This window comes from Lemur catta, chromosome 17 (assembly GCF_020740605.2).
Source record: "Lemur catta isolate mLemCat1 chromosome 17, mLemCat1.pri, whole genome shotgun sequence".
Lineage (NCBI taxonomy): Eukaryota > Metazoa > Chordata > Mammalia > Primates > Lemuridae > Lemur > Lemur catta.
The window spans coordinates 26,485,177-26,547,348 of NC_059144.1; the positions used below are offsets into that span (position 1 = coordinate 26,485,177).

Below are 62,172 nucleotides of genomic sequence, written 5' to 3' on the forward strand. Positions count from 1 at the left end.
CCTTCCCTCCCACTTGCTTACTCTGCCTATTGAACTCCTATTCATCCTTCAAGACCCAGTGCAAATTTCTTGTTTGGAGAAGCTTTCCCTGATCATCCTGAGGCCATTATTATTATGCTTTGAATGTGTTTCTGTTTTAAAGCTCACATTGTTACTTCCCAAATACTGGCTGCTCCCATTTTTGAGTGTTCATTGTGTGACAGCCACTGACCCAAGCCCCATATTCACATTATTTCATGTTATTCTCACAGTAACCATATGAGATGCATTTCATTACAGCCCCATTTACAGATGAGGACACTAAGGCTCAGAGAAATGGTGTGACTTGCCCAAGACATGCAGCTGAAGGGTGACAGAGCTCATATTTGAGCCCAGATCTGTTTGACTCAATTTCTGCATCCTAAGTCTCCTGTCCCTGGACCCTGCTGTACCTCCTAGACCCCCATTGTCGATCTTCATGAAATGTTGAACATGGGAGGGACCAAGCAAAGGGGTAGATGCAGCAGGGCTGCTATGGTGTGGCCGAGGTGGGGAAGTGGAGAGGGGCTGAGTTTACTCCAGTTGAAGTGACAGGAGCCCGGCTCCCCATGGCTGAGGGCTTCCTTTCCACCTTCCATTTCAAATAGCAACCTCTGGCCGCCTGGGGACAGGCCCGTGGGACTCCAGGCTGAGCAGGTGGCATGGTGACAAACACCATGGCAACCCGCCTCCTCTCTGGGGCCTAGAGGGGAGGGAGGACCTGAGCGCGCACAGGGCACACACTGAGGCTTCTGCACAGGATCCTGGAAAGGTGTCTCCCTTCGGGCCTGGGTGGCTTCTGCCCTCCCACGGGGGACCCGCCTACTCGGTCCCATCCCAGCAGGGGAAATGCCACTTCCACCTCCGTCCCTGATGAATAGCTGGTTCTGGCCTCCCAGGAGACTGTCAGGTGCACCCAGGTACAAATGCCACCCCCTTCTCTCCCCCAGGCCAGGGAGGAAGGAAGAGGGAATGCAAGAGAAGGGAGGCATGGGGTTGCCAAGCAAGGTAGTAGCAGGGACAGCTGGGACAAAGCCCTCATTGTACCAAGGCCACACGCAGCTCCAAGGCAAACCAGGCATCCTGCCTGCCTCCCAGGACCTGGGCCTAGAACTCCGCCTGGGCTTTTCTGGCCCCTTAGCAACACTCCCCCAAGCTGGCTTGGAAGAGAGAGGCCCAGCCTCAGATGTGAGTCCTGCCTGTGCCGAGAAGACCTCCTGAAGGCACAGCCTCCTCTCTGCACCCTCCAAAAGCCAGAAGGAAAGGAGTGATGATGGGAGAGTGGCCAGTGAAGCCAGGCTGACTTGAGCTAGAAACCAGAGCCCATCGCACCTGCAGCTATGTGACCTTGGGCCCAAATGTGATAACAAAGTACCTGGAAGGATTTGAAGTAATGGGCCGAGGCACATGAAAGCGCTCAGCGTGGTCACCTTGCCACACAAGGATTCAATCAATGGCAGGTGATCCTTGAAGCCCTTGGCCACCCATGAGGAAAGACTATCATCCCTTGCCCACACCACCCCAGCTGCTCCTGGTCAAGGTCCTCCTGTGCCCGGGAGGCAGGGAGCCATTTATGGCCATCCTAACAAGTGTGCAGGAACAGTGTTGTTACCCACCCTCAAATTGCCCCTGCCCCGTGGTTCCTGCTCTGGAGGCCAGCCCTAGGTCCGGGAGGCCCTGCCTGGGCCATTGTGGCATGACGGGTGGGAAGTGTTGCCAGGCTGGGGCCAGCAGCTCAGGTGACAGGCATGGTGTCAGCAGCTCCTGCAGCCCAGCACCCGACACCTCTGGGCAGACAATGCTGGCTGTGTCCAGGCCCTCCAGGGGAACAGGCCGTGTTCTGTGTGACAGCCAGGAAACAGGCCATCTGAGCAGTGCCTTTGTGCGCGCAGGAGGCAGCCCCGCCACTGGCCAGGACGACCAGGCTCCTCCTGGGAGGCCCCGATGTGGGAAGGGGGTGGTGCCTGGACTGGGGACTCCAGGGTTTGAGATCCAGCCCCTCAGCATCTGATATTGACCCGGTTTGGATGTTGGCCCTGCCACACACCTGGGATGTGACTTAGCCAAGTCCCTTCCCTCTCAGTGGCTCAGATTCCTCATCTGTAAAAGGGGACTAATCACAGCACTTCCTCATAGGGCTGTTGGGAGGAGTCAATGGCGTAATGTACGTAATGGGCTTGGCACGGGGTCCGGTGTGGAGTGGGGCTCGGTGAGCGCTTCTCTCCCAGCATGGGGGGAGGTCCAGGGCATGACATCCTCAGCCAAGTCTCCTGTAGCCAGGCTGCTGTCCTCAGTCCCTGCTCTTAGTGTGGAAGGAAGGAACTGAGGTCTCTGCAGCTGGCACAGGACCGGCACGTTGGCTGCAAAGAGCCCGGGCCCCTCTACCTCAAACTCCAGGAGCTCTGCGGTGACGCCCAGCTTAGCTGTCTCCCCGCAACAGCCCAAATCCAGCCAGCATGGGGACTCTCCCCTCCTTACGCCCCTATAGGGCTGCCCTTGGGCCCAAGCCTCCACCCAGGAGAGAGGCCTAAGGACTCCTGGGCAGGAGCCAGGGGGCCCAGTCTGCCTGCCCGCTTAGCCAGAGGAGCACTTCCTACTGGACCCACCTGCTGGGACTCCCCCAGGGGAGGGCTTCTGCTCCCACCCCCCCAGTCCTCATCTGCTCTGAGCCCACGCCCTAAGTCCCTGGAATATGCCAAAATCAGCATGCGGATTTGCACGGACGGGTGTGGGAGGGCCCAGCTGCATGTCCCGCGGTGTGGGCAGGCTGCTGAGCACGTTCACTGAGACAGTGTGGCACGTCTTGGAATGGCAGGGGCATGGTACCTTTTCGTGTTTGTGTGTATCCATATGTCTTTCTACACATGTGCTGGTATGTTGGTCTGTCTTGTCTCCCCTGTAGACGGGAAGCCCTGAACTACGCGCCAACTGGGAAGGTGATGGTCGGCGAGACCAGCCCATCCTAATTTGGGGTTCCTGGTCCTGCCGCAGGAGTCCTCCAGCCTACAGCCCCCACCAAGGAGGGAGGACTGGACAGCACGGGGGGGTGGGAGTCTGAGCGTCAGGGACCTGGGCAAGAAGCAGGCTGGCTGGTAGAGTAGAAGACTCAGTGCCGGCTGCTGCCCAGGAGACCCTGCCCCTGAAGCCCTTGTGACCTCGGGCCAGGCCTTCGCTCTTCCTGGGGCACACTCACTCATCTGGAGGACACTGGGTTGGACTGATGATTTCTCACTGCCCCTGAGGCTCTGACAGTTGTATTTTAAGTTGGGTGGCGGGCACCTTGCACCAGCCCCATTAGACTCATTGGTGGAGGCAGCTGTGGCCTGCTAGGCCCTTGCTGGGTCCTGGGGTGTCCTGCAAAGGGTGAGAGGAGAAGCCATGCCGGGCAGCGGCCCCAGCGAGAGGATGACATGGCCCGGCCCGGCCCTCCCCGCGGCACCCCCAACCCGCCCTCTCTCCTCAGCCCCGGGGACACCGCCCATCCCGCCCCTCACCCGGACCCGCAGCCTCATGGCCATGTCCCTGCCGGGGAGTAGACGGGCCTCTGCTGGATCCCGCAGGTAAGTCTCCCCCTTGCCCAGACCCTTAGCTGCAGAGGGTGGGAGTGGGGGGCGGGCCTCTGTCTCCACCTGCCACTGACTTGCAGTGTGTCTTTGAGCAAAGCTGGAGCTATTTAAGGTTCAAACGACACAGTGAATATGAAAGTTCTCTGAAGGCATAAACCACTGGATTCCTACCAGTACCAGCCTCATCAGTGCTGTTGTTTGATTTTCATGCTTGCTAGAGGGGAGTCGTGCAGCGTCCACGCAGGCTCACTTGGCCTCCCTTGCTTCTCGTTCCTGTGGGCTTGTCCTCCTGTCCCGACTCCTGTCTGCCCCATTCTCCTCCACCTCTGTCTCAGTCTTTGCAGAGTCCTCCCTCCCTGGGTTTGGGGGACCCTGGAAGTTGAGAACCATTGGTGAGGGCAGATGGGTTCCCACCCTTGGCCTGCAGCCCTGCCCAGCCTCCGTTCTTAGCCCTGGGGAGCCAGGAGGGCCAGCCTCCTTCTGGTTTTCCATCTTGATTTGCACTGTCTGTTCTGTCACCCCCGTCTGTGGTCTGTGCGTTCCCCTCTCTCCCTGCTTCTCTCCCCGGCGGTGACCCCGAAGCGGGGGCCCTTTGGGCCGCAGCGGCCTGGCAGTGTTCGCCCAGTGTCCGCAGCTGCCCCCCAGCCAGAACGAGCACCTGCCTCTTCTTCCTGCCTCCAGGCGCACCTCTCCACCTGTGAGCGTGCGGGATGCCTACGGCACCTCTTCCCTCAGCAGCAGCAGCAACTCAGGCTCCTGCAAGGGCAGTGACAGCAGCCCCACGCCAAGGTAACCGGCCCCTCCCTCTCCTCCAGGCCTGGCCCTGCTGGCTGGCAACCTGGTGGCTCCAGGGTGGGCCATGTAGGGGAGCCGTGTGGTGTTCTGACCATCCCCGCCCCCAGCACACTCTCCGAGACTCAGCTCCTGTCTGTAGGATGGATACAATGATGCCTAGCTGTACTTAACCATGACAGTGGCTTAAACAAACTAGCAGTGATGCTTTCAGAACAGCGAGCCAGAGCTAGGCAGCTCCCTGAAGTGTCAAGAATCCCATCCCCTTCTCTCTTCCTGCTCCCCCATCCTTGGGGTGCAGCTTTTGTCCTCATCATCACGAGATGGCTCCAGTACCTCCAGGCGTCAGGTCAGTCACCTGGGAAGGAGCAAGATAGAAAGGACCAAAACTCCCGCTCAGAGGTTGCTTTTTCTGAGCAGGGACATCTTCCCCAGGAAATTCTGCCTGCACCTTGCTGGCCGGAACTGGGTCATGTGACCAACTCTAGGTGCAGGGCCAGTTAGTGCAGAGAGAGTTAGCGTTCTGCCAGTACTGTGTCACCCCAGACAAAATCGGGGTTCTGGGAAGAAGGCAAGATGGACACTGGCAGGCATCTAGCAGTGTCTGCCTTCTTGCTCTTTTCAGGGGGACACTCGGAGGGTGGCAGAGGTGGAGTCGGTTTGGAAGGTGAAACGTGTTACAAAGGCGGCACGTGCTAAATTGTGGTGGGCCGAGACTCCCAAAGCAGGATCAGGTTGGAGAGGCAGGTGACAGGTCCTTGAAGACCAGGAAGTAAGAGCTGTCATGGCAGCCCCCATTTCTGTGTTCCCAGTGTTGAGATACAAGTGGGAGATCAGGAAGTGGAGGCTTTGGATTCGGTCACTTACTGTCTCTGTGTCTCCATTTTCTTATCTGTGAAGTGGAGCTGATACCTGCTTGCTGCCCACACGTCCTAGCTGGCCGGTAGCTGATAACTGCCGTTGTTAGGGCTCGGGTCTGACTAAGGGTCTTGGGCAGGAGAAGGCCAGGAGACACCCAGCCTATGGCTCCCACGGCTGGGGCACCTCCTGGGGGCGCTTGTCTTGCTTCTCCCAGTGAAGAGGATGTCATGTGTGTGAAGTGGTGTCTGGAGCCACTGAAGCAGCAGTTCTCAGAGTTTCCCACCATGACACGCGTGATGGGTAACACACTGTGCACAGCCCGTGCCCCAGCGTCCTAGTCATCACTCCACCCCCAGGGGGGACGCAAAAATGATGTGTTAACTTACATTTTAAAAAGCATATAATTGGAAACTTTAATATTTTTTCATTAGTAACAGATTTTTGTAACGCATCTCATCCCTGTAGTCCAGAAGGGCAATCTCAACCCCAAGACTGAGAACTGCTTCCGTGGAAGGGTCTTGCCCACCGTGAGGGTTGCTGCCCCTAGGTGAGCGGTGGGGCCTCGGTTAGGGCCTCGCTGCACAAAGCCAGGCTCTCTAAGGCAGGAACAGCCGAGAGACGTGCATTAAAAAATATTTTTCTTCTTTGTTGAGATATATATTTTTATACACACACACACACACACACAACTAGTGACTAAAAATGTATGAGTGAGAAATGTTGGGGGAAAAATACTCATGAATGCAAATGGAAAATTTTTAAATAGTTATTTTGTCTCTAATCCTCTCTGATTCTTACTAGTTTGACTAATCCTGGTTCCTCCACTACCACCACCCACCACACACCCAGGCATCCCTTTACTTACTCATCACAGATCTGTGCCCCTCTAGCCAAAGTCCCTGCAGGGTAGGAGGATAACTGCAGGACTGGCGTGTGGAGCGTCAGGGTGACCACCCAAGGGTGGCAGCAAGATGGTGGGTCCGTGCAGGCACGAGTGTGTATCCACCCACGTATGTGGGTGTGCAGGTGCAAATGGACTGGAATCAACATACTCAGATATGCACTCCTAGTAAGCACATGTACATGTGGTCCACACCCATGTGTACCTGAGTGTGGGTGAGGAGTGAGAGTGTCAGCGTGTGCAGAGACTGTACCTGCACACCGGTGTCTGCTCCCCCTGTGCCCAGGCTGTGAGGGCTCTCACCTCCAGAGAGGAGAGCTTCTCCCTCCACCCTGGGCGACGTTTCCTCCTCTGCAGCGGGTGAGTCCTTGTCCAGCAAGCAGACCCAAGTCTGCGCCTCCCACCCGAGCCTCCAGCTTCAAACTCATTCTCTGGGCTGGGTTCTGGGAGACACCAGTCAGTCTCTAGGACTGTCTGTGGGGCTCCGGGCAAGAGCTAACCTCCCTGAGGCCAGCGGCCCCTCTGAAAGACGAAGGCAATCCCTACTGCCAGGGCAGCCGTAAGGACTGACGGGGTTGGTCAAGCACTTGGCGTGGTGCTGGGCTTACATGCATGCTCTGGTGTACGTCTCCCACCCTAACTAGAGGAACCTTGAGCCCTCCACCCTGACACTATGTCCTCCCTCAGAGCTTTACTAAAACCCACCTTCCAGAAGGCTGGGTATTCTCATGCCCACATGGGCTCTGTGCAGGAGGCCTGGCTTGGAGCCATCTGGCGGCCAGGGGACAAGGATGATGAGGCTGGCCTCCCCTTGCTCCCCAGGGGCACAGCATCTGTGCCTTGCCCGACCTCTTCCTCCCTCCCTGATGATGAGTGTCCCCTTGCAGGCGCTCCATGAAGTATACACTGTGTAGCGACAACCATGGCATCAAGCCCCCCACCCCAGAACAGTACCTGACTCCACTGCAGCAGAAGGAAGTGTGCATCCGGCACCTGAGGGCCCGGCTGAAGGACACGCAGGACCGGCTCCAGGATCGGTGAGTGGGTGGTCAGCAGCAGCCTTGGGGACGACCTGCCAGCTCCACACTCAGGGGAACCCGGGCCTGGGTTGCCCGTGGGAGGGAGGAGTGGCTGGAGGCCTCCCAGCATCCACCTGCTCCCTCCTTCTCAGCAAAGCCTTGTCGGAGCCATTTGCAGACACCCCACTCCGGCTTCTCACCTTGACGGCCCCAGTTGGCTGTTGGGGGCCAGGCGGGGAGTGGTTTCTCCTATGAGGGCCTGTCTGGCTGGGCCCCCACCTGCAGCAGTCCTCTCCCAGCTTCAGCCTGGCAGCCCCTGGGGGCCACTTCTCCCTGGCTCGTGTCCGTCTGGGGGGTTGGAGCACAGGGAGAAACAGCCCTCCATCCTTCCTTTGCTTCCTCCCAAGTGAGTCACCAGGGGGCTCTTGCTCACCAGTCCAGGCCCCAGAAGCCCTGCTCATCTACTTCCTGCTTGTAGCTGACGCAAGTTCATGGGAAACCTTTCGCCGAGCACCCAGAGGCCTCCTGGGAGCCCCACAGGCCTGTCTGAGCTCCTGCTCAAGACCATGAGGGTGCTCAGTCCTGACCCTCCCAGCCTCTGCTTCTGCAGCCCGGCCTCCCAGTGTTCTGGGATTACAGGCGTCAGCCACTGCGTCCGGCCCCCATAAGCGTTTATATTGCCATGGGGAAAGAAACCCCATTCCCATTAGCACAATCACTACCGTGTTTCTCTTCACTCGCGCCAGTTCCTGGAAACCACTCATTTTTCCGTCTCTGTAGATGTGTCTATTCTGGATGTTCCATAGGAATGGGTCCCACGGTATGCATGGCCACGTAGCTCTGCCAAGTGGCCAGTCCAGGCTGCATTTGCTGTGGTTTTTGAACTGAGGAGGGTACAGGCGGTGCTCTGTGAGCCTCCTTGTCACAGGGCTGGGATTTCTATTTTTATTTCCCCTCATCTTCCTTGTGCTGCCCAGGATCTGCCTGGCCTTTTGCACTAAAGCCCCCAGGGAGCAGATGGCCCATCTCCCAGCGTCACTTCTAGGGCCAGCCCTGTGGCTCAGAGCAGACTGTCACCCTTTGTGGTTTGGGCAGGATGCCCTGTCGTGGGCATGGCCACACCTCAGCTCCCCGCCCAGTCTCTGCCATGGGATCCTGTGGCCATTCTTTATGTGCTGTGTTGTCACTGCTCACACTCTACGCTGTGGGTTTCATACCTGTACCTCCCACAGTGGCCTACCTTCTGCTCCTCAAAGACACCATGTGCTTTTACCCCTCTGGGTCTTTGTATCCTGCATCCCCAGCACCTGAGATGCCCTGTCCCCCATCTTGCTTCCTTGGCAAACCCGCCCTTCAAGACTCAGTTCAGATGTGATTCCCTGCGACCCACTGCGGCATGGCCAGGGCTGGAAGCTACAGCTCCCTGGGGACCTGCTGGCTCCAAGGAGAGGGGGCCAGGGACCAGCCGAGCTGAGTGTGCCCAGTTCCTTCTTCCAAGCTTACTCTTCCTTCCGGGGCAAGGTATGAGTAAGGAGTGGGTGTGAGAGGCCGGGAGGGTTACCCTAGAGTGAGCCCCTACTCTGGGGCGGGGGGAGTGAAGAACAAGCATCTTCCCCATGCCTGTTGCTGTGACTGTTACTGCCACACTGAGCAGCTCCATCCGGCTCACTGCTGCCACCTCACTGCCATTGCTGAGTTGTGTCCTGTGGAGAGGTCCTTCCCCTTCCGGGAGACACCGTTGCTCACTCTGTGGCCACTATGGCCTCTTGGTCCCAGTCCCTTCAGCATATTGAGGAATGAGATTGTGGGCCCGTTCCTGGAATGGAATTGCCAATCTGACTTTGAAAAGGATGTGGGACGCTCACTGTGCTGGGCTCCTAAACCCCAAAGTGACAGCCATGCCATTCATGGATTTTATTTGTGTGGATATAGTGGTTTTGGCCACGTGGCTGCCTGCGGGCTGCGTCGCTAGGAAGTGTGCTAGAGGAAGATGCCCAGGGCAGGGTTTTCAGTCTCATGAATGATTTTCCCCTTTTCTCACTCCTTTTACTCTGTCCCCGTTCAGCCTTGCTCTGGTTTTACCTCTAGGCTTGATGAGATGTTTTTCTAACTCATCTCCCTCCCTCCCCTGTGCCTCTGCATTCAGCTTTGACTCGAGGGAGTTTGAAAAATCCTGAGCATTTCTGGACGAGAGTCTTCTGATTGTCCTGTTTGCCTGGCGCTTGCCCCTTCTCTTAGGAGTGACTCTGTGCCTTTCCTCTTTATGGTAGATGTGACTGCAAAGAAGAGACTTACAGCATGGATAAAAGAGAGCCACCCTGTTTTGCTCCATCCACCACTTCCCATCCCTCCACTTGGGATGATGTAAAATTATCAGCTCCCCACCCCCGACATCGAAGACAGTCATCTCTCCCATAAAAACAAAGCAGTCCACTGCCCTCTCCCCAGTGATCTCTGTCCAAATACCCTTTCATTTAACATGTTCACAGCCTGCTGTGCTAAGAGGCCACATCCCTTTCTATAGAGCAGAGATTTTCTGCCTAGTTTTTGGTTTTTTTATGTTAAAATTTTATCAGGTTTTTATGGCAGTTCCTCTTACAAATGCAAAATCTTTGTTGTCGAGTCTCTTCTCTAGATGATGGATTTAAACACTGAGAGTCACCTGCATTTCAGCTACTAGTGGGTGGGAATGTGGGCCGTGTCTCCTACTGACATTTCTCCTCCCAGGTGGGGGCCCCTCTCCCCACCCACATTCGCTCCTCCCCGTGGAATGAAAAGGAAGGGACACTGGGCGATGGATCCTTCCTTCTGTTTTTGGCTCTGAGCAGCAGCAGCACAGGGCCCTTCATCTTTGCAGACGCTGTCCTTGGTGGTGACAGACCAGGCAGGCAGGGAGCATGTGTGTGTCTCCTCTGCCCGCAGGGACACCGAGATCGATGACCTGAAGACGCAGCTGTCACGCATGCAAGAGGACTGGATCGAGGAGGAGTGCCACCGCGTGGAGGCCCAGCTGGCCTTGAAGGAGGCCCGCAAGGAGATCAAGCAGCTCAAGCAGGTCATCGACACCGTCAAGAACAACCTGATTGACAAGGACAAGGGGCTGCAGAAGTACTTCGTGGACATCAACATCCAGAACAAGAAGCTGGAGACGCTGCTGCACAGCATGGAGGTGGCCCAGAACGGCATAGCCAAGGAGGACGGCACCGGCGAGTCGGCTGGTGGGTCCCCCGCCCGCTCCCTCACCCGAAGCTCCACCTACACCAAGCTGAGTGACCCAGCTGTCTGCGGGGACCGCCAGCCTGGGGACCCCACCAGCTCCTCCGCCGAGGATGGGGCCGACAGCGGCTATGTGGCAGCCGATGACACACTGAGCAGGACGGACGCACTGGAGGCCAGCAGCCTGCTGTCATCGGGGGTGGACTGCGGCCCGGAGGAGGGCTTGCTGCACAGCTCCTTCGGCCCGGGCCCCCGCTTCCCTGCCAGCAACACCTACGAGAAGCTGCTATGCGGCATGGAGGCCGGCGTGCAGGCCAGCTGCATGCAGGAGCGTGCCATCCAGACGGACTTCGTGCAGTACCAGCCTGACCTGGACACCATCCTGGAGAAAGTGACCCAGGCCCAGGTCTGTGGGACAGTCCCTGAGTCAGGGGACAGGTGCCCAGTGCCAGACCCCCACCCCCCGGCGCCCAGAGACCCCAACTCAGCAGTGGTGGTGACAGTGGGTGACGAGCTGGAGGCCCCGGAGCCCATCACCTGCGGACCCACCCCACAGCGGCCTGGTGCCAACCCCAACCCTGGGCCGTCAGTGAGCGTGGTGTGCCCCTTGGAAGAGGAGGAAGAGGCAGCCACAGCTGCAGCTGAGAAGGGGCCCAAGAGCTACTGGAGCCGCCACTACATCGTGGATCTGCTGGCCGTGGTGGTACCAGCTGTGCCCACGGTGGCCTGGCTTTGCCGCTCCCAGCGGCGCCAGGGCCAGCCCATTTACAACATCAGCTCCCTGCTGCGGGGCTGCTGCACGGTGGCCTTGCACTCCATCCGCAGGATCAGCTGCCGCTCGCTGAGCCAGGCGGGCCCCAGCTCGGCGGGCGGCAGCTCCCAGCTCTGAGGAGGCCCCCACCCTGGGCAGCGGCTCCCACGGCCTGACCACTGATTGTAGGGATTCTGTTCTCCCCTCCCCTACCCCTATGGGGCGTCATCTTATTTATTTAGTTTTGGTGTGTAACTATTTTTTTTAGTGTGTTAACAGTGCCAGGGCAGGAGTAGGGGTTGGGGAAAGGCACCCCAAAACTTCAACGGAGAGAAGAGGAGGGAGACCAAAGGCAGGGCCGTACGCCGACTGGACAAATCGCAGGGAGAAGGAGGTGAGGGTCCCCCAACCTGGCCCCTCTGTTCACCTGGCCCTTCAGACAGGGCACGCCCTGCTCAGGAAGTCTCTGGCTGTATTTATCTGAGGCAGCTGGGCTTGTGTTGCCCACCGGAGCCCCCCACCCCTGTCTAGGGCCCTGCTCACTCCATGCCTTCTCCTCCAAGCCACCCTTGCCCTCAGCCCAGGCTTCTGGGCCAGTATTATCTCCTCACATGGAGGCAGCTACGGCCCAAAGAGCAGGTCACTGACCCCAGGACTCAGAGCAGGGTCAGCAACCCCTGGGCCTGGGCTGGAGCTCCGGCCTCCCCAGACTGCTCCCCACCTCGGGGTTCAGAAGCCCAGTCAAGGCCACAGGCTGGAGGAAAGACGGCGCCGGGGCATGAGGTGGCAGAGGACAGTGCGGGTTCTGTGTCTCTCTGTTCATCCCAAGTCCTCGTAATCCATTTCCTCTTGGCGCCGCTCGGTGTGTCTGGTCATTCTTCCCGTGAGAGAGCTCAGCCCGGCAAGCTCAGCGCGGGGTGGGAACGCCTGCCTGAGCCCCAGCGGCTCCAGCCCTCTGAGATGAGGCGTCTCCCACCTCCTCTGCAGTCCGGGAGGCAGGGCAGGACCCAGGAATCCTCAGCTTGTTTGAAAAGCCAGAGGCCGTGACTGCCCCTGGAGCGTGCCCTGAGTTTCTCTGGGGACCTCAGGCTCAACTTCTGCTTTGCACTACGTTCACCGGGAGCCTGGTTCTCTTCCATCCCAGGGTTGCCGGTGAAGTACCTGCTTGCTTTCTGCGATGAGGGTTCCTAGACCTTAGAGGTATCTGCCTCCCGGCGAGGGTGGGGAATTCTGACAGGAGCATCCCCAGACAGGGTACTGAAGCCATGATGTTCACCCAGGCCAAAGCAGGGTGCCCTGGGACGTGCTTCCAGGCAGGGGCACGACAGGGCGGGCAGGCACCCTGCAGCCTCGCTGCTCCCGGCCCAGAGCCAGTCGGCCTGGGAAGGTTCACTGTCCCCTACTCCTTCCCTGGGACCACACCTGAGTCCCCCAGCAAAGCTGCTGACATTTTTATTACCATTATTACTTTACAAAGTAAACTCGCTTCCTCTGCAGGGGTTGCACCCACTGGTCATCCCACCTATTCTTTAGAGGTTAGGCCCCCTATTTGGGGGGGTTGGTGGGACCCTGTGTCTTACTCAGCCCTCTGGCCTAAGGGGCACTCTGGTTCTCTGCCAAGGATGCTTGCCCTCGCCCCCGATGCTCCCGCAGCCATTGCCTGACTTCTGGGCTCTGCCCTTCCACTCGGTGCCCTTCACGCGAGGCCAGGGCACCTGCATGCACTGGGAGTGGGCGCCCAGCCCAGCCATCGGGGCAAGAGGCCCCTCCGCCACGCGCTTTGTGCCTCCAAAGCTCCCCCCGCCTCGGTCGGGGCCTCAGACCAGCCATCCTTTGTGAAGCACCCCTGACCCCAGCCTAACCAAACCCAAATGCCTAAGGCCTGGCTGGGGCTGCCCCCTTGGGACACTGGGCTCATGCCACGGAGGGGGCAGTGGACAAAACAATCCAAAGCCACGCCGGGACGGGCCACGGACCCAGCCTCCTGTGCTGTGTACTCATGGAGCTGCTTAGTGTCTCCTTAGAAATAGTCAAAGCTTTGCTGAGAAAATAAATGTATGGACTATATTTGACAACATAAAATCTATATATTTTTCACAACTGGAATTTAGTCAAGCTTCGTAGCCCCTCTGCTCCTGTCCGTGTCTTGCATCGGTGGCCTTCCTATCGTGTCTTGTGTTTTGGTGGACGTGGGCAGGGCTGGGGCCGTAGTCCAGTCTGTCCCTGCTGCTGGAGAAGCCACCTGGGAAGGGCTGGGCTGTGGCTGGGCCCGAGGCCTGTGGAGGAGGTGAGTGGGGCCGGCTGCCACCCTCTATTCCTGCTGTCCCCAGAGCTGCCCGTGTGGGTCACGAGGGGCCCTAGCACACAGCGTTGAGGGTCCTTTTGGGGGTTCTCTTGGGGCCTTCGAAGGGCTTTTCTTCTTAACAGTGGAGGAAGCAGCTCACCCCCCAGCCCTCGGACCGTGCTGGCCGGTGGCCCTGGCCCCGCTCTCGAGTGTGTGCGTGTGTGTGCTCAGAATCCGCCTCTATGCAAAGGTGCAGGCTGCCTGTGCAGCTCCAGGCAGTGGAGACACAGCGGCCAGCTGGCTCAGGCTCCAAGCCCTGACTAGGCAGGTCAGAGTGGGCTGGGGGGGCAAGGCTGGGGCCTGGGGCCGGGGCCTCCCGTTTAGAGTGTGCATCCTCCAAAGCTCCCCCTCTTCCTTCCTGCTTAATACCTCCCCCTGTTGGGCTGTGACCTTTTCCTCCTGCCCTCGGCTTCTGAGCAGAAATCTCTGGGGCCTCCCCTCTCCCTAGGCCCCTGGCCAGAGCTGATTAGGTCCTGCGGAACAGTGTCCCCAGGAACCACCTTCTGAAACTGCTGGTCTCTGGGATGGAGCCCAGTGGCCAGAAGTGGCTTCTCCTTAGCTCCAGGGCTCGGGTCAGAGCGGCCCTGCTGCCCTCTGGTCCAGGCTCTGGCAGGAATTGGGAGTCTGGGCCCAGACTTCCGCACAGAGAGCCAGCCTTGAGCGGAGTTTATTACAGATATCTCCCAAAGGGATAACTTAGCTTCTCACTGAAACACCCTTCCCAATCGCCACTAGCACAGGGGTATCTGACAGCACTTTGGGGAGGGGTGGGGCAAACCACAAGGTCTGGGGCCTCTGCCCAGTCCACTCACAACCCCTCTCTGACCTGGGGGACAATGAAACAGGTCACAGTGCACTCACATACTAGGCCATCCTCTTGACAGGGAATTCAGGGGGTGTGGGAAACGGGGAGGTCGGGAGGGGTCTTGACTCTTGTCTCCTTTGTCCTTTTGTTCAGACAGAGTTGTACCTGCAGCAGTCAGCTCTGAATTAAAGCATGAAAAGACACAGAGCCCTCGCCTGTTTTCTTTATGCTGTGTGGTTTTTCTAAGGGGGAGGATGAGGGGCTCACACTGTCCTCCCCCAGCACAGGGGTCATGACACTCGCGGGGGAAAGCCAGGGGGGCAGCGATCTTCTCCAGGGCAGAGGGAGGCGGGGAGCTGCGCGCTGACTCAGCTGCCGGGCTCTGCTGTGCGGGGCTGGGGCTCCACTGCCCTCCAGGATCAGGCACAGGGTCTGGAACCCCCCCACCCCTGGGTGTCAGACCCCACCGGACCCTGCAAGTACATCGCATTTCATCCTCCCCAGCACCCCCTGAAGTGGGTTCTCACACCCACTCTGCAGAAGCAGCCGCAGCCATGCAGCAGGGTGGCCTACAGCCAGGGCCCCTCCACCAGTGCCACTGCCCCATGGTCCCATGCTGTCACCCCTGCGCCAGACTGTCAGGCGGCATGGGACGGAGGCAGAGCTACATCATGGCTCTCAGAGGTGATCTGTAGAAAAGGCCTTGGTCTCACCACTGTTTAAAAGAAAACCAGCCCTGCCACGTCTTAGGACCAAGGATTCCAGAGTTTTCAATTCCTTTGTGGAAGGGGTTTTGTTTAAAATCAAATCTTTATTCAAAAGACAGTAAAGGGTTATAACTTTGTACAGTCTGTGACAAAGAGCAAGTGAAGACAAAAAAAATGTAGTTCTGTTCTCTGAAAATGTGTAATGTTTTCCTGCTACAGGCAAATTCTTGAAAGGGACCCAGTCGCAACTTTCAGAAGTGTTTAGCCGGCCTGCCTACGTGCCCAGCATTTAAATCAGCACAAAGAATCGGCTGCCTGTGGGCCCTGCCTGAGCCTCAGCCCAGCTAGGGGACCGGGGCTCCCAGGAGACCCGTGTATATAAATGACAGACCTCGCCATCCGATGTCCACCCACCTGGAACACGCCCCCTGGAGACAGCCTGACCCCAGGCAGCAGGCCGGCTGCCCTTTCCTGCAGGAGGCTGGGAGGCCCGTGCTGCCCTCCGGTGGCTTCAGACATCTGGGATGGAGTGGTCCATGGTGTGGTGGAGCAGAGTCGGGGACAACCTGGATACAGCAACAAGAACGGTGGCCAAAACTTCCAGCTCCTTCTCTGTGCAGGCCCCTTCCCCTGCCCCAAGCCTGTGCATCCCATGTGGGGCTTCACTCCAGTTCTAAAACTTTCAAGTCGCCTGAAGCCACCAACCCCCCTGCAGGGAGGGAGGGGAGGAGAGGACAAGGAAGGCTGGGCCTGTGCCCTGTGGGAGGCGGCGAGTGGCCAAGCCCGGGTGCGCCCCAGGAGGTAGAGCCATGAGAGGGAGGGCAGAGGGGGGTGCAGCCTTACCTTTTGACCATGTGCTCGTAGATCACAGTGGGGATAATGGTGAGGGTGATGACATTCCCGGCTGTGGCCAGAATCTCCGTGATCTCTTTATCCTGGAGGCGAGGCGAGTGTGTGGTCACGCTGGGGACGGGGGACCAGGGGCCAGGGGCAACTCGGCAGGCCCCTCTGTGGAGGGGCCAGTGTGGCCACTGCTGGAGGCCACCACTGACACCTGACCACAGGGGCGGGACTGCCTGTCAGGGGCGGCCCCCGGCAACATCCAGGTGCAATTGCGCCTGAGCAAGAACATGCACCTGCCACTTGAGGATCTCCTTGGTCAAATGAGTGTCACTCCCCACCCTCACCTTGAAGGCCAACTGTGTGGGCGCGACACATAACGGGCTCATAAACGTGATTCCCCTGGGCAGCGAGGGCTCCCAGAGACTCACCAAGCCCATGTTTTCTATCCCATCTCCCTGGCCCCAGTGACACCTGGGTTCTGACCCCAAAGCACAGAGAATAACCATCCAGTGGGAGATAGGCACACCCTCCCACCCTCTGGCTCCTACTGGCTGCCAGCCCGAGCCAGGGCCACAGGGGTCCTCTTCCTCTTACATCTGGTTGACGGGTAAAAAAGAGAAAGCCCTGTAGGCACCACTTAGATCACGGAGAGAACATGAAACTAAGTTTCTAGATGGTCCAAACACTCAAGCTATGACCATAGAAGAACCTCTGGCCCTTACTCAGACCCCAGTGACTTTTACTTTACACATACATATAACCTGATTGTGTGTTTTCTTAGTTGATCCAGACTAAATGGTAGAAGATGTGCTAGATAGGACTAGTGATGGTCACTGGTGGAAATAAATACACTCTGAAAAGATAAATGAGCTCAGGAAGCATAGTTGTCTGGAGCTGTGCAGCAAAAGGACAAACCCAGGCCCTAAGAGCTTCACAATGCCATGGTTCTGTAGAGTCACTGACAAGTTCACAGTGATGGGCCATCAGAGAAGATGAGAGAATCAGATCTTAGATTGACTGTTCTTCAGAATACTTAAGATCAAAGCACTGTAATGCTTGGAAGGAGTGAGCGTATTCATCTCTGAAAGCTCCAGCCACTCAGAATTGATATTACTTTCCTCCATTTTTAAGTACAATGGGTTTCCTTTGGATTGTCATGTCTGATCCCAGAGGAAGGGGAGAGGATGCAGCAGGAGGGGCCTTAGACAAATATTAGAAGAACTTCCTGATCACAATAGTCACGAGCCACCAGAACAAGCCTCCCAGGAAGGTGGGGGGTTGTCAAGCACAAGGAAGCAGACATGTGGAAGGCATGGCATGGTGATGGCCCTGTGGGAGCAGAGAGCTGGCGTGAAAGACCATGTGCCACCGCCCAGACCACGACTGCTGGGAGCCCTGCCACATGAGCTCCGAAGCTCCGGCTGCAGGAGGAAGGGCCTCTCGCTGTACATCACAGCTGGGATCGAGAGCCACTCTTGGCCCAGGTGACATCAAGTCAGGATAAAGCCACTTTCACTTGTTCTGGGACAAATTCTCTGAAGATACCAACCCCTCATTCCATGTCCACTGATCCTAGACTACTTGCTGCTTCTTGTTTGTTAAAGATAAAACACACCACACATACCGCCTTGAAAAATGAATGAAGGTCAGAACTGGATTTCTGAATGACAATTTTCTAAAATATTCCTATTGCTGAACTTGATCCAATATGCAAGCAGAAGTGCCACACGGAATAAGGAGGAGTCCGTTTGGCCAGAAGCCATGGGTGCTCATGTCCTCAACACATCGTCACACCCTTCATTCTGTCACACCTCTGGCCTCCGTGTGTGAGAAGCAATAGCTAATATTTATTGAGCACTTACTACGTGCCCGGCACGGTGCTCAGAGCTCTAGGTGTACTGTCTTACTGAACCCTCATGGCAACTGTAGGATGAGGAAGCTGACTCTTGGGCAGGGGCCGCAGCTGCCCACAGACCTGAGCCTGCCCACCACCACCCAGCAGTGCCCCCAGGCCCTGGTGCACCCCACCTACCTTCAGCCCGATGACGTTCTGCCCGTTCACCTCACACACGGAGTGGTTGGTGAGGAGCCCGTTGCGGGCCGCAGAACTGCCTTTGACCACAGAGACCACCTTCCCCTTCTTGATGATAAAGCCAACATGGCCCAAGCTGTCCTTGTGCATGGTGACAGTCCGCTGGAATGGCCTGGCAGAGAGGGACAGTGAGCTAGCCTGGGGACATGGCTGGGGTGGGACAGAGCGTCTCCTCGGGTCTGGTACTTACCTGTCCCGAACCACCATGACAATCTTCTCAGCCGATGCCCTTTTGATGGCCCGATGGGCTTTGCCCGTGCTCCACCCGGCACAGTCATGCCCATCAATCTGTAGGATCTGGTCCCCAAAGCGCAGCCCCACGAGGGATGCGGGGGTGTTGGCCTGGACCAGCTGCACAAAGAGCCCCTGGGGAGACGCCGGGCCCCAGAGTCAGCATCCTTGCCCACCCTGAGCCCAGGTCCCTCCTTCAAGCTCCTGTTTCCCCCCTGACACTCTGGGAGCCTACAGCTTGCTAGGACTACAGCTCTGCACGGCAGGTGCCACGGTCCCCCCCTTTTCTAGGACACACAGCTGGCAAGGAGGTGAGTCAAGCTTTCAGCCCTGGCCAGAGGCTGCACTACAGCCACTCTACTGTACCACCGCTCGCAGAAGCGTCTGGCTTCTGGGCTCTTCCTGGGAACCAGATCCAGGTCAGGTGAGGGGCAGGTTGGGGGGCAGGAGGGGAAGGGCAGCTCCAAGAGACAGGAGCCCACGAAGGCAGGCGGGCCGGCAGAGGGTCCGTGCTGCAACCCAGCACCAGCCCTGGGGCCTGGGGCAGGAGAGAGTGAGAGCAAAAGCCTGCCTGGGGCGCGGGTGCCTGCTCTGCACCTTCCTCGCTTGGGGGAATGGCAGGTCTGACTCCGTGCGGGGGAAGAGCTCCCACCCCGCCCAGCACTGTCCCCTCTCGGGCTGGTGGGTGACTGCGGCCGGGCGGGGCAGCAAGTGCAGGGGGCGGGGGCTCCTCTTCCCGCCGGGCCCCGCCCACCTTGTCGATGGCCCGCAGTCGCAGGCCAGTCTTGCCACGCTCGTCCTTGCACAGGTGGATCTCGCGCACCCCGGGCTTGATCTCCGCGCGCCGCACGCCCAGGCTGTTCCCGGACACCGGTGCCACCGCCTGACCGGGAGAGGGGCCCGAGACCGCCGTCTGCAAACGCCACGGGAGCAGGGGTCAGCCCGGCTCCTGGGACCTTGTGCCTCAGGGGTCGCTGGGGGGCGGGAATGGATGGGGAAAGGAGGACACCCGGGTCCCTCGGCCAACCGGGTCCCCGGACCACACACATCTACGCAGGGGCCGAGAGGGCACGTAGCTCCATGACGCCACTAGGTGGCGCTAAAGTCCATGCTCCTAAAAAGCCAGGGACATGGGGAGGGGGTTTGGGATTTAGGAAGAGAACCCCCATATTCATATTAGGAAAAGACTCTTTTAAAATCCACGTAAAATAGGAAAAAAATCACAGTGAGTAGTGGGGGATAAAAGAGCTCTATTTGATTTTTGTCTTGAAAAAAATTTAAGCCAAAAGTATAAAAATTAATGAATGCTTCTCCCTAAGATGTGGAACAGGCAAGGATGTCCACTCTCACCACTACTATTAACATAGTACTGCAAGATCTAGCCAGCGCAATAAGGCAAGAAAAGGGGAAAAACGCATACAAACCAGAAAAGAAGAAATAAAACTGTCCCTATTTACAGACGACATGATGATCTACTAGAAAATCCCAAGGAATCTACAAATAAACTCCTAGATCTAATAAATGAGTTCAGTAAGGTCGTAGGATACAAGATCAACATATAAAATCAATCGTATTTCTATATATTAACAATGAACAGGTGGAAACTGAAATTTAAAATACAATACCATTTATAATTACTCAAAAAAAAGATAATACTTAGATGTAACTCTAACAAAACATGTACAGAAACTGTATGCTGAAAATGACAAAATACTGATAAAAGATATCAAAGAAGAGCTAAATAAATGGAAGATCTTCTGTATTCATGGATTGAAAGAACTAGTAAATTGTCCCCAAATTGATATGTAGCTAAAACACAATTTCTATCAAAATCTCAAAAAGATACTCTGTAGATGCAGGTAAGGTTAATTATAACTTTCTATGAAAAGGCAAAGCAATTAGAATAGCTAAAACAATTCTGACAAGAAGCATGAAGTGAGAGGGACTCACTCTACCAAATTTCAAGACACATATAGCTACAGTAATCAGGCCAGTGTGGTATTGCCAGAGGGAGAGACACAAAGATCAGTGGAACAAAATCCAGAAATCCAGAAATAGCCTCCAACAAGTAGGACCAACTGCTTTTTCACAGAGGTGCAAGGGTCTTTTCAACAAATGGTGCTGGAGCAATTGACTAGCCTTGGGCAAAAATAGGAACCTTGACCTAAACTTCAAAACTTACACAAAAATTAACTCAAATTCAATCATAAATTTTAATGTGAGACATACAACAATAGCAATTTTAGAAGAACACAAAGCAGAAAATCTTCAGGACCTCTAGGGTTTGCTAACAATTTCTTTCCAAAGTATGACCTACAAAAGAAAAAATATCAATAAATTGGACCTCATCAAAATAAGAAATGTTTGGTTTCCAAAAGGCCCTGTTTAAAGGATGAAAAGATAAGCTATAGACTGGGAGAAAATATTTGCAAACATCCAACAAAGGACTTCAGAATATATAAAGAACTCCCAAAACCTGCCTTTAAAAAAACAGAAAACCAACAAACAATCCAATTAGAAAATGGAAAAAAAGATATGAAGAAATATTTACCAAAAAGAATGAAGATACGGGTGATAAATAAGCTCATGAAAGGATGTTCCACATCACTAGCCATTAGGAAAATGGAAATTAAACCACGATGAGCCCTCACTATACACCTATCATAATGGCTAAAATTAAAAATAGTGGTAACACCAAATGCTGGTGAGGATGTGAAGAAATGGGAGCACTCATGCATGGCTGGAAGGAAGGTAACATGGTACAGCCACTCTAGAAAATAGTTTGGCATAGACTTATATGATCTAGTAATTGCACCTCAGGCATTTATCCCAGAGAAATGAAAACTTATGTCCATACAAAAACCTATACACAAACAGCTTGTTTATAATAGCCAAAAACTGTAAACAATGGAAATGTCCCTCAACAGGTTAAGCAAACCCTGGTACGTCCACACTATGGAATACTACTACTCAGCAATGAAAAGAAACAAACTTGATACAGAGGACAACCTGGATTATGCTGACTGAGAAAGCCAACCTCAAAAGGTCACATACCATATGATTTCACTTATGTAACAATCTGCAATGACAAAATTATAGAACTGGTTGCCAGGGGTGGCCATGACTACAAAGGGGCAGCGGAGGGAGATCTTTGTGGTGACATGAGTCTACACACTTGATAAAATGACATAGAACTACAAACACACATTGTACCAGTGTAAAACTCCTGGCCTTCATACTGTACTATAGTTATGTAAAATGTATCATTCAGGAAACTGGCTGAAGGGTACAAGGGACTTCTCTGCACTCTCTTCGCAACTTCCTGTTATTATTATTTAAAAACAAAAAGTTATAAAAGCCATGAAAACATTTTTAAATTATAAAAATGCATTTCCCACCTTGCATTTTTTAATCAAAATTTAGGTTGAATACATTTGTGTCTTAATTATTGGAACAAAAAATGGTTAAAGTCAAGCTGGCTACAGCGTGACCTTTTTTGCTTCGTGTTTGTCTCTCACAGCATGACCATCGAAGGGGTCACCATGGAGAAACATCCAGGGTGTCTCCAGTTCTTCTCAGGGCCCCACATGGCCTCATCCTTGCTCACTTGGTCCTGTCAGATCCTCATTTGGCAGTGGCTTTGTATGTGGCTGTGGCAGTTCTCTGTCGTCACCTCCATCAACTGCCTGAAATCCTCCGGCCTTAGTAAGATTTGCGGTAAGTATTTCTGTTACAGTTTATTTAGCTCCCCAAAGCCACAGAAAGCAGGAATCAAGCCTTATTGTTCAATCTGGGGACCAGCGCTGGGTGACAAGCTCCTGCCCTCTCGGCTCTGCCTGTCCCAGGCAGCCCTGCACGAGATGCCCCAGGCTCAGGTTGGCTTTAATGTCCTCCCTCCTCATCCAGCAGGCTCAGGACAGAGGTCAAAGGGCAGGCCCTGGCCCCCCAGCCCCGAGGCCTGTGGGAAGACGGGAAACCATGAAACCCCACAGTGCTTTTCATGAAGGCTCCAAATGAAAAGCGCCATCAAGAAACAGAGCCACAGGAATGCTGGGGAAAGAGGAGATTCAGACACAGAGACAGGGAGTCTGTTCAATGGCGAGACCGAGAAGGGAGGAGGGCTGGGACGCTCTGCACCCGCAGTAGGCAGGAGACGAATACCTACACTGTCACCTGCCGGAATCTGAGGCAGGCTCTGCTGGACTTCTTGGCTGGAGAGGGAAAGACCCATATAACTTTCCAGTTCCGCCAGGTTTGGGTACAAAACTGATGGGAAGGAAGGAAGGAAAAAGAAAGGTGTCACTCAAGGGCATGTGTCTCACCATACCTGCGTGGCTCCTGGGTGGCTGCTCATTTTTATTAAGAAAGAGGGCCTGGGCGTGTCGCTCATTTCCAAGAACACAGCATAGCCCCAGGAACACGCCTCCGAAGGCCCAAGGTACAGGGGGTCTGCCTTTGTCGAGGAGTGGCATGGGACACCAAGTCCCTCATGCACCACTCTGGCATGCAACTCCTCTGACTTTATGTGGCACCAACTAGATGTTCAGTGCAAAGTGCAGAGCCTGCGCCGGGGCCAGGAGGCAGGCAGGCCTCTGACCACGGGCAGCTCCTGCACGGTGAGGAAGGGAGTAGCTGGGCCTGAGTTCAAGTTTGCCACACGGGACCAGAATCAAGACTGCCATGAGCAACTCCAAGGGCTGCAAACACCCTGGTTGCCCCACGCAGCCTCATGTGCCGGCATGACGGGCAGGGAGTTGCTGCCTTCCCCAAGCCGGTTTTCCCAGTGTCCCCCCCAAAGGGGTACAGTGAGGGTGAGATGTGCATAAAGCCCACCCACAGTGGCAGGTGAGAGGCCAGCACTCGGAAATGGCCAGAAAAGATGAGGCTGTGTCCTCAGGGCCAGCACTGCCAGGCAAGCAGGCCCTGCCCCAGCCCTGCTCCTGGGAGCACCTGCCCAGAAACCTCTGCTTTCCTTCTGGTGCATGGGACCTGCCAGGACCAGCAATGCTGTCTGGGGGATGTTATGATCTGAATGTTTGTGTCCCCACAAAGTGCTTATGTTGAAGCCCCAACCCCCGGTGTGGCTATATTTGGAGACAGAGCCTCTAAGGAAATAATTAAGGTTAAATGAGGTCATAAGTGTGGGGCCCTAACCCTATAGGATTAGCATCCTTGTAAGGGACAATAGCAAGTTTGTGTGTACTCGCTCTCCATCATACAGATGCACTGAGGAAAGGCCATGTGAGGACTGATCCAGAAGGTGGCCGAATTGGCCAGAACCTAAATCTTGGACTTTCAGCCTCCAGAACTGTGAGAATATAAATTTCTATTGTTTAAGCCACAGCCTATGGCATTTTGTTATGGCAGCCTGAGCAGACTAAGACAAGTGGGTTCTGGCCCCTTCTCTCTCCGATGCTCTATCTGCTACCCCACCATACACCCCTCACCCTGGGCCAGCCCCAGTGCCAGCAGGGAGGGTCTGGCTCTCTCCCTCTGACCGGTGTGGTGTTTCATTCCTGGGATCACATGAGAGTGGGTCACCAGAATGGTGCTGACATGCGGATTTGGGGTGACTCAAATGGTTTCTATAGAAAGAGGCCCCACAGATGAGATCACACTCTTGAGGCAGCCTTGCTGAGGGCATCAGAGAAGCCATGGCTTCCTCACCTGTCTGTGCTGGGTTTGGAAGGATGAATAAGAGTTCACCAGGCAGTTAAGGAGACAGGGGAGCAGCATAGGCAAAGGCCCTGGGAGGCGAGGTGACTTGGCCCAGGTCACCCAGGTGGTAAGAGGTGGGTGGCAGCAGGAAGCCTGGTCCTCTCCTCCTACCATGTTGAATCCATGGCCCCAGAGCCACCCACAGCTTTGGTGCCACCATGCTGCCCTGATGACCTCTGCCCTGCAGGGGCTGGGCAGCAGCCACTCTCAGCCAGGGGCGCCCACCCCAGCTCACTCACCTGCCGGCGGGGCGATGGCTGCCCTCTGGGCTGGCAGGGCGGGCATCCTGGGTGCGGCTCGGGCCTGGGCCTGGGGAGGGGCAGGGAGTGCAGGTCAGCTGCGGCCAGGCCCCAGCAACCCCTGGAGCCTGGGGCTCCCTGAGGCCAGGGCTGTGGGCACTGGGTATGGGGTGAGCCCAGGGGTATCCATGAACCCTCAAGGCTCAAGGTCATGGGTGAATGTGGCTTCTGTAGATGTGGTTCTTTCCAGGAGGAGGTTCACGCAGGGGCCCACGCTCCACCAAATGTCATGGCCTGTTTACTGCCTGTGACAGGCAGAATATCAAGGCCCATCTCCCAACCAAGTTCTCAGTTGAAAAGTCCTAAATTCTCAAAACCTACTGGGACCACACGGTGGTGGGATGGAGGGAGGAAGGGGCTTTTGGGGACTGAGCAGGCCAAACTCCACGTCCACTGGGTTTCTTCCGAAAGCCTGCCCTAGAGCATGGGGCCTACCTGTCCCAGAGGGAGGAAGCCCTGGGATAGAGTGGGACAGAGCAGATCTTTTCCATTCCTGCCATAAAGCCATTGGCCTTGGCCTCTGGGACACCTTCTCCGCCTAGGAGGCCCTGCAGTGGGGACCTGCATGCCCGGGGGTCTACCTGGTGTGCCCAAGGGTCCCCAACACCCAGCACCTTCCAGGGCAAGCCTCCCTGAATTACCCCCGGGGCAATCCCCAAGTCCCCCATCAGGGAGCCCCGGCTAACAGGGCCTGGCAGCTTACCTGAATGGCTTGGTCCACCTTTAGGTCCTCCAGCGATGGGTACAGCGTGGACATGGCTGCTCCTCGGAGCACCCTGCAGAGTGCAGAGGGCGAGGAAGGATGAGGATGCCCTCTCGCCTTCTTGAGAGGAGGCTTGGACATGGCCTCCTGCCCAGGTGTGCAGTGCAGCACTCTCCGATAGGAGAAAGATGCCAGGAGCTATTACTGTCCCCATTTTAGAGACAGGGGAGATGGAATTGAACCAGTCTGTCCGGTTCCCAAGCCCATGGTCTCCATGTGCAAAATTCCATCCCATCAACTGACTCTGAGCTTTAGAACTCAGGCCCAGGGGACCACCCAGGACATGCTGGCCGGGAAAGGCAGGCTCATGGGGCACGTTCTTCCCTGCCCTGTGTCAAAGGTCAGGCAAGCTAACGAGGTCTGGTCACTCAAGACCTAACTCTGATCCCGGTGTGTGCTGAGTGCCTGCTGCATACCAGGCCAAAGTTCGGGGTTTGCACAGCGTCGTCCCACAGCAGCAAGTGGGTTGGGACTTCATATGAAAACAGAAAGGCCGCAGGGCACTCCAGAATCGCCCTGCCGCACCCCTGCTCCCCTCTGGGTGTCTGGGCTCTGCTCTCGACCACCCACTGCCAAACTCACTGTCGCCTTGTGATCTTGGCCACAATGAAGTCAGACCAAAGGAAATTCATAAACACACACACACAAACCATAGCAGAATTTAAACACCCAACAGAGCGCTGCTGCAGAGGCCGGAGGGAGTGGGGGGGAGGGGCATCATGGACAGTTGCCAGGGCCTCACTGTCCCAGCAGAGAATCAGCAGGGACTCCGAGCAAGGTGCCCAGGGAAATTCAAAGTAATTACGGCCTCTCAGACATGGTTTATTTCCTTCCTGGATGAAGTATTGGGGAGGGCCAGTTTGTCTTTCTGGATTCTTTCCCTTGCCCACTAACTGCTGGCTCTGTCACACCTCCAGGCCTTCGCTGGGGCAGTCCATTCCACACTTCCTTATCACTCTCAGTTGCTGTGGGACAGGCTTCCCCTGGCAATGAGGTCACTGCCCTCCCATGCGGGGCCCTGTCCCATGGGACAGTGCTGGGCCAGCCTCCCGCCTCAACTCATCAATTGTCCTGTCTGTCTTCCTGGCTGGATTGCAGTTCTATGGGGTCAAGTTGTGTCCTATTCACCCCACTGAGCCCACATGCGGCAGGGCACATGATAAAGGAATGCCCGGTGGTGGCACGGTGATCTAAGCAGGCTGTGCCAGGCATGAGGTGACTCCAGCACCCCCAGGGCCAGATCTGCCAGCACTTCCCTGAGTGACCCACAGGTGCTGAGGACCTCCTCATCCAACCCCACTCCCTCCCCTCGCTGCATACCTGCTGCCTTGACCCCTGCATCGTCCTCGGCCTCTGCCCCCACCTTCTCTTTGAATCTGTCATCAAGTCTGTTTCTCCCACATCCCACGTTGTGTGGACCTCCATCACCTCCCTGCCCCTCCCTGGGAGCCACAACATCCTCCAAGGAGGTCACTGCCTCCACACTGCCCGCAGAGTCAACATGCCCGAAAGTGGCTCTTAGGGCCTTCATGATCCTCCAGAGATTGGATGCGGTAGCCCATGGGCTAGATGTAAATAAATTTTATTTGACAATGCATTATACCATAAACATTCAGATTAGCGGTCTAAATGCAAAACTTAAGGCACTGCACTTAATAATCTAATTTCCCACTGCACCTGAAAAATAGGAAGCTTTGGCAACCCTGGACTGCAGCAAAGAAGATACGGTCAAATAGCTGCTGACTCAGGGTGCCCCAGTCTCCACCACTCTCTATTGTCCCTTACACCTAGACCACTGAGTCCCAATATACCTTTGTTTGTGATGCCTGCCTAACTCTCCAGCTTTACTTCTTGCCCCATGTCTTTCTCCCAGCTGCCACTTTCAGCTCCAGCCACAGTGAGCTACTTTCAGATCATTGAATGGATCTAATTTTCTCACGTTTCCTTTGCATGTGTTATTCCCTCTATCTGGAATACCCCTTACTCCTTGCCTGGCTAACTCCTAATAATTTTCAAGCCTCAGACAGGAGGATTCTTCCTGCAGGAAGCCTTCCTTGATTTGTGCTCCACCTAGCCCTGCTCTGTCCTTCCTCCTGTTGATTATCCACCGTTCGTACAGCTGCCTCTTTACTTGTCTGTCTACCTTAGACTGGGAGTTCCAAGAGGGCAGGAATTGGGCCTTCTCATTGGCTATGAAACCTCTAACCCCTAGCATGGAGTCTAACTCAGTAATATTGCCAGAGGCAATGCATCCTTCTTGGGCATCCACTTTTCTCCTGGTATCCTTCCTGGGATGGAGACAAAAACTAGAGATCCCAAATGTGTTTCATTGCCTCTCACAGTCTTATTTCATTTTTTTTTAAGTTTGAATTAGTGCCAACATTTAAAAATCTAGAAACACAAAATTCTTTATTTCTAACTTGTACTGAAAAAAATAAAAATATTTGGCAAGGCAAGAGCAGGAATTGTGCATATGGCAACCCCCAGCCAGGCTGAGTGGCAGCCTACCTCTTAGATGGGGCTGCAGGTGTTTTCCTGTTTCCTAAAGTGCCCATCCGGCCCTTCGCTGATTCATATTGCCTGCTTGGTTCCAGACCCTTGCCCCAGCCTGGTCTTTGGGGCAGAAATGACCATCCCAAGAGACAGGAGTTTCCTAGGGGGAGGATTCAGGCTCTGACCTCCCTTAGACCACCTGGGGGAAGAGACCTCCCTTTGCCTGTGGCCTTCCCCACTGCACACACACTCTGGGAGACTTTTTTATGTAGGGACAGTCCTTAGCAGTTACCCTCTGCCAAAAGCATGCCCTTCCACCAGGACCATGAATGAATGAATGGCAGGTGTGAAAATAAAAGGCCACCATTGCCCTAATTTTTCTAACATTGAAGCAGTAGAGCAGTTATATTTTTCGCAGCTGTTCTCTGGAAGAGCATAGAAGCAGAGATCCATTTCCTGGAAATCACTCCCCGGCTGGGACCACCCCACCCTTTTTCTGTCTGAGATTGTTTCACCACTGCCACTGTCTCTGGGTTCCAACTTAGTGCTGGGCCTTTGGGACAGTCAGCATGCAGGGACAGCCATTCCTCAGGGTTGGTTCCAGGACAACCTCCTCTCCCCCAAATCACAGATAACAACATCCAAGGATGCTCAAGCCCCTTATAGAAAACAGCATAGTATTTGCATATAACTTAAGCACATCCTCCCATATACTTTAAATCATCTCTAGATTACTTGTAATACCTTATACAACGTAAATGCTAAATAAATAGTGGTTATATTGTATTTTTATTTAAATTGTTCTTTATTGTTGTATTGTTATTTTCTGTTTTTTAACATTTTCGATCTGCGGACGGTTGAACCCATGGATGCGGAACCCAGCGATGCGGAGGGCTGACTGCCTTGTGGCAGTTCACGACATAGTGGGGAATGGCTCCCTGCCCGCAAATATGGTTGGGCATCTAGCTATTCATTCAAAACATCTGAGTGTCCTTCAATCCTCTAGCTAGTCATTCAAAACATCTGAGTGTCCACTGTGTGCGGGGCCCCCGGGACCTGTTTCAACACCCTCCTTGGTGCGGCGCTCCCTCACCACAGACCCCGCCCAGCGGCGCGGCGGCGCCTAGTGCGCATGCGTCTCGCTAGGGGCGCCTCCCAGGATTCCCCGCGGCGGTGGAGCTAAAAGTGGCGGCGTCGTTGCCGCGTGGGGTGTCGGCTGGGGGGGCTCCTGGAGTCCAGGCGGACTCATGCTTTCTCCAGGCGCCCGTGGCAGGCGCCGGCATCCACAAAAAGAGATCAGGTAAAGCGGCAGAGTAAGGGATGGGCTCAGTCGGGCTCCGCGCCCCCACTTTACCGATTGGCGGCTGCGCGGGTCAAATCGAGCTTTGCAGGCAACTTAGTGCCCCTCACTCCCACGCCCCTGGCCTCTAAGCGCCATTTGTGGCCCCCGAAGGAGGGGCGGGGTGCGGTTGTGTCGCCCCCTCCTGCCTTTATAAGATTCTGCACTGAGGCAGCTGTGGGTGGTAAGGACAAAAGTCCACGCGCCGCGCTCCCAGCTGCTTGTTGCTCGTACCGAAAAAGAAGACCCTCGCTCCCTTTGGTTTCATTAGCGCCTTCAAGTCCCTGAGTATTTCCTACCCATTGTGACGTCACCCTTTCTTCCACTCTCCCGGGTTTCTTTCCGGGCCTTGATTCCCGACCGGGTGCTGAGCTGAAAATGCCGGTCCCCACTCCGCGCAGACTCACCCCGGGTCCCACCCCGCAGTGACTGAGTGATTGGGCCCCTGCTACCCAGGGAAGGGGACTTGGCTTGGCCGGGCAGATCAGTTCCCACAGCGAAATCAGGCCCACTGGCCCTTAAAAGGGACTCAGGCAATTGAGTCAGTGGGTGTAGGAGAAAGGCTAGGTCAGCCTAGGAATACTTCCTGGAGGAAGGAAGAAGACCCTTGCTGGGCCATCAAGGACAGAGGTTCAAGGGGGTGGGAATCGAGTGTTATTCCAGGGATAGGGAGGCCCCTGGGCCTGAGAGTCTGGCTGCCTTCTGGATCGTTATTACATCTTGCCGGTTATCCGGACTGGACTGTTTTCCCCCACTGTGTCGCACCTCCATAGCAGTTCCACCAAGGCTACCCATGGGCTGAGCCAGAAATCTGGGAGTTATCCTCAGCTCCTGCCTTGCCCTCCTCTAGAAGCCATACCCAGCTCTTACCCTCAGGATAAACCTCAGACTTTAATTTGGCAGTCAAATTTTTGTGGCCTGACTTCTGGTAATGTTTCCAATCTCACCTCCTCACTCTTTCACACTCACCATGCATTTCCTTCATTCCAAACTACTCGCTGGTCCTAAAATCCAACCCGATAGTTCATGTCTCCACGCTTTTGCACATGCTGTTCCCTCTGACTTAAGTGCCATTCGCGCCTTCTCCCTCCTCCTTGTTCATCTGTTGAACTCTTCTTTGTCCGTCAATTCTAAGCCTTCCCCCAGATCCCCACACCCACACATACCCCTGGAGATTGGCAAGCTGCCCTTCTCTAGACCACAGCATCTCATATATATTTGCCTGTTCATCGTTCATTCTACAAATGTTTATTAGTCACCTATCGTGAGCGAAGCATTTTGCATTTCCTGGGTTGGATTTCCTCTGTGCTGCATTTGTTTGCCAGTCTCCCTCACTGGCTAGGGAATGTCACTCATTTGTGAATCCCCAGTGCTAAGCACAGTGCCTGGCACACAGCAGGCATCCAGTTACTGTTTCTGAATGTGGTGGAAGAGCAGACGCAGAAGGAAGAGAGAGCCTGAAAACCTAAATATACAGTCTTTCTTCCCATTCCCACCTGTATTTACAATCAGTAAATAGAAGGTTCTTTGAAGAATAACCCTGAGCCTAGAAAGAGAGAAAATACAGTCCTAATGAGTTAGACTGAAAAGCTGCCTGGTTCCTATAATCTGAGTGGGAGAGTTTGCTCAGTTCAGTGCTGATGACTGCCCACAAATAATTGGCTCCTCTGAAAGGAAAGGAATCCACTGAACCCTTCTCTTCCAGAGGAATTTTCCTCTCCTACAGCACTTTCCAGATTTCCGTCCCTGAACTTTTGTACTTTTTGATACAAGCAGTAACACTACCCACAACAAACCAGCGGCCAGGTCCTTGAAGATCAGCAAGGCTGAAAAGGGGTCTTTGGGCCCCAACTTTGAACTTAGAATGAGAACACTCCTTTGGAACAGTTTGCAAAGAGCTGAAGCTGTGGGACTCCCACTTGTTCCTGTGGACAACTCATCCATCTTTTACAAGACAGTGTGCGGGAGGGAAGCGTGGGTTAGAGTGTCAGAGGAATAGCTCCTGGAAGGCCAAATTAGCCCAGGGATGTGGTGAGTTGGAAGGGAAGAGGCTGTTGCTAGGCCACCAGCACGTACCCCCTCCTCCTCTCAGAGCTCTCCTGCCTGCTGGAGAAAGGCGGTGGACCTCCTTAAGAAATGCAGAAGCTCCTAAACTGGCTCAGGGGAGGCAGGGCAGAAGCAAGGACTTTGGAGGGAGGCAGGACTGGGTTCAGACTGAAAACAGAGCATGGGCAAGTCCCTTTTGAATGTCTTTTCTCCCTTTATAATATGGGTAACAATACTTACATCAGTTAATGGGGGATTAAAAGATTTTTTTTAAAAAAAGATGTGTGTGTGGAAAGCATTTAGCACACAGCATACCGAGCACATAATAAGCATTCAATACCAGCTGTTATTCATTCAACACGTATTTACTGAGCACCTGCTAGGTGCCAGCAGTGAACGAATGAAAAATCAGTCCTCAAGGAATGTACGTGGGGTGGGCGCAGGAGTTGGAGGAAATACAGGCTCAGTGACTGTGCGCTCTGTCAGATGGTGGGAAGTGCTGGGGAGAAGAGCAAAGCAGGATGGAGGGCAGAGAGTAAGGAGGTCCTGAAGAGCCTCACTGGCAGGTGGGATGGCATTTGAGTAAAGGCCTGACAGTGTGGGGAAGAGCTTTCCAGGCTGAGGGCACAGCCCTTGCAAAGGCCCTGAGGTGGGAGTGCCTGTGGTGTTTGGAGAATGTCTGACCACTGAGACTGAAGTGGGTTCTTTAGAGGGGAGCGGTGGGGAGGAGTTTGGGGAAGTAGTGAGAGGGTCGGATCCCGCAGGGCCTGTAGGCCATGGGGAGGACTTCGGCATTTACTCTAGTGAGATGGGAGCCCGGAGAGTTCTGAGCAGCAGAGTGCTGTGATCCACCTTTCCTTGTAACAGGCTCCCAAGCTGATGTTTGCAGAATAGACTAGAGGGCAGGGTGGGAGCAGGGAGCCCAGGGGAGACATGATGGTGTTGGTAGAATTGGGACTAGCTTGGGCCACCTATGTGAGTCAGCCAGCATAGTGCCTGCCCAACACAGCAGGCTCATTTTAGCCCCACTTTGTGCACCCCTGCTGTGTGGAGGGCAGGTACTAGCACCATGTGTCCATTGTCTCTTTAAGTTCTCTGATCTTGTGGGCTATTTCCAGTCCCCAGATGAAGAAACCAGTTCTTAGAGAGGTAAAGCCACTGGCCCAGTTCCCCAGCAGGTTTTTCCGTGCGGTAGCCGGGAGGTTGTTGATAGAAACATATTCAGGCCAGAGAAGGAAGTAACAGACAGAGGCCTTTGAGCTCTTTGCCTGTCCGCAACCTCTAGTTTCAGCTGGGCCTGCACGTTCAAGGAGCAGAGTGTGGGTCCCACCTCCTGGAGCACAGTCATGGGCAGTTAGAAGGAATCTGGAGGCCCTCATGGTATCTGGGTGAAGAAAATCACTCAGTCCTCAATCAAACCTGGCAAGGGCTGGGGTCAGAAGAAACTCCAGTTCATACTTCACTCCTAGAGTGAAGCACTTTGAAAGGAAACTGCCTGGGAAATCTCAGGGGGACAGGGCAGGGAGGGACGGAGACAGGGCAAGAGCAGGTGTCGCTCATCCCAATCCCAGCCAGTATGGGGTCAGGGCCCGGCTCTTACCTGCAGGCCAGGTGCTGCTGCACGTCCTTCTCCAGTCACTGCTGAGGCAGTCTGCTTGCCTCCCTAGAAGGTGGCCCTTGTCCCAGCTGGGCTCCTGCTCTGGGAAGGGTGGTGCCTGCCCCTGTTCAGCTGACTCACCTTGGACTGGGATGGGCCCAGGTAAGGCCCTATGGCTGGATAAACAAGGCAGGTCACCAGGCCCAGAGGTCTTTGACCTTAGTCTACATTTGGAGGTAGGGTTAGGGGGCACACAGCTGCTGAGATGGGCATGAACCAAGACTTCCTTGCCTTGTCTTGAGGAACTTGGCATTTGAATTAGACACCGAATCCCGCTGATGGTGGAAAGCAGTTGACTGGAGGGCGGTTTGATGGGTATCTGGGGTCTTAAAAAATGGTCATACCTTGTGACCCCGCATTTCCTCTTCTAGGTATTTGTTACAGTGAGGTCCCGGGGCCCATCACCATGTTGCTTCTAGGAAGGAAAATCTAGAAATCCCAAATGCCCATTATCTGTGGAAGATCACAAAGCTGTTAAAGTCATTTAAGGAAGAAGCTATGAGGAAATGTACCAGTGAGATATTGAAAAATCAATATTGTGATTTTGATCTTGTTCATATTTTGAAAAGTGAGTGTAGACAGATAACTAAGATACTGAGTGTCTCTGGATGGTGGCATTGAGGGTGAAGTTTTCAGTTTGTGCTTTTGTATGTGTTCCAAGGTGATGGTGGGTTTTTGTTTTTAGTTAGTTTTTGCTCTGAATGCTTATGGTTTTTATAAGGGAGGAGCAACTTAAGTTTAATTGTTAAAAAGGAATTCAGATTGGTTGTCTCCTGGGAGGGGACTAAGCTGTGTTCTGGGGTAGGAGGGGATTTATTTTTATAACACCTTTTTTTGTGTGTCTTTTAAATTTTGAAAAATTTAAATGTATTACTTATATCCAGAAACAATTATGTAAAATTAAAGTTAAACAGAAAAAGAGGAGGACTTTAGTTTAGATCCTGGTTTGGTTGGACAGAGTGCTTATCACCCTTTGTTCCTGGGGAGGGACTGGGGACCTGTGTACTGGGCAGGCCCATGAGGAGTGACGCAGTGTCCCCACTCAGGGTGTGGTGAGTATCAGGGCTGCTTGCCAGGTCAGGCAGGCCCACGTCACCGTCACTGTGACCAGCCGGGGCACAGTTGCACTGGCCTTGGGAGTGCGATCCTGAGTTCAGCCCCAGGGAGGAGACGCTGCCTGCCTATGAAGGGCTTACGGCCCAGCGGCCCACACAGGAAACAGGGAACAGGAGGAATAACAAGACATCTGCCACTAATTGAGCACTTACTGCCCAAAGAGCACAGAGACACTGCCCCGGGCACTTTAGAGGCCTCATCTCTGTGACTCCTCATATCTTCCCTGTGAAGTAAGTGTGATTGACCCTGTCGCTACAGGTGGGGAAACTGAGGCATATTCCTCTCAAGTTACACAGCTGGAAGGTGGCTCCAAGGCCGGAAGACCGAGGTGTGGGACACAGCTGGGGGCTGAGCCACGTGGGCTTGAAGCTGAGAGAACCAGGGGTGATGGACCCACCTTAGGCCAAAGCAAAGTAGGAAATAGAGACCCTAATTGAACCAAATGACACCCACTCCCACCCCCCATACACACACCCCTCAGGTCACTCAGTCATGGTCTCAAGGGGCCTTAGAGGAGGTGGAGAAGGAAGCAGGTCCTTCTGGGGAAGGGGCTTGCCTGTCGTCACCTGTCAGCATAGAACCCAGGTCCCCTAACTCCCACCTGCACACAGGGGCTCTCCATTTCCTGGTTTCATGGTTACCTCTATTCCTGATGTTTTATTCTGGCCACAAATCTTTAATTGGGCATAGCCATGTTTAAACTCCGGCTCCTTACTGCTCCTGGGTCAGGACCAAACTCTCAGGGCTGACATTTGAGGCCTCCATGGCCCACTCCCTTTGTTCCCTCTTCAGCCTTGTTCCCCCAGACACCTCTCAGCCAGGCCAGAGTCCTCACCACTCCCACTTGTCCTGATTCTGTACCTTTGCCTGTGCTGCCGCCACCCGGCCTGGCCAGATCTGCTGAACTCCTCTCCCAGGAAGCCTCTCACTCAGCCCCTTCCCTCTGGATCAGACTGTCCCGTTCCATTCTTTAATAATAACCATCTTGTATTCGTGTGTACCTTAGGCCCCCCAGTTAGACCGTAAGTTTCTTGAGGGCAGGATCTAGTTATTAGATCTACAATGGCTAATCTTTTCAAAATAAAGATTGCAACCTATGCTCTGACCAAGATACAGTTCTGCTTTGTTATTTATTTGTATGAACAGTCTTAAAAGGTCTTTAAACTTTGGGTGGCCAGTATACAGCATACACCTGGAAACTCCCTATCAGCACCCATGGCAGACCTGAGTCATCATCAGCCACTACACCCCTCCCTGCTGACGAGTCCTCTCGTGATGCTGCAGGCAGCTCTGTCACCTGGAGTTGGCCTGTGAGGTAAAATCCCTGTGCCATCAGAAATGGGTGCTCCATGATGGCAGGGGCCTAGCAGTGCCTGGCACACAGTAGGCTCTTGGTAAATATTGATGGGATGAATAAATGCCCTCCTGGAAAAGCTAGTCACAGTTACAAACTTAAATGGCTGACTCTACTTTAAAAGATGGTTTGGGCTGGGGTGTCAGGTTTGAGTCCCAGATGTGTGATGTTGCATGGATTGCTAAGCCTCTCTGGGCTGCAGTTTTCCACATCTGCCTGCTTTACGGGCTTGCCCTAAGGAGTAAACGCATTAATCGTGTAAAGTGCCTAGGACGCAGCTGGCCTTCAATAATGTTAGTTCCCTACTTCCTCATGACTGCAAGCTGCAGAAACACAAGTCATCTGGTTCCAGTGAAAATGGAGGCGCCCTTCCCGGAAGAAGGGAGAACGGTGGCTGCGCAGTGAGGAGCAGCTGTGCAGTCCTGCCCTCTGCCTGGGATCTGGGTGGTGCGGCAAGACCTGGGCGTGTGTTGCTGCGGCTGCGTCCCTGCCGCTGAGTGCCGGTAACAGGAAGAGCACCATTGCCGAGCTCCTCCTGCTCTCTGGGTGCTCTGCTGGACACTGGGCACAAGCTGATCTCATCTGTACACAGCAGTCCCCAGATTCAGAGAGTGAAGCATCTTGCCCAAGGCCAAACAGCCCAAGCGTGCTGAAGCCAGGCCTTGAACAGAGTCACCTGGGTTCCAGGCGTCTCCACCGTGCACAGCTGAGCCTATAGGAAGCCTACAAAGAAGTCCTATGTAGACTTCAACCCAGGTGGCGAGAATTTCATCGCATGGCCACACAGAGCTGCATGGGAGGCTGGGAAATAGTCTGTTGGCCGGGCACGTTGCCAGGTACTATTGAGGTTCTGTTAGTAAGGAAGAGGGGGAGCATGGATATTGGGTAAGCAATAAGCAGTCTTAGCCACCTGTGCCAAGGTGTGCTGAGGGCTCCCCAGGCCAAACTGTGATGCTGCCTGGCTCTGTGAGCAGCAGCCTGAGGACACTGCCAGCAAGAGGGGGGGTGCGTGGGGAGAGCCCTGAATGGGGCGGGGGAGGGTCACATGAGAGTCATGAGTGCCAGTAAGAATTCTGGCCCTAAGTGGATTCTGCCACAGGCTTGTGCCAGCTTGTGCCAGAGCATGCTGTGGGGTCCCTGCCCTCTCTGGGCCTCAGTCTCCACATTTGGCCAGGGGAGAGTTTGGATGGGTTATCTTTGAAATTCTCCCCAGATGTGCCATCTAAGGGCCCACAAAAGGCCAACTCAGTGCCATCCCTAGTCCCTGCAGGGGCCCAGACACCAAAGATAACCATTTTGAGCATTTGGTCTCCAGAGATGGAACGTCCTTCGCGCCGTGTCTGAGCTCCATCTTGGTTTTGCTTTTTGGAGACTGGTACTAGTGGGGGTGGGCTAAGTCGGGCGTGGCAACGATCCCCACATCTTAGTGGCCCCTAACACAAAGCATTTCTCGTGCACAGCACATGTCCATTGAGGGCTGGCAGGGCTCTCTACGGTCTCCTCACTCCAGGACCCAGGGTGACAGAGCAGCTGCCATCTCAAAGCTGTCAGAGGGAAAGAGGTCTCCATCTGGCAATTAAATGCTCCAGTCTGAAGTGACAAATGTCACTTCTCATACCTCATTGGTTAGGTGACCCCATCCAGCCGCAAGAGGGCAAGGAAGTGTCATCCCACCACATGCTTGGAAGGCAGAGAGTGGGAAATACAGGAGATTGATGTTAACGACCTCAGGCCCCTGCTCTAGGGTGTCTGCCAGGCAGCTCTGATCACCTGTGCAGGGACTAGGGGAGCAGATGTGACCTGAGGGGGTGACTGAGCCCCACTGGGATCTACATGGGGAGTGAGGGGCTGAAGAGAAGGAAAGACACCTGACATTCCGGAGCCTGGGACTGTGATGCCAGACAGTTCTACCTGCCAGTCTGCCACAGTCTGAGTATTTGTGTGCCCTTGAAATTCATATGTTGAAAGCTAATTTCAAATTTGATAGTATTAAGAGGTAAGGATCTTCAGGTAGGTGATTAAGTTGTGAGGGTGGAGCCCTTGTGAATGAGAGTGTCAGAATCCCGTGTTTCAGCACCAGAGATGTCAGGGGGGGAGTCTGCCCTCAATTCTTGGTGTGCTGTTGGCCAAAGAATGACCAGATATACCAAAGTGTCAAGTCCAGACTATTATCCCAGTCCTCTGACTTCTTTCTTGGAAAAATCACCACCAAGGCCGATACAACAGAGTAACCTCAGGCAGGGAGCAGTTTCACAAGAGCAGCTCTTTATTGTAGAATAAAATGGGCCTGTCTCCGTGAGTGGAGAGAGACAAACCAACTCTCTCGCTGACCCACTCACTACTTCTGACTTCTCAGATTATTTCCTTTTATTAGCCCAGTCTGGAGGAGGGCTCTTGGGAGGTGTAGGATGTTATCAGATGATCAACAGGTATCCTCAAAATGCCATCTGCATATATGAGCTTCCTCTAAGAAAGCCCACCTGTTGGAGGGGGTGAATTACAATGCTGATGCAAGCTAATGGCATATTAATTACCCTTAGGTTACTCTGGCTCACTTTCTAAATCTTACTATGCCTGGGCTGGGGAGTTGCTAGATTGGGAAAGCATGTCCTCCTTCCCCAGGTGTAGCAGTTGCTCAGGATAGGATTAAGGGTAACACCAAACTGGTGTGCCTGCTCTTATCCTTCTTCCCAGGTGGAGCAGTTGCTCCAAACAGCATCAAAACAGGGAACCCTTGCCCTGAGAAGAGCAGGAGATCCTAATTATCTACCTAACATGATTAGTGCCCTTGTAAAAGAGGCCCAAGGGAGCTAGGTGCCCCTTCCTCCATGGGTGGAAGCAGTGAGAAGGCGCCATCTTTGAAGCAGAGAGCAGCTTGACCTTGGACTCCCCAGCCTCCAGAACTGTGAGCTGTAAATTTCTGTTTATAAATTACCCAGTCTAAGGTATTTTGTTACAGCAAAGACACAGTCCCGGCCTGGAGCCTCATTTACACTTCTATAAAGCTGGGACAATATTTCCTAACCTGCAGAATTTTAGGATGAAGTGTGTGAGTAACAGTGGGGAAACGTGCCTTTACACTCCCAGCAGCCGTCTACGGAAGGTGGTGCTTTTCAGTGGAAGACCCTTTGCCCTGCTGAGCCCTTTGCTAAATTTGGGTGGGCACATTTGAGAGCAGGAGCTTGAGAGAGGCGGTCAGGTTGGAGGGGGCTGAGTGTAAGACTGTGCTCACAAAAGCACAATGTATTCCTAAGATATCTTTGTGGTGACTTTATTTGGGACAGTTTTGGAGGAAGGAGTTGATGGAGATGGGGCACCTGCTGCAATCCAAACAGGAGGTTTGGGGTTCCCGTGGCAACCCACAAGACAGGGGAGTGAAAAGGAGAACAGGTGAAGGAAGGCAGCTTGAGGGGCGGGGGCTGAAAGGTACGGTGACCTTCAGGGAAAGTCCCCTGGGAGGGTGAAGGCAAGCAGGGGAAGGGACTCTAAGAACAGACCTAGGCTCTGAAGCTGTTTCCTTGCTGTGATGTAAGCCCCAGATCCTTGCTCCTCAGATGTTCAGAAAATTCCCGTTGACAAGATTTTCGCACACCTGTAATCCCAGCACTCTGGGAGGCCGAGGCAGGAGAATTGCTTGAGCTTAGGAGTTCTAGGCCAGCCGGAGCAAGAGTGAGACCCCGTCTCTACTAAAAACAGAAAAATTAGTCAGGCATGGTGGCACGTGCCTGTAGTCCCAGCTACGGGAGGCTGAGGTGGGAGGATCACTTGAGCTCAGGACTTTGAGGTTGCAGTGAGCTACCATGACAACACAACTCTACCTGGGGTGACAGAAGGAGACTCTATCTCAAAAAATAAATAAATAAATAACAGGCCCTGGTCCTGCCCATCACAGAGAGAAATGTAGCTAAGGCTTGGATTTAGTCTCCCCAAAGCCCCAAATACAGCCCTGATCTGCTGGCACAGTTCCTTGACTAAGCAGAGGAAGGGGGGAGAGGGCAGCAGAAAGACCAGACAAAAATTCTCTGAGATGAGGAGCTAGCTCGTTAATGTAGGTGAGCGTGCCACTTTGCAGATCAGACAAACTAAGCCCTGGAGGGGTCAAACGACTCCCGAGGAAACCCAGCCAGCCAGTGGCGCAGTCAGGGTGAAGAGCCACATCTGCCTTCCTGTAGCCGTTAGAGGAGGGAAACTGGGGCACAGAAAGGGGGAGGGCCTTGCCCAGGGTCACAGAGTAATTCAGTAGCAGAGCCAAGATACAATGACTCCATATCCTGGTCTCTTCCGACTGCCAGGCTGGGAAGGTTGCCCAGCCCTTTTACCCACTTTTGGCCTTGTGTTGGGGGTGGAATCTGGGTGTCGGGTAGGGAGAGGCAGCATGATCTTCTGAGAAATCTACTCGGGCCCAGACACTGGGGCCTGAACCGATCCCCCCGCATCCTGGCTGGAAGCAGCATTTTGAAAGCTGATCTTGAGCGAGATGGTAACTGAGGACAGTCTGTTCATGGTTGCTCCCATGATCTTGACCCTCAGGTGGCCCTGTCAGGTGGGTTCCTCGGTTGAGTAGGACTCAGTTTCAGCACTCCTAACTAGGGGGACTGTCCTTGCAGTGGAGTGGGGGAGGTGCCAGAGCTCAGACGCTTTCCTGGCTGGGCCGGAGCTACTCCCGCCTCAGTCCCGGAACAGGGCAGACAGGAAGGCAGGAACAATGGGCAGCCGGCGGCAGGGGGTTCCTGAGCCTGGGGTGGGACAGCTAGGGCCTGGCTGCCACCAAGGCTGGGCGTACAAGGTCCCTGTGCCAGAGACTAACAATACAATTAGCAACTAACAGTTTTGAGCATTTAATGTATGCCAGAGGCACCTGTGTTAAACACTTTAGATCAATTACTTCATGGAATCCTCACCTGACCCTTATTTTTGGCTCCATTTTACAGATGAAGAAATTGAGGCACAGTATTTAAGTAAAATGCCCAAAGTTAAGTTAGTAGTGAAAGCAAGATTTGAACCCAGGCACACTGGCTCCAGATCCTGTGCTCTTAACTACTATAAATATTACATATATATGCATATATAATTAAATATATATGCTATGTATACACTTTCTCATAATTCTCCTTTTTCACTTAATTTATCACTGACAGCTTTCTAGGTCATCAACATCATCCTTGTTTAACGTGCTAACGTGTCGGTAAGACCTTATCCCTGCGCCCCCGCCCCCACCCCAGTCTGTTTTTCCTACCACCTGTGGGCCTGGATTTCCACCTTGTCCTGGTAATGAAAAAAGCCTACGTGGTCAAAAATAGTGAATGATTGACTAAGGCAGCAGTCCCCAACCTTTTTGGCACCAGGGACTGGTTTCATGGAAGACAATTTTTCCAAGGACCGGGAAGGGGTGGAGGATGGCTAGCAACCGGGAGCAGCTGTAGATACAGGTGAAGCTTGTCTTGCCAGAGGCCCATGTCCTGCTGTGAGCCACCCTTCCCAGCAGGCCACAGCCCTGAACTGGTCCACAGGACTAAAGAATGTCACACACACGTATATAACAGAACGTTGCTCAGGAATGCAAATGACACTGCAAGAATAGATTTAATAAGCCAGGCAGGTATTGGCATGTACAATAGAAACCCACTTTTAAAAAGTGTGGGTATATGTATGTATACATATTTCTGTGTGTGCATGGCGAAAAAAGCCCAGAACAAACCGCAGGATATCTGGGTGAAGAATTACAAATGCTGGTTATTTTATTGCTTTTATTCTTATCCATTTAGTAAGTTTCCCAAAATGATTGTGCATTAGCTGTACAATTTAAAAAAAATAAGGCCAGGTGTGGTGGCTCATGCCTGTAATCCTAGCACTCTGGGAAATCGAGGTGGGAGGATTTCTTGAGCTCAGGAGTTCAAGACCAGCCTGAGCAAGAGCAAGACCCCATCTCTACTAAAAGTAGAAAGAAATTAGCTGGGCAACTAAAAATAGAAAAAATTAGCTGGGTGTGGTGGCATGTGCCTGTAGTCCCAACTACTTGGGAGGCTGAGGCAGGAGGATCACCTGAGCCCAAGAGTTTGAGGTTGCTGTGAGCTAGGCTGATGCCACAGAACTCTAGCCCGGGCAACAGAGTGAGACTCCGTCTCAAAAAATAATAAGAAGAATAAACATTAAAAAACCTTACTTTAAAAATATTAGAAGAAAATACAATAATTATTACAAGTTGTTTGGGAGGCGTAAGGTTTTGAATTCTTCTATACCTCTGTTTTACTGTAAAGTTATAGTAATTTTATAATGGAAGAGTAAACTTTTAAAAGAGAAATAGGGGGCCGGGCGCAGTGGCTCACGCCTGTAATCCTAGCACTCTGGGAGGCCAAGGCGGGCGGATCATTTGAGCTCAGGAGTTCGAGACCAGCCTGAGCAAGAGTGAGACCCCGTCTCTACTAAAAATAGAAAGAAATTATACGGACAGCTAAAAATATATATAGAAAAATTAGCAGGGCATGGTGGCACATGCCTGTAGTCCCAGCTACTCGGGAGGCTAAAGCAGAAGGATTGTTTGAGCCCAGGAGTTTGAGGTTGCTGTGAGCTAGGCTGATGCCACGGCACTGTAGCCCAGGCAACAGAGTGAGACTCTGTCTCAAAAAAAAAAAAAGACAGAGAAATAGGGGATTTGGTGACCAAGAGGATAGATTAGCACATGCTGAAATTTCTCCCTTTTTATTTCAAAAACATAAAAATGATAGCAAAAAAAATTAAAACTATACATAAATACACACACATACACTCATTCTCAAAATCTCTGTGAACCAGAAGCCAAAAATAAAGATGCCAGGGTAGTTAGCAGGGATTGAGCCACGAGGCCTATAGGAGCTGGGTCTAGAAGGAGGCTCTGGGCTGTGGCAGCCAGCCTCCAGGATGGTCTCAGATGATTCTCCTCCTTGTACTCATGTCCTTCTAGTCCCCTCCCCTAATTCCCCCCCACCCCGTATAAATCAGGGCTGATCTGTTACTAGTAGACTATGAAGTGACAGTGTATGACTTCCAAACTAGGTCACTAAGGGCATTGCAGCTTCTACCGTGATCTCTTGGATCACTTGCTCTGTGGAAAACCAGCCGCCATGTTGTGAGGATACTCAAGAGGCTCTGTAGAGCGGCTTGCATGGGAAAGAATCGGGACAAGCAACCCTGCAAGTCAACCCTAAGATCTTGATGGCTGATGGCACAAAGACCACAAAGGAAAGGGTACATGCAGCAGGGCCAGGGTATCCCTGAGCACAGCTGGCACCACTATGTATCAGGGCTTCAGATATTTCCTCTCAGAAGCTGTGGTTTTATTTCTAGAAATTTACTCAAAAGAATTTTTCATGAATATGGGAAAATATTTAGCTCAAATGATGTCTCATACTGTTAATGTTAAAAACCCCAAATTGAAAATAGCCTAAATAATAATAATAAAAACAAAAACAAAAGAAACTAATAGCAACAACAAAACGAAATGGAGGATTGGTTGAGGCACATAAATGCCACAGATCTAGGGTAGCTTGTTGGCAAAGACAATAATTTCCCCTGTCTTCCTGTGCCCCTTCGAAAAGCCACATTGCTGCTCTGCTCATCAAGAGATGGAGTCTGTCTCCCCATCCCTTGAATCCAGGCAGGCCTTATAAATTGCTTGGACCAAAAAGATGAGGTGGAAATGACATTGTACGATTTTTGAGCTTGGGCTTCAAGAGGTCTTGCAGATTTCACTCTCATTCTTGTGGAACAGAAATCTGCAAACTACAACCCATGGGCCACATTCAGCCCACTGCCTGTTTTTGTACATAAAGCTTTATTGGAACATAGTCATGCTCATTTGTTTATTAGTGTCTGTGGCAACTTTAATGGCAGCGTTAAGTAGTTATGACAGAGACTATATTTGGCTGGTGAAGGCTAAAATATATACTATTTGGCTTTTTAAGAAAAAGCTTGTCTTAGAACATTGTACCACCATGTGTACCGCCTAGGTTAGCTTGTAGAAGAATCAAGAGTGCAAAGATAAATTGTTCCAGGTAATACCTGCAGCCACTCAGTCCAGGGTACTTTGTTACAGCAGCCCTAGAAAACTAATGCAATTGGGCAGTGTGATTCCTTCAGCTTTATTCTTTTTTTTATTTTTTCAAAATCTTTTTAGCTATTCTACTTCTTTTACCTTTTGATGGGAATTGTGTTAACCTATAGATCAATTTGGGGAGAATTGATAGGAATTGTGTTAACTTATAGATCAATTTGGGGAGAAAAGACATTTTTAGTATGGTCTTCCAGTCTATGACCATGGTATGTCACCTGCATTTACTTCTTTGATGTCGTTCATCAGTGTTTTGTAGGTTTCAGCATACAGATCCTGCACATGTTTGTTAGGCTTATATTTCATTTCATTTATTTGGGGCTATTGTAAATGGCATTGTGTTATTAGTTTTAGTCTCCAATTGGGTTTTGCTAATATATAGGCATGCAATTGATTTTTGTGTGTTGACCTTATGTCTTGCAACCCTGCTAAATTCATTTATTAGTTCTGGGAATTTTTATATTCTTGGGATTTTCCATTATGTCATCTGCAAATAGGGATAGTTTTATCTCTTCCCTTCCAGTCTATATGCCATTCATTTCCTTTTCTTGCCTTATGCACTGGCTGGAACTTCCAGTATTATGTTGAATAGGAGTGATGACAACAGACATACTTGTCTTGTTCCTAACCTTAGAGAGAATTCAACATTCATCATTAAGTATGATGTTAGCCATATGGTTATTTTGGTTTTGTTTAGTTTTTTAAAATAAGGACATAACAACACCATTATTTTGTCAAGTAACATTTAGAGGATAAATATGTGTCCATATTAAGATTTAAAAAAATAATTAATAGACTTTATTTTTTTACTATAGTTTTAGATTTACAGAATGAGCTGATAGAATACAGAGTTCCATATCTTTCTTCCCAATCCCCATAAAGCTTCCCCTATTATTAACATCTTGTATTATATGGTACTTTCATTATGATTAATGAACCAGTATTGATACATTATTTTTAGCTATAGTATGTAGTTTACATTAAGGTTCATTTTTTGTATTGTACAGATGTGTGACAAATGCATAATGTCATGTATTCACCATTACACTACCATGCAGAAGCTTCACTGCCCTAAAATCCCCTGTACCCCACCTGTTTATCCCCCTCCCTTCACCCCAAACCCATGTCAACCACTGACCTTTTTACTTTCTCTCCAGTTTTGCTTTCTGTAGAATGTCATATAGTTGAAACTACACCGTACATGGGCTTTCCAGATTGGTTTCTTTCACTTAGTAATATGCATTTGAGTTTCTTCCATGTCTTTTCATGGCTTGATGGTGCATTTCTTCTTATTGCTGAATAATATTCTTTTTTTTTTTTTTTTTTTTTGAGACAGAGTCTCGCTCTGTTGCCTGGGCTAGAGTGAGTGCCGTGGCATCAGCCTAGCTCACAGCAACCTCAGACTCCTGGGCTTAAGCAATCCTACTGCCTCAGCCTCCCGAGTAGCTGGGACTACAGGCATGTGCCACCATGCCCGGCTAATTTTTTGTATATATATTTTCAGTTGGCCAGATAATTTCTTTCTATTTTTAGTAGAGACGGGGGTCTCACTCTTGCTCAGGCTGGTCTCGAACTCCTGACCTCGAGCGATCCACCCGCCTCGGCCTCCCAGAGTGCTAGGATTACAGGCGTGAGCCACCGCGCCTGGCCCTGAATAATATTCTATTGAATGGATGTACCAGACTTTGTTTATCCATTCACCTATTGAAGGACATCTTGGTCGCTTCCAGTTTTTGGCAATTATGAATAAAGCTGCTGTAAATATTCTTGTGCAGGTTTGAGTGGACATAAGTTTTTAATTCTATTTGGTTAAATACCTAGGAGTGCAACTGCTAAATCATATGGTATGAGTATTTCAGTTTTGTAAGAAACTGACAAACTGTCTTCAAAAGTGCCTGTGCATTTTGCATTCTCATCAGCAATGAAAGGACATTCCTGTTGTTCTGTAGCATTGCCAACATTTGGTATTGTCAGTTTGTGGATTTTAGCCACACTAAAAGGTATGCAGTGATATCTCATGTTAACTTGCAATCTCCTAATGACATATGGTGTGGAGTATCATTTCTATGCTTATCTGCCATCTGTATATTTTCTTTGGTGAGGTGTCTTTTCAGACTTTTTACCCATTTTTAAAATTGTTTTCTTTAGTTTTGAATGTTTGTATATTTTGGATGTGTTTTATCAGGTAATGTGTTTTGCAAACGTATTCTAATCTGTGGCTTGCCTTTTCATTCTCTTAATGTTCTCTTTCACAGAGCAGAAGTTTCTAATTTTAATAAAGCCCAACTTAAGAATTTTTTCTTTTTTGGGTTGTGCTTTTGGTGTTGAATTTAAAAATTCATCACCAAACCTAAGGTCAGCTAGATTTGCTCTTATGTTATCATCTATGTTTTATAGTTTTGTGTTTTACATTTAGGTCTAAGATACATTTTGAGTTAACTTTTGTAAAGGTGGAAGGACTGTGTCTAGATTCACTTTTTTGTTTATGGATAACCAATTGTTCTAGCACCGGTTGTTAGAAAGATTAAATCTTTCCTCCACTGAACTTGTCAAAGATTAGTTGACTGTATATATGTGTTTGTATTTCTGGGCTCTCTATTCTGTTTCATTGATCAATTTGTCTATTCTTTTAGTAATATCACACAGTCTTGATTACTGTAGCTTTCTAATAAGTCTTAAAGTTAGGTAGTATCAATCTTATGACGTTTTTCTTCTTTTTCAGTATTGTGTTGGTCATTCTGGGTCCTTTGAATTTCCATATAAGCTTTAGAATTAGTTTGTTGATATCCACAAAATAACTTACTAGGGTTTTTATTGAGATTGTGTTGAATCTATATATTGAGGAGGGGGAGAATTCTCATCTTAAAAATATTGAGTTTTCCTATCCATGTACATGGAATATCTCTCCATTTATTTATATCTTCTTTGATTTTTATCAGAGTTTTATAGTTTTCCTCATATAGATCCTGTACATATTTTGTTGGATTTATGCCTAAATATTTTATTATTTTTTGTGCTAATGTAAATGGCATTATGTTTCTAATTTCAAATTCCAATTGTTCATTGTTGGCTTGTAGGAAAGCAGACAACTTTTATATATTAACTTTATATCTAAGTCCACTTTCAAATGACACTATACCACTGCCTGGGTAGTACAGTTACCTTATTTCAGATTATTAACAATTCTTCCCTCCCATCCCTTATCATATTGCTGCCATTCATTTCACTTATCCATATGCTGTAATCACCTAGCTCATTGTTGATATTATTCCTCTGAGCAAAGAGTTATTTATAGGATCAGGTAGGTAAAGAAAAAACAAAGATTTTCTTTTACCTTCATTTGTTCCTTCTCTGATGCTCTTCCTTTCTACAGATCTGAGTTTCTAACCTAGATCATTTTCCTTCTCTGTGAAGAACTTCTAAGAACATTTCTTGCAAGGCAGGTATACAGGTCCCACGTTCCTTCAGTTTTTGTTTGTCTAAGAAAACTTTTACTTCTCCCTTACTTTTGAAGGACAATTTTGCTGGATACAAAATTTTAGTCTGGTTACATATTTCACTCCACTTTCTTGATTGAATAGTTTCTGATGAGAAGTTCAATGTAATTTTCATCCTTATTCTCTATAGGTAAGGTATTTTTCCTTTCTCTGGCTTCTTTCAGGATTTTCTTTTTGTCTTTGGTTTTCTGCAGTTTGAACATTATACGTTTAGAACATCATATGTTAGATCTTTTGGTATTTATCCTGTTTAGCATTTTCTGAGCTCCCTAGATTTGTGGTCTGGTGTCTGTCCTTAATTTTGGAAAATTCTCAGCCATTACTACTTCAAACATTTCTTCTGCTCTTTTCTCTTGTTCTTCTCCCTGTGTTCCCATTATGTGTATGTTACACCTTTTGCAATTGTCCCACAGTGCTTGGATATACTGTTCTATTTTTTTTTCATTCTTTTTTCTTGTTGTATTTCAGTTTGGGAAGTTTCTTTTGACATACCTTCAAGTTCACTGATTCTTTCCTCAACTGTGTCCTTTCTGCTGATGGGCCCATCAAAGGTAGTCTTCATTTCTGTTACAATGTTTGATTTTTTTATATTTCTTTTTGGGTTTTAGAATTTCTGTCTCTCTATTTAGATTACCCATCTATCCTTGCATGATGTCCACCTTTTCCATTAGAGCTCTTAGCATATTAGTAATAGTTATTTTAAATTCCCAGTCTGATAATTCCAAAATCTCTGCCATATCTGAAACTGGTTCTGATGCTTGCTTTCTCTTCAGATTGTGTTTTTTCTTTCTTGCCTTTTAGCATGCCTAATAATGTTTGGTTGAAAGCCAGATATGATGTATTGGGTAGTAGGAACTGAGGGAGGCCATTGGTGTAAGGTTTTATGTTTATGTGGTGAGAGGTTAGGCTATGTTTACTGTTTGCTGAGGCTGTAGGTGTTAGAGCCTTCTATTTCCTCTAGTATCATTGTTTTCCTCCCCTGGTATAGTTTTTTTTTGTTTTTTTTGAGACAGAGTCTCACTCTGTTGCCCAGGCTAGAGTGCCATGATGTCAGCCTAGCTCACAGCAACCTCAAACTCCTGGGCTCAAGCAATCCTCCTGCCTCAGCCACCTGAGTAGCTGAGACTACATGCATGTGCCACCATGCCCAGCTAATTTTTTCTATACATATTTTTAGTTGTCCATATAATTTCTATTTTTAGTAGAGACGAGGTCTCACTCTTTGGTCTTGAACTCCTGAGCTCAAATGATCCACCCGCCTCGGCCTCCCAGAGTGCTAGGATTACAGGCGTGAGCCACAGTGCCTGGCTTCCCCTGGTACAGTTTGAATGTTTTTGTCCCCTCCAAGATTCATGTTGAAGCTTAGTCCTCAATACAGTAGTGTTGGAAGGTGTAACCTTTGGGAGGAGATTGAGTCATGGGGGCTCCATCTTCATGAAAAAGATTAGGTGCCTTTATAAAAGGGCTTAACAGAGTGTGTTCCTCCCTATTTGCCCTTCTGCCGCCTTCTACATCAGAACAGTGTTCCCCTCCTTTGGAGGATGCAGTCTTCAAAGAGCCATCTTAGAAGCAGAGATCAAACCCTCAACAGAAAACACACCTGCAAACACCTTGATCTTGGACCTACCAGCCTTCAAAACTGTGAGAAATAAATTTCTGTTCTTTATAAATTACCCTGTCTGTGGTATTCTATCAGCAAAGCAGACTAAGATATCTCCCCTATTGTCTTTGGGTTTCTCTAGAGCCCTGTTAGAAGAGTCTGAGCCTTGCAGTTTTTTCACCTGTAGTCCAGTGTTGTTATATAAGAGCCTGTTGATGTGGTAGTGGAGTGTAGGGGGAGAAGCAGCATTCTATAATCCCATGATTAGGTCTCAGTCTTTGAGTGGGCCTGTACCCCTGGGCTGTGATCGTCACAGGTGCTTCCCAGCATCTCCTTCCTCCCTTAGATAGTGGAGTAGTTTCCTTTCCCCCAAGTTGGATAAGGCTCTGGTGAAGACTTTTCCCTTGCTATGTGTAGGCCTTCACTACTGAGAACACATAGGGCTTATTTCAAAATGGTTACTTTCCCCTTCTCTTGCCAAAAATGAGATTTTTTTTCTTATTTTTTATTTTCACTGTAAGAACCTAATGGGCCTCCCAGGAGTAAAACTCTAAGAGTTTTTTTTTTTTTTTTTTTAAGACAGTCTCACTCTGTTGCCCGGGCTAGAGTGAGTGCCGTGGCGTCAGCCTAGCTCACAGCAACCTCAAACTCCTGGGCTTAAGCGATCCTCCTGCCTCAGCCTCCCGGGTAGCTGGGACTACAGGCATGCGCCACCATGCCCGGCTAATTTTTTTTTTCTATATATATTTTAGTTGGCCAGATAATTTATTTCTATTTTTAGTAGAGATGGAGTCTCACTCTTGCTCAGGCTGGTCTCGCACTCCTGACCTTGAGCGATCCACCCGCCTCGGCCTCCCAGAGTGCTAGGATTACAGGCGTGAGCCACCGCACCTGGCCTACAGAAGTTTTTAACTCTCAAGCTAGTCCAAACTCAATGCTAGTGTGGAGCATTTTTAACTCTCATAGCTACTCCAGCCTCCAGTGACTGACTGGAGTTACTGTTACATGTGCCTACCAGTTACTAACCCCATTGGCTTCTCTAGCTGAGTTGATCTGTTCTCTGTATTTACTTGTCTCTCCAGTTTTTGGTGTGGCAGTTTTTTCTGTGACTGTAATTCTCTGATGAAACAAAGAAAAGTCATTGAGTTTCAGTTTTTTCAGCTCTTTTCTTGTGGTGAGAGCAGGAGTGATGCCTTGCTATTAATAGTTCTTTACACTATGTAAATTGTTTTTTAGATGCTCTCTATCAAATCGAGAACATTCCCTTCTTAGTTTACTAAGTTGTTTTCATGAATGGGTGTTAAAATTCGTCACATGATTTTTATGCATCATTGATATGACCGTGTAATTTTCTTAGACTGTAATATGGTTGATTATACTGATTAATTTTCAAATATTAAACCAGCCTTGTTTCCAAAGTATTGGGACTACAGGAAAAAAAAAAATAAACCAGCCTTGTATTTCTGGAATGAGCCTCACTTGAGTGAGATTTATACAGTTTAATTCCATCCTGATCAATCAGGAAACATATTTTGCATGATTTCAATTCTTTTAAATCTGTTACGGTTGTATGTCCCAGGATATGGTCTATCTTGGTGAATGTTCCATGTGCACTTGAAAAAAATGTATATTTTGCTGCTATTGGGTGGAATGAATCTTGTTAGTTCATGGTGTTGTTAATTTCTTCTATATATTTGATTATTTTCTGTCTAGTGGTTCTATCAATTAGTGAAAGAAGGATGTTGAAGTCCACAACTATAACTGTGGATTTCTCTATCCGTTTCAATTCTGTCAGTTTTTGCTTCATGTATTTCATAACTCTGTTTAGTGCATCCCCATTTTAGGGTGGTTATGTCCTCTTGGTTTGGGATTTGCTTGGCTTTTTAAGTCTGAAGATTTATGTCTTTCATCAAATTTGGGAAGTTTTCATCTATTTAAGTATATTTTCAGTACTACACTCTTTCTCTTCTCCTTCTGGAACTCCAATAAATAAAAGTTAGATCTTTTGGTATTATCTCATAGGTCCCTGAGGTTCTATTCATTTTTTAAAAATCTATTGTTTCTCTGTTAAGATTACATAACTTTTATTGGTCTATCTTCAAGTTCACTGCTTCTTTCCTCTGTAATTTCCATTCTGCCATTGTGCTCATCCAGTGAGTTTATTTCTGTTACTGCAGTTTTTAGTTCTAAAACTTCCATTTGGTTTTTCTTTTTATCTGGACTTTTTGGGTATTGTATTATGAGACTCTGGTTCATTTTTAAATCTTCTATTCTAGCATGCATTCAACCTGTTTAAATTCAGAATGCACATTGTGGTCTGAGTTTGAATATCAATTTACTCCAAATTCAGTACTACCTTAGTCTGCCCTGCTTGTGCGCTACTCAGAGACCAATCCGAAACTCATGTGATATTTCACATCATAGTTCAGCTCTAAGCTTTTGCTATGTTAATTCTGATGGGTTTCACACATAGGTCACTTGGGGATGTGCCCCAGACCTCATGCACAAATTGAAAGAATCTCTTTCTGCAGCTTCATCCTCTCTATAATCCTCCCCACATTCTAGCCATGAGGGGGGTGGGTGCTGCCTCTTTGTTATCTTTGCTTAGTGCAAGGCAAAGATACTACCTCACAGTCTCCATAGCATCCCATGGGAAGGAGGAGGGAGTGGATATTACCTCTTACCATGTTAGTGCAGGGTGGGACTCACTGACAGAGCTCCATTTCAGTGCCCAAAATTCAGGGCGAGGGTGACAACACATTAGCGTACAGCAGGATGGTTGGCAGAACACCACACCACAGTCTGCAGAGCCTGTTAGGGGGATGCAGGGCTGTGGCTTCCTTCATGGTGTTTGTCTGGAGCAGGGCAACTATTGTCAAAAGGGCTGTCCTTCATTGCTGTTGTCTTTTAAGTCCTTTGACTAGAGAAAGCATTTTCCTTGGGACTTTCTGCTTGTTGGCCATTTTGGGTTGTGCCTTTCTCTAGTGCCCAGGATAGATGTATGAGGTAGGAAAGCCTTTAAGAATTCCCTGCCAGGCCACCTGTCGAGACCCAAGTTACCTAGCCAGCCACCTTCTTTGCTCCACCTTTCAGAATCTGCTGATATTTGCTTTATGTATTTTGTCCAGAGTCTTTAGTTGTAATCAGTAAATTACAGATTACAGATTAGACTTGTCTTTCTCGAGTTTCATATAAAGAAAATTATGTAGAATGTTGTATTTGTGAAAGTCTGACTTCTTTTACTTAGTATAATATCTGTGACTCATCCATATTGTTGGCGTATCAGTAATTCATTCCTTTTGATTGCTTAGTATTCCATTATATTTTTGTCCATGCTTTCATTTGATTGTCACCATCCCGTGCTCTTGCCTGACAGACCCCAAGAGCCTAATGACCACAGCTACTCCTGCCACCACCATTGCTACCATTTCTGCTCTCAAAGCTACTGCTCTTTGATCCAAGTGGGGAAAATTCTGATGCATATTAGTGCTTATTCCAAGGTATGGATGGATAAGACAACATTCCAGGATGAAAGGTTTCTTCTGGATTTACCTGAAATGATCTGTCATATATTGATTAATGACAGGCTCAGACAAAAGTACATAAAAAATAGTCCTCTTGCCATGGAATTTTAGGAGTCTGTAACCTTGGGCAGCTTATATTGCTGTCTATGTCCCATGAGTTAACAGGACTATGGGAAAGTGGATACAAGATCATCCATATTCTTTGATGATCCATCTACTGCAAACTTATAGAATCTATTGGACACGGTCTTCTTCATTTTTATGGAAGAATGACCACAGTATTGCAGTCCTGCATAGCTATTACCGTGTCTCCATGCTGAATACCTGGTGGCTTGTGATTAGTTGAGTGCCTCAACAAACGATCTCGTCCACCTCCTCAGGTTCTCTAAGGCTTGTCTTCTGTCCAGTCCATGCACTTGTATCCCTGGTGGTAGAAGTACAGTCATGCACCACATACAACATTTAGGTCAACAATGGACCGTATATAAAACAGTGGTCCCATAAGATCATAATGAAGCTGAAAAAATCCTATTGCCTAGTGATGTTGTAGACTTTGTACCTCACAGCACATTACCTTTTCTATATTTAGATATACAATACTTACTATTGCTTTATAATTGCCTATTGTATTAAGTACAGTAACATGCTGTACAGGTTTGTAGCCTAGGAGCAATGGCTATACTGTATTGCCTAGGTGTGTAGTAGGCTATATATCATCTAGGTTTGTGTAAGTACACTTTATGATGCTTGCACAATGACACATTTCTCTGAACATATCCCTGTCATTCAATGACACATGACTGTAGGTTACTCCTGGCAGGTGACTCACTTTGTGATGGCAACTGTCACAGCAACTGAGGGGTAATCTGACCTTGTATTCTCTCTTGGTTAATTATATTACAAATCGGATATGTGAATTTCACCGACTGCTCTTTTCACAAACTTCTACATTCAGACATACAAATGAAGTGCTAAGTGTTTTTAACGCAGGGAAACAAAGCCAGTTTTGTTTTCTACCAATGCAAGGTTGGATACATTCTTTTCAAAAAAGGTGACTGAATATTTCCCATTTAGTCCTAAAAGAAATAGATGCCAGGTGTTTCTAGTTATATTGGTTTTGGTATTGCTATCTGTTCAGACACGAGCTTCCTTTAAAATGTGCTTAGTGGTAATTTCTTCATATACTTCAACTAAAACAACAGATTGAATACAGAAGCAGATGTGAGAATTCACTGCAGTTCTATTAAGCCAGGCATTAAAGAAATTTTCAAAAATGTAAAATAACACCACTCTTCTAATATTTTTTGTGAGAAAATCTATTTGTGGGAAATATACCTATAAAGAAATAATATAAGAAAAACTTCCAAACTGAAGGACATGTTTCAGTGAAGTGACCTTCTGAGTACCCAACACAGTAAAAATGAAAAACAGGAGAGGAAGAATAGATAAAAGAAAAAAAAAAAAAAGACCCATGCAAGGCCATATTATGAAATTTCGTCATACCATAGATAAGTAGAAGATCTTGAAAGATTTCAGAGAGGAATGTAAGAGATCGCATAGAAAGGAATAGGAATCAAAATGGCCTCACCCTTCTCAACACTACAAGACAATACAGCAATGCCTTCGTTCTTAGGGGAAATACTTATCAATCTAGAATAATATTATCAGCCAAACTATCATGAGGGTAGAAGAGAGGCTAACATAGCATGTGGTAGTGTTGTAATAATGATCCCAATTAACCCCCTCCCTGTATCCAGCCACTTTGCACTGAGACTTAGCTGTCTCTCCCAGTGAGAAAGGGGGTCTATTTCTTCACTTCTTGAACCTGAGCTGGCCTTGTGACTTGTTTTGATCAAGAGGAGGTAACATTGAGTTCTGGGTTTAAAAACTTCGAGGAGAAACCTTGAAGCTTCTGCTCTCATCTTCTTGGAACCCTGAGACCACCATGCTGTGAGAAGCCTGGGCATGTCCTGTCCACTGGAGGACGGAGGGGCCTTGTGGCGTGTCTGAAACTGGTACAGCAAGACACAGCAACAGGATGTGAAATTCACAGAGCAGCTTAATGCTAGGCTCTATTTGACTATCTTTTTCTTTAGAATTGTTTAATATTTAGGGTATGAAATTTTTGTTATATTTTGAAATACTTTCTCTCCATTATGGCTCATCTTTGAAATATTACTTTTTTATGATACAGAAGTTTTATTTTTTCGGTGGTCACATCTCATGATTATTTCGTTTGTCTTTTAGGTTTTGTTTCTTGATTAGGAAGGACTTCTCCATTCAAAGATTTAATCTTATTTTTTTCCTAAAAGACAAAAAATACCTATTATAACTCTTTCCCTTGCATTCCAACCTCAAAGTTGCAAGGATCACTCTAGCCCAGGCAACAGAGTGAGACTCTGTCTCAAAAAAAAGAAAAAAGAAAAGTTGCACGGATACAGTGTGTCCTGAATCTGAACACTCACTCTCCTCACTTCTACAATCTGGTCAATGCCTTCATCATTGCTTGCCCAAGTGACCCCAAAAGCTGGCTGCCTGATGCCCTGTGTCCACCCTTGTCCCTGTTTCAGTTATCTGTTGCTGTGACATAACCACTTCAAATCCAAGTTATTCAATCTCACAATTCTGTGGTTTTCCTGGGCTGAGTGGAGCGGTTCCTCTGTTCATGTTGTTAGAAATGACCCATGGTGTCATTAAGAAAATAGACACTGTAAATTGTTTTGGCAAGGCAAAATTTTTATTTTTGATTAGAAGGGCGCCTAGTGGCAGTCAGAGTAGCCAGCTAGTGTGCTCTATAGGTTTTTTTTTTTTTTTATCTTTTTATCTCTAATGTAGACCTATGGCTGTGTCTCATTTTATTGGCTGGGATTTTGACTGTATAATTTTGTTTTTACCCGATTGGCTAAGGTGTGTTGTTAAGACATAAAGGAAGAGGAGGCAGGGGGCTCTTACTATAGTAAATGCTAAGAGGTGGTGGGCTAGTCAGGCATATAAGGTATGTAGAAGTGTGTTATTTTTTTGATATTTTGGTAGAAAAGATTAAGTCAAGGTTATTTTCCCCTATAATTTTTTCTTTTTTATATTAGACTTTCTTTTTTTTAATTTAGTGAGGAGGAGGTGATTTTGGTGTTTTTGGTTTTTTAATAGTAATTTGTTTTTATATGGGGGTGGAAGAGGTTGTCTAGTTAGGGCTGTTTTTATTTTTGGATTAGTTTTTTTAGTATAAGGGATAATGTAATATTTTATCAATGTTAAGTTATCAAATATAATTAAGGAAGTTAGTATGGTGTTATGAATTTTTTTATTTTTTTAAATTGTTTTATGAAGTTTGTGAAAGGGTCATTTATCTCTGAGTTTTTAATTAGTTTATTAGTCAAGGCAGTAAGTTTTTGTAGAGTTTTGTTGATTGTGTCATCCGGAGCTGTGTTGTTGGGGATGTAAGTGTAGTATTGGTCTCTAATTATGACATATTTTTTATTTTTTTTGTTAATATTATATTTAAAGTCATTTTATTTTTTTAAGTTATTTTATTGGTAGGTCTTAGTTGTTTGGCTATATTTTTTGATGGCATCTAAATTTTTGTTGATTATAGTATATGCAGTTGATTTAGTTCATTTTTTATTTATAGTAGACTATTAGAAGAATATAGATTTAAATTTAGTAGTTATTTGATTTTTAGTTTTTGAATTTGTTTTTTGGGGGGGACTTTAATAGTATTAATAAAAATATAGAGAGTAAAAGATTTTTTGCAAGTATTTATTTATTTTTTTGTCTGATGTCCGTTTTGGTAATTGGGAGTTGATGGACTATCAGGATAAAAGGGGTGGTCAATTGTATTAAAGTGTAGGTGTTATTTTATTTTTTTGGTAGGACCTCAAATAGTCTATCTTTATAATATTATTAGACGTCTCCTCGGGGTATGGAGAAGGCAGACTGATTTTGCAGTTTTTTGAAGGTCAGGCTTTTATTGTATTTTGTTGTGTTTTTAAGAGACGTCATCCCTTCCTCCTGTTTAGAGAGACATGAGGTGAAATCGACGTTAGAGGCTGGTGGTCTGACGGCCCTTGGAGAATGTGACCCGCAAGACCTCTCATGTTAGGGAAGAATAACAATAGGGTTTTGTATGATTTATTTTTTTATGTCATGGTCTCCTGGAAGAGTTTTTATATAGTGTATGTCTGTAGGATTTATAAACTATTTAAGTGTAAAGGGAATTATTTGGGCCTTTGGTCTCCCTGTCGCACAGGTGTAATTGTTTTTATTTAGGGTGTACACAGAATGTTTGATTTATCTTAATTAGGCATTTTTATTTTGATATCTAGTTTTTAATGTGATTGTCCTAAATTTTTGACTTTTATAATGGTTATTTGAGATGGGTTATTGGGGAAAGATATAGGTTAGGTTTTATAGAAGGAATGGGGAATGTGATGGTTGAGGCAGGAGGTATTATTTTTAAACAAAATTGTCTAATTGGGTCTGTATTTGATATGTTTCCATTTTAAAGGCTCTATTTAAGGTTGTGTCGTTAGGAGTGGGGACATTTATGAAAACAGTTATGGAGTTGTATTGATGTAGTTTGTAATTTGGTGGGGGAATTTTTTTTGAAACGTGGATTTTAGGTTTTAAGGTTGATTTAAGATAGTCATTAGTGATATCTAATTTTGATATTGGGTTGCTTATTACATATTTAGTGGTAGTATGGGCTATAAGGTTTGGGTCGTCTAGTGTATGGGCCAGTGATAATATTTTGAGTTGGATTATTTAGTGGGGGAGGATGAGGGTAGAGGTATTTGTCAGTTCTGGAAAGTTATCTTTGGTGTTTTACGTTTTTGTACGGTATAATTTGACAGGCGTCAAAGGTTATGGTTTGTGGTGTAGAATTGGGAATATTGATTGTAAAAAGACCTGTTGATAGTTGGAAAAGGGAAATGAAGATCATGTTAAATAAATTTTTTGGAAGGTTATTTTGGTGGGATTGGATTTAGGTATGGTCTCCTATTTTTCCTTTGTGGGAATGATTTTTTTATTTGTGTATGGTGTGTCTAACCCTTTTTGGCTGTGCAGACTGTTGTTTTTGTAGTTAAAAGTAGTAAGAAGGGTCTTTTCTTAGGTTGGTTGAGTGTTTTCTTTAGTCTTTGACCAGTATGTAGTCTCTAGGTTGATGTGGATGTATTGGAAACGCAACAGGTGGTGTTTGTGTCAGGAATCCCCTCTCCCTGAGAGCAAGTAGAGTGGAAGATAAATTAAGTATATAGTTTTTAAGAAATTGGTCTTTGGTTTTGAAGGTGGGAATGTTGGTAGTTGAATTTAGATAGGGTAATTTGTAAAGTATTTTATAGAGGGATAAGTTTATGTCTTTTTGAGGGGCTGTTTGGATCTTTAAAAAGGATATAGGCAAATATTTAGTCTAAGGTAATTTGGTTTTTAGGATTAATTTAGTAACGTGATTATTTAGAGTCTGGTTTATTTTTTTTTAATCTTTTTTGAGGAAGGAGGGTGTTACGAGATATGATATTTTTATTTCTAAAATTAAGTTTTTTGATGATATTAGTAGTAAAATGATTTTTGTTATTTGAATTAATATTTTTGATTAGATTAAATCAGGGCATAATGTTTAATTAGGACTTTGACAATATTATTAGTAGTTCTCTCAGATAGTGGAATTGTTTTTATTTAATGAGTGAGATGGTTTATAATTATAAGAAGGTATTTGAGACTGTCTATTTTGGGCATTTTTGTGTAGTCAATTTGAATGTTTTGGAATGGCCATAATTTAGGATTTTTTTTTTTTAGAGGGCGCCTGTCTTAGAGTTTATTAGTTTTTTGGCATGTTATATATTTTTTTAGAGGTTTGGCTAATGTGTAGTTATTTATGTAATTATAAATGTGGAGAATTGTATTATATATTGTTTGGGGATGGGAATCTTAATGACTATTTTGATGGAGCTGGGTTAAAATTTTTTTTATTATTGGTTTGGATGGTATTTTTTTTAATTGGGTAATAGTCATTTTTTAAAAAATTTTTTTGTCCCTATTTTTTTAGTTGTTGTTTGAGTAAAAATGGGGTTGTAATAGGGGTAGGGAGATGTGGTGTTAAATGAAATATTGGCGTTTTTGACGAGCGTAGTCTGTTTAGTTATTTAAGTTATTTTTTTGGTGTGTAAAGGAAGACTTTTTTGATGTCTTGGAACATGAATTATAGTTTTTTTGGTAATAGATTTTTTTAAATTTGGGTTATTTTTTATATGTCAAGTTTCCTTTTATTAATTAGTCCTTGTTTTACTTAGATTTTTTTTAAAGATATGAATTATTTTAAAGGCATATTTAGAGTGTGTAGATGGTTTCTTTTTTTTTTTTTTTAAGAATTTTAAGGTTTGGTTGAGAGTATATAATTTTTAAGTTTGGGCCAACCATTTGTTTGGGAGTTTTTTTTATTTTATTATGGTTAATTGAATTTTGTTTATTATGGAATATTTATTATGTCTTTTTTTATTATTTGTGAAGATTTATTTATAAACAATTTGAGACTTGTTTGAAAGGGTTTTTTTCAAGGTCTGGCCGGCCTTTGGTTTGTTATTTTATTAAGTCTATATAACAGTGTTTAGTTGGAATATATATATATATATTTTTAAGTAGGAAATTGACGGGATTTAGGCACTCATCTGTGGTGAGGTTTAAGTTGTCTTTTTTTTAATAGAATAATTTTATATTTTAGGATTTTGGAATTAGTCATTTTTTTACCTGTTGGTGAAGAAGGGTTTTAATTTGGTGGGGTATATTGATAATTAAATTTTTCCCAAAGGTAAGTTTGTTTTTTTTGTTAAGAGAGTGGTAGCTGTTATTGATTGGATGTATTTTGGCCACCTTTGAGAGACAGGCTCTAAAAGTTTAAACAAAAATGTCACAGGTTATGTTTTTTGTGTTTTTGAGTTTAAATTTTTAAGGCACTTTTTGTTAATGTTTATAAATAGATGGAAGGGTTTTTTAAGGGAGGGTAATGTTAGTATTGGGGCTGTGATGAGGGTCTGTTTGAGGACATTTATTAGTTGGGTTTTTTTTTGGTTTTTAATGGAAGGAGTTAGGCTCCTCATCTAAAAGTTTAACATATCATTTTTTGCTTTTGAGAGTATAGGAGTTTATTTATAATTTGTAGTATCCCATTAATTTAAAAAACTTTTTTAGTTTTTTTTTTTGTAGTTGGTAAAGGCATATTGACTTTTTGAAATTTATTAGAGGCTTAATTTTTGGGTTTTTTTATTGATTAAATGTCTTAGATATATTTTTTATGAATTGTAATTTAGTTTTCGAGACCTATAAGTCTTGTTGGCCTAGAAAATTAAGTAAATTTATAACAGTTTTTTGTCACCTCTTCCCTTCCGTCCCCTGAGACCAGTAAATTATTTATATATTGGAAGAATTTGATTGGGGGGGGTTATAAATTTTTTTAGTATTTGTTTAAGGATTTGTTTAAATAATTTGGGTGATTTAGTAACATTTTGGGGCAGGATAGTCTATTGGTATTTCTTTTTTTTTAGCGTGTGGATTTTTTAATTTAAAAGTGAATAAGTTTTTGTTATTTTTAATTAGAGGACAGGCTTAGAAGGCATTTTTTAGATTTATTATGTTAAATTATATATGACTGTAAGGGATTTTGTTGAGAAGGGTATATGGGTTGGGGATTATAGTGTTGACACTGAATAATTTGATCTTAAATTTTGAATTATATGATTTATTTGGGTTTTTATAGGTAACATGGGGATGTTGAAGGGAGACATACAGGGGAGACTATTTTTTAGTAAATTTTTTATAATAGGTTGTAGTTTTAGTGGTTTTTTTTTTTTTTTTTTTTTTTTAATAGGAATTGGGTATTGTCTTCTTTTGATAGTTTCCCCTGGAGTCTTGAGGTAAATTTGTATTGGCAAAACATTTATTTATTTATTTATTTATTTTATTTATTTATTTTTGAGAATTTTTTTTTCTTTGTGGATAGTAGGTTTAAGGAAATTTGAATTGTTTTTGGTTAATAATTTTATTTTTAATTTTGACATTAAGTTTTGGCTCAGGAGATTTGTTTTTGTTTTAGGCATGAAAAGAAATTTTACTTGTGTTTTTTGGTCTTTGTATATGATTTGTGTCTTTTTGAAAATTGGGATGTTACATTCCTTTCTTTTATCCCTGATATAAATACACATTTATTGGACAGTTGGATAGTGGCGGGATGGTATGTTAGAGAGGAGTGGGTGGCTTTTTGAGGGTTCCTCACCTTTTTATCCCTCATGCAGACCTATGGCTGTCTCATCTCATTGGCCGGGATTTTGACTGCACAGTCTTGTTCTTACCCAACTGGCTAAGGTGTGTTGTTAAGACACAAAGGAAGAGGAGGTGGGGGGCTTAGTGTAGGAAGTGTTTAGAGTTGGCGGGCTACTCAGGCACAGTAGGTATGTGGAAGTGTTACTTTCTGATACTTTGGCAGAAAAGATCAAGCCACGGTTGTCTCCCACTACAGTGTGAGGTTGCTGGGGTTGTGGGCCTCTGTGGGTTCCGGTGGGCAAAATGTCCATGGTGGCTCACTCACCTGGCTGGCAGTTGGTGCTGGCAATTGGCTGGGTCCTTGCCTGTGGGCTGTGTAGCTTGGCCCAGAGCGAGTGTTCCGGGAGGAAGGAAGTGGAAGCTGGCCGTCCTCTTAAGGCCTGGGCTTGGAAGTCCCAGAACATCCCTCCCACTGCCTTCTAATGATTAAAGTAGTCACAAGGCCAGCCTAGATTCCAGTGCTGTGGAGGAATACTAGCTACCTTTCAGTCAATCTTCCTGTTTCCAGAAACCTTTTCAAAAAATAAACAGACATTGTTTCCCTGCTGAAATCTACCAATGGCCTCATCATGCTCACTAGGCCTATAACAGAACACCCTCTCTTACCTGGCCCCTGCCCAATTCTCTCCCTCACACCTCTGCTCTCCCATACTGGTATCACTGCACCTAAACTCGCCACCCCTAGGACTTTGCACCTGACGTTCCATTAGCCTAGAACAATTTCCCTCCAGGCTTTCGCTTGGCCACTTCACTCTCTTCACTTTTAGACTTTGGATACCTGACGTTACTTGCTCATCCGTTTGGGTCTCCTTCGCAAGAATGTAAGGTCCTTGCAGGCAGCACTTTTCTGTCCTATGCTGTATTCACTCCTTGGTCACAGGAATGGCATACAGGAAGTATACTCTGTGGTTAATTGAATTGACTGTCCTAAATCTTGGGTATTTACTGCTTTGAGAAGCATAGAAATGAATGTTAACATAGGAAGAACCACAGTGGTCATTAGTAGGCAGATTTAACAGTACACTAGGCCTGCATACAGCCCCCTGGTGTGTTTCTACCTTCCTAACAAGAACCGACAGATATTTGCTGCGTGCTGTGCTGTACGGGGCAGCTGCTGCTGCAAGCCCAGCCTCTGATGGGCAGGTGATCGATCTGCCCAGCATGCCTGGAACTCAGGGAACTCAGATGAACTCATCACACACTCTGGGCAGAAGCCAGGGGAGTGCTGCCCTTGGCATTTTTATTTTAATCCATTTTTGGTGTCAGCTGTCCATTAATTCACTGGATTGAATTAGAGGTCGGAACGAGAGTCCCTACCCTGGCTTCTCAATGGTTCAAGAAGCTAGTGTAGCCCGAGGTTGTCAATACATGTGAACCCACATTTATCCAGAAAGCAGGTGGTGTGTTAAAAGCAGAATTCTAATAGACACACATCCTACATGTGTCAGAGACAAAACTAAGTCCAAGAAAAATAAAGGCTATTTATTAAGAAATTTGCGGCAAGGGAACCCTTTTGCTGTCACCTTTGTTTCAGCAGGGGTTCAAAGGTGTCCGTATGTTTTATGGAGTAAAAAGAGGAAATACAGTGTCGCATTGGCAAATGTTCTATTAGGGTAGGGTTTGCAGAAGTGAGTGAGAACTGGTTTTCAAATACATTTGCCCATCCAAATGTACACAGCTGCGAGGGGACAAGTGAACTGTTTGGGAGCATTTCAAAAGAAGAAGGGGGCAGAGAGTTTTCTGTGGCCAGCCGTTTCCGGGAACAAGTGGTCAATGGGATGCTTTCTTGCAGTCTGTCCCCATGGTTCTTACGGGGTGGGGTGGCGGTGGTAGCCAGTGGTCATGTTTGGCTGCCATGGCAGGAGGTTTCTCGCATGGATCATGGATCAAATCTCGTGTGGATCAAATTTCAAGTAATTAAAATTTTAGAGCTGGAAGGTATCTTAAAGTTCATGTGGTCACATGAACTCCCCACTCCCACTCCAAGTCCATTTAATGAGCAGAAAAAACTCAGATACAGGGTAATTCAGTGTGTAAGCCTTAGCACAGGTCACAAGAAACTTAGAAACAAGTCTTCCTGAATCTTAGCACTGTGAATATAACCATCATGTCCCTCAAAAATAAAAAATAGAAAAAAATTCAAATATAGTCAGTAGTAAAAATTATTAAAGTTAAAAATTAAAATACAGTCAGTTCCAGCTGGGCCCTTTGGTCCCCCTGCTCC

The 62,172-nt window shown here is 48.3% G+C and overlaps 2 protein-coding genes across 3 annotated transcripts; one reads left to right on the plus strand and one right to left on the minus strand.

Moving 5' to 3' along the window:
• The first annotated feature begins 3,396 nt into the window (after positions 1-3,396).
• SNPH (syntaphilin) lies at positions 3,397-11,631 on the plus strand. The gene is made up of 4 exons (XM_045528551.1): positions 3,397-3,578; positions 4,266-4,373; positions 7,026-7,175; positions 10,080-11,631. Exons 1-4 carry the CDS (start codon positions 3,397-3,399, stop codon positions 11,260-11,262), a joined length of 1,623 nt encoding a protein of 540 aa, XP_045384507.1. The 3' UTR covers positions 11,263-11,631.
• Positions 11,632-15,110: 3,479 nt separating this feature from the next.
• SDCBP2 (syndecan binding protein 2) lies at positions 15,111-32,508 on the minus strand. Of its 2 annotated transcripts, none has more exons than XM_045529055.1 (9): positions 32,405-32,508; positions 24,867-24,939; positions 24,104-24,173; positions 22,312-22,412; positions 18,901-19,059; positions 18,106-18,281; positions 17,856-18,027; positions 15,824-15,915; positions 15,111-15,546 (listed from the first exon to the last, which is right to left on the minus strand). In XM_045529055.1, exons 2-9 carry the CDS (start codon positions 24,918-24,920, stop codon positions 15,492-15,494), a joined length of 879 nt encoding a protein of 292 aa, XP_045385011.1. In that variant the 5' UTR covers positions 24,921-24,939; positions 32,405-32,508; the 3' UTR covers positions 15,111-15,491. The 2 variants fall into 2 exon arrangements, with proteins under 2 accessions (XP_045385011.1, XP_045385012.1); XM_045529056.1 differs by lacking the exon at positions 32,405-32,508 and adding an exon at positions 29,728-29,803.
• Between the last annotated feature and the right edge of the window lie 29,664 nt (positions 32,509-62,172).

Coding starts and splice junctions, on each gene's coding strand:
- SNPH (XM_045528551.1), top strand. CDS start 3,397: ATGCCGGGCAGCGGCCCCAGCGAGAGGATGACATGGCCCGGCCCGGCC. Junction 3,579..4,265: donor GCCTCTGCTGGATCCCGCAG/GTAAGTCTCCCC, acceptor TCCTGCCTCCAG/GCGCACCTCTCCACCTGTGA. Junction 4,374..7,025: donor GACAGCAGCCCCACGCCAAG/GTAACCGGCCCC, acceptor GTCCCCTTGCAG/GCGCTCCATGAAGTATACAC.
- SDCBP2 (XM_045529055.1), bottom strand. CDS start 24,920: ATGTCCACGCTGTACCCATCGCTGGAGGACCTAAAGGTGGACCAAGCC. Junction 24,174..24,866: donor AGGTGGACCAAGCCATTCAG/GTAAGCTGCCAG, acceptor GCCCCTCCCCAG/GCCCAGGCCCGAGCCGCACC. Junction 22,413..24,103: donor AGCCATCGCCCCGCCGGCAG/GTGAGTGAGCTG, acceptor CCTTCCCATCAG/TTTTGTACCCAAACCTGGCG.